The following is a 72,089-nucleotide window of genomic DNA, read 5'->3' as shown; positions in this document are numbered from 1 at the left end:
CACCGAATCTGTTGTTGAGAAGCATACGAACACTTCGACTGAAATGTGCAGGAGCTCCATCATGCATGAACCACATGTTGTGTCGTGCTTGTAAAGGCACATGTTCTAGCAGCACAGGTAGAGTATCCCGTATGAAATCATGATAACGTGCTCCATTGAGCAAAGGTGGAAGAACATGGGGCCCAATCAAGACATCACCAACAATGCCTGCCCAAACGTTCACAGAAAATCTGTGTTGATGATGTGATTGCACAATTGCGTGCGGATTCTCGTCAGCCCACACATGTTGATTGTGGAAGTTTACAATTTGATCACGTTGGAATGAAGCCTCATCCGTAAAGAGAACATTTGCACTGAAATGAGGATTGACACATTCTTGGATGAACCATTTGCAGAAGTGTACCCGTGGAGGCCAATCACCTGCTGATAGTGCCTGCACACACTGTACATGGTACGGAAACAACAGGTTCTCCCGTAGCACTCTCCATACAGTGACATGATCAACGTTACCTTGTCAGCAGCAACTTCTCTGACGCTGACATTAGGGTTATCGTCAACTGCACGAAGAATTGCCTCATACATTGCAGGTGTCCTTGTTGTTCTAGGTCTTCCTCAGTCGAGAGTCATAGGCTGGAATGTTCCGTGCTCCCTAAGATGCTGATCAATTGCTTCGAACGTCTTCCTGTCGGGACACCTTCGTTCTGGAAATCTGTCTCGATACAAACGTACCGTGCCACGGCTATTGCCCCGTGCTAATCCATACATCAAATGGGCATCTGCCAACTCTGCATTTGTAAACATTGCACTGACTGCAAAACCACGTTCGTGATGAACACTAACCTGTTGATGCTACGTACTGATGTGCTTGATGCTAGTACTGTAGAGCAATGAGTTGCATGTCAACACAAGCACCAAAGTCAACATTACCTTCCTTCAACTGGGCCAACTGGCGGTGAATCGAGGAAGTACAGTACATACTGACGAAACTAAAATGAGCTCTAACATGGAAATTACGCGTTTCCAGACACATGTCCGCATAACATCTTTTCTTTATTTGTGTGTGAGGAATGTTTCCTGAAAGTTTGGCCATACCTTTTTGTAACACCCTGTATATTTATAACTAGTGTCATAGTTTTATATGTAAAAAAATTTATTATGTGAATTTTTGAATGAAATTGTATAGACTTACGTAAATTTCTTATTTTGTAAGCAAAGACAAACATTTGAAAAGAAGGAAGTGTAAAAACACAGCTTCACGCGAAGTGAAATGCAAACTGGAGCAGTGTATGACCCAGCTGTGGGCGCTCAACAATGCATGATTACGTCAGTACTAGGGAAGAGACGTTGACCTTGTGCAAGCGCAACAGGCTAACTCGCAGTGTAACCAAATAGAAATGCGAAGCTGCACAAGTATCAAACTCAATTTCAAAATAAGTAATAACATGTAACAACTTTATTTAGTATCAGGGAACGAAAGAATATAACATTGTATCAGCATGCAAAGTTGCATCAATACTTGGATATATACATTGTAACTAGAATTATAAGAAATCATTACAACGAAACATACAGTAAGTGTTAGCTAACAAAAGATAAGATACCGTAGGAGATGTCAAAGTAACTTTCTTTGCAGGGTAAATGAATAAAAAGAATAAAAATGCAAGTGAATAAATATATAAACAAATAAGAATGAAATATGAAAAAGTCTGCGAACGAATGTGATGACCGAGTATATGAGTGGCCTATGAGCTATGAAGCATAATTAGTTTTTAAGTCAGCAATAAACTTTTCTTTTATATATTGCAACGACCAGTGCACTGACATGGTGCAGAAGAAGAGATTTACGACGGGTGTTACAGGTACCAAACGAAAAAACGGGCCACACCTCAAAGAAATGATTTAGTTATTAGTATGTCTACGTGTATATCTTGGTCATCAAGTACAGGAAGGATAAGAATATAAATCTTCGCAGTGTGACTACAAAACATTTACCAGTAGCTACTGACTACGAAGCGAACATAAACATGGAGGCATGTGACCTCAAATAAAACTAATCAATTCATATTGTGTTTATATTCACGACGATGGTATTTCCATGTAATTGTAAAGAGGTAAGCATGACGTAATGCAAAAACTTCTGCGTTATGAACACAAAGCTACACATAAATAAATATAAGCAACATCATGGTATATAGTACATGAGTAAATGATTAATATGTTTCATTTCCATGAAAAATGAGTTTCCTGATAAGTGATTGAAGAAGAACACCATTTCCTCAGTAATACATAAACCAGTAGAATAGTAATTCCTTATTCCCTCCCCAATGCAGGGGTGGCGCCAAAGCGTAGTTAAGCCAGCAACGCGTAATGTAGAATCCTGATGTAAATGTTTTTCTCTATTTCTCCCTAGGAAAATATTAAACTCTCATGACTGGAAAATAAGATGTGGATGCATTAAATGCATATATAGTAACACAATGTATTGAAATTTAAATAAGTTATTTGTATTTATGTACAAAGGATTTTTTTTGAGTTAACAAACTATACTAACCAGTAACTGTAATTGAAGAAGGAATTTTGTAATGTTTTAGTATTTAAGAATTCTCTACGTTTGATACAAATAATGGGTGGAATGTCAGCCTTAGATGTAAGCCATTGTAATATGCACTGTTATGTCAAAATGTTTATGTGACTTTTAAGTGTATATTGAGCCATGTGTAAAAGATGAACTTGAAGAAAAACTAACAAAAAAGGAAAAAAGAAAATAACCCTCAAAGACTAAAATGATTCTCACGACAAAGTGTATGACAAAATATATAGTGGTATCCAAATATGTGTGCAATAGTGCTACGAATCAATTTTGGTAATGTTATGCTACGCAACATCTGATATATTAATCAGCAAACTACAGTTGTGCAAGTATCACTTACCTTGACGTCGGGTGTTGATGTGCAGTATTCACCCCACTGAAAATGTGGATACAACAGAAAAGATTTCTTCCTGGGCCATATTAAAGGTGAATTATCTGCCACAGCATCGGTTCTTGAAGAGTAAACGCACATGCACTGCACTCACCATGGGTAACCATGCCACAGCAAATTATTCGACGGATAGTACGGCACTCGGTGTGAAAATGACACTAAAAGTGCGAGTGGAAGCGCGAACGACCGTATACAGTAATACATGGAGCATTAATGGCTGTTGCACAGCCAACAAATATATTTTGTGCGCATGCCCACAGAGACTGACAATGTTGCCAAAAGGACAAGTAGCCGCTCTCGCAGCGCTCTCATGTAAATACTTACTGAATTATCATTCCTCATGTAAATTATGTATTTCCTGTAAGATAATGTGTAAGCAAGACAAGCTGACATCTTCAACTCAATATAAAAAGAAAAATATGCCAACAAATAAAGGTCATTGTACCCCTTTCGGCAAAATTTAAATTTAAGCTGTACGAGTGTACATAAAACACTGTGGGTCTCCATTGCCACACAGTGTGGGGGCAATTGTATAGGTACATAGGGAAAAGCCCTGACGCACGCTATGATAAAAGTTATTACCAATGACAATAAACACTAGCGCGGCCATAGTAAGCATCAGAAAAGATGTATTATGCTATGCCGGAAGGCGAATGACAAATGATGGAAACTCCATTCAATTTTTTGTCAATTTATTAGTAGGCTCTGTCTTTAGTTCTTATGGGGAGAATATGTATTCTTGTGAGAAGTGAATAATGTACATTGTGTTGTCTGAATAATAATTCTTACGGAAGTATGAAGTGTGAGAGTTCCTTTTTAGTGCAAAACCACGAAAGTTTTCTCTTCTTCTGCGCATTATGCTAATTTCATGCCACTATAGCTGCCTGCATCTGAAGAGGAAGTCCAATTAAAATCAGTATTGTACTCACAATCTTTAATGAGAACTAATTATGGCAGAAGAAGAAGCATATAACCAAACTGCATAAATCTCAACAGCATAGAGAATACAGGAATCGATGTAAGTTAAAAGTGAAAGACAATTCATTCGCTGCAAAATTCATAAAAATCAAATGTGTCGATAGTATAATTAATTTGTTTAATTACCATTGACACAGCGTCACCACTGAATTCCCAGCCACGCAGCTGGACCAAACGCTGGGGCTACCCCTCACGCTCAGCTAACGTTCGGCACCACGTGGTTGCTGCTGGGCCACGGCCCACCGAGAGGCCCCCACGTGGCCACGCCTGCTCCAAACTTAGAATATTTCCAGGGCGCCACAACTCGCCTATTACCTCACAACCAAGCTGCTTTCTAAAATCTGGATGAGTTCCTGTAGACTACCCCAGTCAGTAACATGATCAGTGTTAGTGTATGTCATATAAGTTGTAAATATTTTCTAATCTTTAAATTTATGTCATCTGTACAAATGCAAACACTGTAAACTGTAGTCATGAAGATGGCACAAAATGTGTAATTATTATTCTGCTTTTTTAAAATTAATAAGAGTAATTGTTGTTAATTCCTAAGAAAAGTGTCATGATTTAATGTAAATTTGTTAAAAAAAAAGGGTAAGCTATGATCAACACAATGATGTAGCAATCCTCTTGCTTTTTAACTAGAAAACTGATGTAAGTTCTTGAGAAGAGCATGAAGACAGTAATCTGTACATACACATATTTCTTACAGTTTTATGTTTGTAAACTTATTTATATTGTAGCAGATATACAATTCATAATCATCACATAAATTCATGTTGTCTCAACATCTCACAAAAATGATGAAATGGACCAATAAAACAAACAATCAATTAATCATGTGACAAGTCTTGGTGTTACCATTCAGTCTTTCCACAAAACAACAAAGAGCTGAAATTCATATTAAGGTTCAATGTTTTCATGATGTAACCGTCACTTAAGTCAATGTATCAACAAAAATAAATTTTTGAAAATAAACAGAGGGTTCGAGTCCCACTCCGGCACAAATTTTCATTGTCGTCATTCCATTCTACAGCTGATGGTTGTCGTTATTCGCAAGAGCGAATACATTTAATGTATTATAATTAAAGTTACAGTTTCAGAATGGTGTAGAAAGAGAACCACTGTTCAGAATGATGCTAAGTTAGAACAGCATATTATTGACACATGGGGAAACATCATGGAGAGAGAAGAAAAAAAAAAAAAAAAAAAAAAAAAAAAAAAAAAAAAAAAAAAAAAAAAACTGAAAATTTCACCATTAGAACACGACTGTTTCTACGAAGGATCGTATGCTGCTGGTAAAGCTCTTTTCAAGACAGGTGTGTGTGCCAGTAGCCCCGCATAAGTGCCAGACACTCTAGGGTTTGTGTCCGATGTCTGCTAAGGATGTGGACAAAATGATTACAAAATTCACAAAAACAAGTTCTTTTGAAGTGCAATGCGGAACAGGGAGGAAAGCAGTTGATCCGATATCTGTTGAAAGTGTGGCCACAGCACTGCAGAAAGGGTCGAGCCATGCAGTGCACAGAGAATTGCCTGAATGTTAGGCATACGTGTGAGCACACTGCATAAAATCCTATGAAACATCCTGAATTGTTATCCTACATCATCATCCATGTTCCGGAGTTGCTTCCTGCTGACCTGCCAGCAAGACAAACATTTGTTCTGGAATTTATTTCTTGCATGGAAGTGGACAATGAGTGACCGTGGAAGTAGGATTGTTCCCTCCAGAAAGTTAAACTGAATATTCACGTGTTTGGGATCTTACTCATGCACTCCATCAAGTAATTATGACTGTTTTATATGCATTTTGACACTATATTTTCTCTTTTATAAGCAACTCTTCACAATGTACGTAAATGATCTGAAATCTTGAGAGGACCAACATGAATTCTACCTATTTTCAATACTGCCATACTCCCTCCCAACACACACTTGAGAAGCATTGTGTGGAGGAATGGAATGTCCTACCACAAGAACTAATTACAAACCTTGTGATCAGCATGTGAGAATGTTGCAGATCATGCACTGCCCCCTGTGTTGATCACAGCCCATATTAAAAAACATGTCTCACCTTTGTAAACTCCAGGGAACCATCACGAATTGCATTAAATGTATTCACAATTGCGAATAATGACAACCATCAGCTGTAGAATGAACTGACAACAATGAAAATTTGTGCTGGACCAGGACTCGAACCCAGATTTCCCGCTTATCATCAGTGGGGGAAATCCGGGTACGACTTCCAGTCCAGCACAAACTTTCATTGTTGCCATGCCATTCTACAGCTGATGGTTCTCATTATTCGCAATTGCGAATGCATTTAATGTATTCGATAACAGCTGTAGTCGCTACAGTGCCTGTTCCTTTGGACATGCATGCATGTCCAACAGAACTTTGCTTGTAATCAGAATAACACAGGCACTGCAATATCGTATCACAAATTGTGGTGACAACAGTGTAATTATTGCCTTTGAATAAAAGTGTCATTTCTGTTTGTCTCATTGCGTATTTCTTTCATTTACCTTCTGTACTTCACTCCAACAGTTCTTTCTATGCATGGTCCAAGTTTCATCGAGTTATATTACTTGGCGAAAGTTACTTTTGTCCTTAAGTTTTGCATGCCACTATACATTGGTTCTGACCAATTATTGACTGCTGGCCATTAAAGCTGTAAACTATGAAGGCAATATGCAACAAACCTGGCAATAGCGAGAAATGCCGTACTGGCTTGGATATGCAAATGATTAGCATTTTAGCACGGCTAGACAAAGTGAGGAGAAGTAACACAATCTACATGCTACACGTAAGGAAAAATTACACAGTGAGTTTCTCATTCATAAGTCACATCTGAGTTATTTATTTGTGAGAGGGTCATGTTATTCCTCAAGTAAGAAGGAAAAAAGGCTATCAGTACATGTCTGAAATTTTTGTTTGTTTCCTTTTATTTGGCTTCCAGAATATGTACTCTGTTTCTCTATATGTGTCAGAATTTGACAGCGGGAGGATTGTGGACTACTGAGACTGTGATTATTGTACCACAATGTTGCACGCTCAAGTTGCTTGGGAGCCCTTGCTCGGCATCCCACAACTGTCACACAAATATGGAATTGATTGTGTCAGGAGGGCCATACACAATCCCCTGCAGGATCTGAATGGTCCCACGTGTGCCGCTCCTTAGAGGAGAGACATACTGTTCACTTGCCTGTGTAGGATCGTACAACGTATCTCGAGTTAGGAAATGGATTTGTATGCAGATAGATGGACTGTCGGTACAGTGACCACAGTTGTGACTTCTCTTGATGCAGCAGTAGAACAGACATGCCGACAATGGATTTCCCAGTGATGACACTGGACACAGGAGTGGTATCACACTGACTTGCCAGGTGAGCCCCCATTCTGCATACAGTTTTGCATTGGAAGTCCCAATGTGTGGCGCATTCAGGGAGAAAGAATGTCACCAGATTGGATTCGGTCATATGGCCCCAACACCTGGTGTGCCATCAAATACAAAACACAATCCCCTGATTCATACAGCTATTAATTTGAACAGCAGGCATTGCATTTCTGCGAGTTCTCCACGACATTATCTTTCGAGAAGATAAAACAAGACTGCGTGTCGCCTGGGCTGTCCTGAATTTGACTTGTCCTGGAAAGCACATTCTCCAAATCTCTCACCTTATGAAAACCTCCACAAATTTAATCAAGTATTCTTCCGTACTTTCCCTGCGCACTGAGGACCCTGCCAAGGTGGGGTGGATTGCGTGCCCCAGTGATACAGATAGCTGTACCATAGATGCAACCACACTGGAGAGGTAAATGTGGATAGGCCAGAAAACCATGTGTTTCCTGAAGAGGGGCAACAGCCCTTCCAGTAGTTGCAGGAGCAACAGTCTAGATGATCGAATGGTCTGGCGCTGTAACATGGTCATGCTGTGCTGGTACTGCAAATGGCTGAAAGCAAGGGGAAATTACTGCTGTTACTTTGGGGGGTATGCAGCTCTACCGCACGGTTAACACTTTCGCTGTGGCATCGGTGCAGACGCGCAACTCTCCAGTGCGGCCCGGCAACGTGCAAGTGCGGCACTGCAGGCCGGTAATACTCAGAAATGGCAGGTACAGCTCGGAGCTGACGCTCTGAAGCACACCTGAGCTACAGACTGATGTCAACACCTTGTAAGATCTGTAGGATCATGTTCTATACTGACTTAATGATGACATCTTAAGATGCATTACTTCAAATAAGCTTCGACTGTATTGTGGTCATGTTTTAAAGTCTGTTTGCTGTCTGATACCTGTAGGGGTTACAGGCGTCATTCAAACATTTGTGATTTGTTGATAATGTAACAAAAAATACAATTCAAACAAGCAACAAATCCACTGCATTCAGGAAAAATTTTGATTCCACGTATATCTTAATGCCATATTTATTGCGTTTGCTTTTTATGTATTGTCTAAATGGCAATCTTCCCCTCCAAAGAATCATTGATTCATCTATTGATAAATCTCTTCCCGGGTAATACACTTAAGACATTCTCGTGTTAAAATAATGCAATATAGGTCGTATCTTATATAAACGATCGTCTGGTTACGGGTTTCCTGGAAGTGGATTTTTTGCAAAACACAGACAGCGTAATATGATCAAATACTGGCCTCTGCTTATACTCATAGCTATTCCTCTATTCTCAGACAGCGGTTCTTTCTTCCAGTAGTCTTGTAATCGCGGATATTTAACATTACCCATAAGTAACGAAACACCCAGGAAAACTAATAATTCACTTATACTTAGAGGTTTCCATTTACAGTTCCTAGATACCTCTTTTGTATTTTAGCTCAGCAATATGTTGACTGCGTTATCATTTGTTTCGTCAACTACAAGTTGCAACACTTCATCTGTTACCAATAATCTTAAGAAATCCATAGGAGAATTACCAGCAGGATGAATTTTTAAAACTTCTTCCTTCGTAAATGGGTAATACTGCATATTATGTGGTTCTTTATGCCAGGACTCACCTGGATTATCTGCATGAGACAGGTTGGGCTCTGTTTCGTCGTCGATTTCCACACAATCGTCGTGATCCGTATCGCCAGATTCGAAAGGTGTGCTTCCACGCTATCATCACTTCGCAATTCTTCAGCAGCCTCTAAATCACAATCTCCATGGTATGCCTCGTCCTCACTAAACAGAAAATCACTGTCGTTCTAGTTCACTAAGTAACTGTTCCTCTGTCAGTTTAACACTTTTCCTGCTCCTTTGCACATTGGAAGGTCCAGGTGTCGATTCACTAGCCGCCATTACGGACAATATACGTTTGATAACTGACCACACAAAACAAAAGTTTACATGCTTTGATGCTTGCTTAGACACTGCAACTAGACTGAGTAATCCGATAGTGAGCGCGGACGCTTATAAGCGTCAGCCGGAGCAAAAGTATGACGGTATATCCTCGGGTAAAATAATATGGAGGTTTAGATCTCTGAACAGTGACTCTCAGGAGGATGCATAGAAATCAGAAAAGCAAGACTGGCTTTCTACAGGTCAGAGCATGGAATGTTAGATCCCTTAATTGGCCTGGTAGATTAGAGAGTTTAAAAAGGGAAATGGATAGCTCAAAGTTTAGATATGGTGGGAATAGTGAAGTTCAATGACTGGGTGAATGGGACTTGTGGGTTGGTGAGTACAGGATTATAAATGCAAAATCAAATAGGAGTACTGCAGAAGCAGGTCTCATAATGAATAACAAAATAAGAATGGCATTCTGAACACATTCTCAGAGCTAAGAAAGATACCAGCTAACACACACCATAGTACAAGTTTACATGCCTACTGGCTCCGCAGATGATGAACAGACTGAAAGAATGTATGATGCAGTACAAGAAATTATTATGATAATTAATGGAGATAAACATAGGAAAAATAATAGGAGAATATGAACTGGGGAAAAGGAATGAAAGAGGAAGTCGCTTGGTAGAATTTTGCATTGCTGACACTTTGTTTAATAACCGTGAAAGAAGTTTATATATATGAAAGAGACCTGGAGACACTGGGTTTCAGATTGATTACATAATGGCAATCCAGAGATTTCAGAACCAGATTCTAAACTGTAAGGCATTTCAAGGGGCAGATGTGGGTACTGTCTGAAATGAGAAAGCAATACAGTAGAATATGAAAGAGTAGCTTTGAGAGATGAAATAGGAAGACCACAGATGATCAAACAGGTAAAGAGAGAAGGCCTAGAAGAACTCCTTGGATACCACAGGAGACACTGAATTTAATTGAAGAAAAGAAAGCTTATAAAATGCAGGAAATGAAGTAGGCAAAAGGGATCAGACATCTAGAAAATGAGACTTGACAGAATGCGCAGAAAGGCTAGAGGACAAACCCAAGTGTATAGAAGCACGTATCAGTAGGGGAAAGATGGATACCACCTATAGGAAAATTAAGCTTCTCATGCACAGTGTCCACTTCAGTGGATAGCAACTTTTCTGTTTTGTACACCCCTGCTGTTCCTCCCTCTAAGAGCTCTGTTGCATACAGTCCCTGGGTGCAGACATTAGCTACTCAGTGGTGCTGCCTTGTGGGCAGTGATATTTTTACTTGGGCTGTTGTTGACCTAGGAACTGGTATGTGTTGGCAAGGTGGCCTGCATAGAAAGGTCTTGAACCTATAGCCACAGTTGAAACAAATTCATTTTACGGAAGACATTTAAAACTGGTAGGAAAAGTATACTGGTATTTACAATATAACTGCCTAATAACAATCTGATTTGCATACTTTGCATCATTGTGGAGAATGAATTTTAAATGTGTGTCCATGAAAGTTCATGTGTGTTGTGATTGCAGTAACTTGTGAAAAATCACAAGTTGACATTTACCTCTACTACAGGACATACTGGAATGTCTACCACAGGACTCTTGACTATTTTATGGCTGATGATAGTAATGCAGATGAGGTCTGGGACATCTGCCATAACAGGCAAACAAACTGTTCCAGAAACTTGTTCTAGCTCAGACGAACCTGAAGCAGTGGCTGAATTTCCTGCTGTTCTTACACATTTTGTGACCACTACCCCAGCCCAAAGAAGAAACGGGAAAGTGAATAGAACATAGAGTGTGGCAGAAAGTGGTTTTTACATATCTGTTTCTCCACGTTTAGGGGAGCACAAAATAAAAACAGATCAGAAGGCAACTGTTGATGTTTTCAATTCTCTGTTTTCTTTTGCTTTGATGAAAACCATTGTTTGCCAAATTAATCTGTATGCAACATAAAATCTGAAGGCAAAACTGTCTGTCTGTGCCACAGTTGCAGAAGTTCTTGGGTATAGATTTAATTGTGTTGTAAGCTCTCACCTTGCAGTTTTAAGTGATCTGCCTGTGATCCTAATGGTTCGCTATCAGAGTAAAGGGTGAGAGATTTACATCAGCTATAAGAGAAAAAAACTAAACTGTAGCCTAACTGTACTTTGTATAATGGTAATTATTTACTACGAAATTAGCCGCCACAAGGGCTGGTCAGGTTCCTCTTAAATAAAAAATGACGCCCTTTAGATTGATTTATTCACCTACAGACAATGTAAAACATGCCTAATTATTTCAAACTCATTGCTTTGAGGATTCTGACAAATTCTGCTCTCCATGCCCTTCAAATAACTTACAGACAATTTAACATTCCTATTCCAACAAATTATGTCTCTCAAATGCATTACTGAACACTTCACAATTCAACTTCACGTATTTCCAGCTCACAACTTGTGATAAAGCAGGTGGTTTCTTTCCATCTGTTATGTTTTCTGCTCTGAAAAATAACCAAAATCTTTTTACCAATTTTTGTCTTGTTTTCAATACATTTTATTGGGTGACCTGTATAACTTACTTAAAAATTTAAAGTTCTTGTTTACACAAAATTTAACTATAATGTGTTATTTAGGTTCTTATTTCCAGTGTTCCAATTCCATTTGTGTAACTAATTTTCATTAATTTTTCTGTGCCATATGACATAGAGCTCTGATTAATTAACTTACTAATTAATAATTTCATGAAATTCAGTTTGATTTGCAGTATTGCACTTATTCATGTAAACGATATGAATCACGATGTAGAAGAAAAATAGTGTTTACATATTTTTATAAACTGGTGGCCAGCAACGTTTTCCTTAATCTAAAATTCTATTAATTTTTGTAGTCCATCAAAAATATTAAATTACAACCAGGCTATATTTCAAAGCACAATATATGAGCTGCATCTAGAGATGGCATGAGTAGTCAGATAGGAATGCGGATGCGCAGGTGTAGAAAGAAGGTATGTGGGGAAAATGTAGTGTAGTTTCAGTCTTGTGACTGCACTGGTTACCACACAGTGCTATGATAAAATGGCTGCTCTGAGACTGTCTCCCATCAACTGCGAGGTTCACACGCAGCTATCAGATTTTTGCATGCTCAGAAGCAATTTCCAGCAGAGGTCCATCACCAGTTGTGCCATGTGTATGGACACGACATTACAAGAGTATGGTCAGACAATGGTGCAGGCAATCCACTGAGGGACGAACCAATATTCATGACAAAGACTTTAGTGGCTGACCATCTCTGGTGACACCAGAACTGGTGCAAATTTTGCGCAGCTAGCACTTGACAATTTCAGAGCCCCCCCCCCCCCCCCCCCCCCCGGTTTCTTTCTTTCTTTCTCTCTCTCTCTCTCTCTTTGTGGCACAGAAGTGTCTCCTGGTGGCTTAGTGTTCGTAAAGTGTGTGCAAGATGGGTCCAAGGCAACTGACAGATGATCACAGAGTCAAAGTCTGGCCGCAGATTTGACGTTCCTACAGCAGTACGCAGAGAAAGGGGACTAGTTTCTCCACCATGTTGTCACTGGGCTGAAACATGGGTGTTGCATGCCACACCAGAAACAAAACAACAATCCATGCATTAGCCGTATAGCGGTTCACCTGAGGAGACCAGATTCAAGCTGACAGTCTGTGTGAAAAAAATTATGCACACTGTTCTCTAGGATAGATGTGGCGTTCCCCCGTGCAAGTTATTACTGGGAGGGGAGACCGAAAATACTGATCAGTATTGTCAGACATTGGAAAATCTGAACAGAGCAATCCAGAACAATTAGACTTATGATACTGACAAGAGGCATTACGCTTGTGCATGACAATGCAAGACCTCATACAGCGAATGCCACTCGAAATGTGTTGAATCGGTTTGGATGGGAGATCTTCAACCATCCACCCTACAGCCCCGACTGCACCCCAAGTGACTTTCATTTCATCCACCTCATGAAGCGTCTTCTGGCAGGAGCACGTTGCCACAACAATGCTGAGGTGCAGACTCAAGTGACTTCATGGCCTCGGACATTGGCGACAGACGCCTATGACATGGGCATACAATTGATGGTGCACTGTTACGATAAATACCTTGACAATGATGGTGACTATGATGAGAAGTAGCGATGAATCTATTGTCATCCAAACTTACTTTCTGAATTCAAATCAGTTTGTTCTTATGTTTCTCTATAAGAAATTGGACATCACACAAATATTCATTCTACAGTTTGGGAGCCAGTAAAACACCATTCTGGATATGCACTTGTTATTTGTCTCAGATTTATATTATGCACATACCGCATGCAAGAATACACGTCCTGGAAACTCACTAACTGTTAAGTTTAATTGTGAATTCAGTATGTACAATCAACACTATTCTTCTCAACTGTGTTGGTATTGTGAAAAGTATATAATGTTATTGTCATCAAAACTAGCTATTGTTGGACTCTTGTGATGATGTGATGGACTCATTTAAATAAAGCACTGAATTGTACCCCTCGTTAACAAATTGCTAAAGGTTTGTTCATTCTCATTATGTGCCCATAACACTGAGGCCTGCATTACTTTATGGCACTGGTAACAGGAACCGCAATAACAACTACTTTTCTATTCACCTCACTTCTAATTTTGTCCTTTTTAGTTGTTTGATTCATAGTTCTAATGAATCTCATTTCTGTTGCCTGAATTCTGCTGAGGTCTTTCTTTATTAGGGTACATGTTTCTAAACCATATGTAAGGACTGGTACGAAATAGGTGTGGTACATGGTTGCTTTCACATTTCGTGGCATTTTATGGTCCCAGAGAAGATTTCTGATTTGATTGTAGGAATTGGATGCTTTCTGTATCCTGCTGAGTACTTCCTGCCTAATGCTGTTGCCTTTCGAGATCATACTTCCTAGGTACTTGAAGTGGAAAACCGATTCTACTTTGACTCCTCCTAGAAATATATCTGAGGTAGTTTCTTGCCTGTTGGTCATTTCTATTGTCTTTGTTTTACTTATTTTTAGTCCAACATTTTTGGATGTGTTGTTCCAATCATTAAGTTTCTTTTGAGCTTCAGCTTCTTTCTCTGTAATTTCTAAATTTTCATCAGATGACTCCTTTACTCCAATCTTCTGGAATTTTGATTTCTTCCCAAATAACTTTTCTCTATATAGCCAATTTAAGCCTAATATTCCTACTGCCTTTATCATGTCTGAGCTGCGACCATCAAAGCATGTCGACTTTCCATTCCGCATGCTCTTTAATGCTGTTTCTAGCTCAACATTTTATTGGGTGTCTGTTGGTTTGGACTTCATTAATTACTCTACAGTCATTGATGGTTGTGTTGCCCTCATCTCCATTTAACAGCACCCTAATTGCTTCCTTTGCTCGTATTAAATTGTCATCTGTTTCCAGCACAACGATATTTACATATTCATTTTGTTTACTTTTTAGTACTTTGTATAATAATTTCCTACTTCACTGACAATCTTCCTCTATTCTTGTAGTGAATCCTCCAGCACTTTTCTTCCTTGGACAGTCTTTTTGCAGCTAGTTTCTTTTCCAGTATTCCTGTGCTAGATGTTGCACTGCTAATTCATTTCGTCTTATTATCTGCTTTCCATTTTTCATGGTCTAATTTTCTTTTCAGTGAATTCGTCACTTTCACTGCTGTCTTCACCTGATCATCCCACCAGGGTGCTTCCTTCTCTTTTGGTGTAGCACTTGTTTTACCACAGATACCTGTGGCTTCTTTAACAAGGGTTTCTTTGAATAAAGACCATTCTTCTTCTACTCCCCCTTCCTCAGTTTTCGGGCATTTGGCTGTTATTCATGCTTCATAGTTCCTTTTACTTTCTATGTCCATCAATAGTCAAGTCTTAATCTTTGGCATTCTCTTTTGTTTAAATTTTTGCACTTTAACATCTTTTAGGTCAGAAATTAATAGCCAGTGGTCACTATCTAGGCCCGCACTGGGTAAGACTAACATCTGTAACATTTTCTATCAGTGATGACAAAGTCTCTTGTAGTCTTAATCTCACCATTCCAGCTGTATCTCGTTATTTTATGACTTTCCCCTCTTCTGAGACAACGTGTTCTGTATGGTTGTTTCGCACGTGAAAATCAATTAGGTTCTCTCCTGGGTATCTGTTCCCATAACCATGAGGACCGATGATGTCTTCACATCCCAGTCTTCCTTTACCAACTTGAGCATTCAGATTGCCCATAATGATGGTGTTCCGTTATTTGTTCTTCAAGTTCATTAAGGAAATGCTCATTCTCCTCAGTGGTACATCCTGTCTGTGGTGCATATACCAGCAAAACAGTATGCTGTGTATAGCCAGCTCTTAGTCTCATCTGGATGATCTTGTCACTCACATATGCCTATATCTTTATGGAGGACAAGGCCAACTCCATTTTTGGATTCAATATTGTTACCACATATAGCACATATCCATTTCTCAGTGATTTCTTCCCATGGCTTTTCCACTTTGTCTCACCCAACCCCCAATACATTGAGCTTACACCTGTCCATAAGTTCTACTAGTTCTTCATATTTCTTTTTGAGAGGGGCTTGCGTCTTCCAGCATCTTTCATGAGCACCATCAGGCATTTGCTCATCATTATTTCGAGTGGTACTAGAAGAACTGCTATTTCTTATGTTTAATTCATTCTTACATCCGATGCTTGGTTTAGGTTTGAAAGCAGTATATACAGAAAGCAATTACGTGTCAAAATTGCAAAGCAATTGGTCAAGAACTTTCCGAGATACATGATTTTGAACAATCTAACGCTTACACATTTATTTACATAGATTAAGTGGGATGAAAGGTAAGTTCACAACCTGTAGGCCTAATTGCAAATACTTTATTATCACAAAACAGGTTACATAATTAACAAACACTGTACATGCACTACATTATAGTTCATCTGTCAACTGTTCACAAATTTACACACATTTAAGAATTTTTTTTTTGGGTATTACTAAAAACTACTAATTCAATTTAATATTAAGGTTTTTAAAAGACTTCACCACTCCAAGTCTGCCAAAGGGACATCATCAATGAGTGGCTCTGGGTAGCAAGGGTCATCCACTTCAAAAAGTTCATCTGCAAAATAAAATCTTACTTCAGAATTTTTTATTATCTCTTTGTATTGCTGCGCTTTTTTTCCATCTGCAAATGAGAAACAATCCCCCCACCCAATTTGAGAACATATTTCAATAAGATTGCTCTGGTAAGCATTTGAGCATATTTCAATGAGAAATTTAACATCAAAAAGAGATTTTTATCTGCAAAAAGTAATTTGTTGATAATCAGGATCAACAAGAAAAGTATGTTAAAATCTGAGGACTGACATTTCAAGAGTTAATAATAAGTGTAATTCTTGTGTATTTTGAATGACAGGCCATTCTCTGTTTTTTAAGATGGTTAAGGTTGAAGAGGGATGGGGATGCGTTTAATAGCTGGCACAACCATGCTGAGGGCTTTTTGCTATTTGTCTTCTCTTGTTCTTTCGCAATGATGTGTTACTGGAGCAATCTGTGCAGTTTTAGGCAACAATGACAATTTTTCAGTACAAGTCTTCCAACATTTAGCAAGTGACTGTTTTGATGCAGCAATGGGGACTTAGACTTACTTGAGGTCAGTGACACGAAGACCTTAAAATTAAGCATTTCCACGACCGACGACTGACTTGGGGGGATGCTTTTTGGACTTGTTTGCTGTTATTACGATGAATACAATTTAACACAAGTTGCAGGCCTCTGATCTTACCCATATTTACTATGAATATTTTTTAATTGTAAAGCCACCACCTGTCAATGTGGGAATGAACAGAATAGAATCTTTATTGTCACATGACATTTTATATACAACATTTTATATACAACATTTTATATACAATTATACGATTGAAACATTGGTGACCCGTCAATGGATAATTCTATGTCTACCTAAGTATACCTCAAAACAAGATACACTGAAAGGAAGCACATGAATGCTCCCGGACACACATTACAACATAAAACGATAATTATACGTTAGATTTCTTACTGTTTCTTAATATTTTCCTCAGCGGCTTAAAATCTTTCTTTTTGAGTATTTTTCATGTTTGTTTCTCAAATTTATTGACTATGGACATACTTAATAAGTGCACATACTTCCATGAAAGGAGTATACGTGTATACATCTAGATATAAATTAATAGAGGGAAACATTCCATGTGGGAAAAATATATCTAAAAACAAAGATGATGTGACTTACCAAACGAAAGCGCTGGCACGTCGATAGACACACAAACAAATACAAACATACACACAAAATTCAAGCTTTCGCAACAAACTGTTGCCTCATCAGGAAAGAGGGAAGGAGAGGGAAAGACGAAAGGATGTGGGTTTTAAGGGAGAGGGTAAGGAGTCATTCCAATCCCGGGAGCGGAAAGACTTACCTTAGGGGGAAAAAGGACGGGTATACACTCGCACACACACACATATCCATCCACACATATACAGACACAAGCTTGTGTCTGTATATGTGTGTGGATGGATATGTGTGTGTGTGCGCGAGTGTATACCCGTCCTTTTCCCCCCCTAAGGTAAGTCTTTCCGCTCCCGGGATTGGAATGACTCCTTACCATCTCACTTAAAACCCACATCCTTTCGTCTTTCCCTCTCCTTCCCTCTTTCCTGATGAGGCAACAGTTTGTTGCGAAAGCTTGAATTTTGTGTGTATGTTTGTATTTGTTTGTGTGTCTATCGACGTGCCAGCACTTTCGTTTGGTAAGTCACATCATCTTTGTTTTTAGATATATACATCTAGATATTTAGATACATAGTTTACACAATACAATGTAAGTATGGACACACATAAAAAGAACATATACCTCCATTAAAAGAGAACGTAAGCATACACATAGAACATAATGTAGGAAAACAAATCAAATGTTTTATCTCCTACTTGTCTTCCTCGTTTATAAAATCGTCCCCATTGGAGTAACATTCGCTTTTTAAACATTTTTCAATGTTTGCACGTTTCTAGCTTGCAGTCCTAGAATTTTGAACAAATTTTATTGCTAAGCTTCAAAGCCGTGTAATCTTGTTTGTGCCTTGTTTCATAAGCAGGTGTGAACTAATTTCCTCAAAATATGTGTGTGTGTTCTTTAGCTCAAGAGAAGTGTTTCAAATATAAACATAGATAGGATTATCAGTAAGTCAAGGCCTGCAAATAAAGGTTTGCATGATCGTCTACCACTTCCTTTTTCAACACCCCAAAAAATTATGCTTTATCTTACAACTGATATAAAATAGACATGATACACAATTTACACAAAAGCAAAGTCAGTTACTTTATTTAGAACCCTCATTGCATAAACAGAACTATTTAACTACTTCAGTAAGCAATCCACTTGATCAGTCCATAACAAGTTTTTTGTTTATGGTCACTAAGAAATTTAACAGAGTCTGCAGTTATCAGTTCTCTGCTTTCATAACTCAACTGTGTTAAGTCTGTTTGGTCCTGAAGTGACAGTTTGTGTCTTTGTTAGGTTTAGTTTCATAGCATTATTATTTATCCAATTTTCTAGTTCTTGAAGAGTTTATTTCATTTTCTGTGCTAATTCTTCAGCGTTTTTACAGCAGACTACTGCTGTTGAATCATCTGCATACAGAATTATATCTGAAGTTACCTTACCTGGTATGTCATTTATATAATGTAGAAATAGTAATGGGCCTAGTATGGACCCCTGGGGTACACCTGCTTGTATTTCCTTCCAACTAGAGCAAGATTTCTCACCCTTCTATTGAGTAACTACCCTCTGCTTCCTCTTTTTGAGATAAGATGTGAACCAACTTAAAAAAAAAATTCATGGAAGCCATAAGAAGCTAGTTGAGGAGCAGCTGCTTATGGTTTACCATAACAAATGCCTTACTGAGGTCACAGAAGATACTGGATACTCTCCTTGTTACTGAGGCATTTGCTTAATTTTAGTGATTAGTTCATTAGTAGCATACTCAGTGCTTCAGACCTTCCTAAATCCATACTGATTATTGAGAATAATGTTATATTTTTTGTTGTATTCTTCTAATTGGTTACACACTATTTGATCAAATATTTTAGAAAAAATTGGTAATAATGATACTGGGTGAATATCTCCTATCTCCCCTTGTCTGTTCTTTTTGTGGATAGGTCGAATTTCCGCATACTGCACCCTGTCCGGAATAGCAGCCCTCATCAGATGACTGATTTATTTTCTGACAGAGTTGGGGTGCAACATTATCACACCTTGCCTTTATTATTTTTGTCCGAATTTTCTCCCAGCCCACAGACTTGAGATTTTTTGGGATTTTTATAATGTTAGCCACTTTGTAATGGGAAGTAAATTTGAATTCTCCTAATCTGTGTCGCATTATATTGGGACTTATCTGTGGAGGAGGGAGATTATCAATTTTGTTAGAATTTATAAAATCCTATTGAATTCTTCACATGTATGTCTGGAATTTGTAAACATTTCCCCATCTGTTTAGTCTTGACAATCTGCCATACCATTTTTGCTTGACAATCTGCCATACCATTTTTGATTTATTTGTGGCATTTGATATGTGCTTACTGTTTGCCATTTGCCTTTGCCTGTTGAACTACTTTGTCAAATATTCTTTTGTATTTGCTTACATAGCTGACAAACTCTGCATCATGGTTGTTCTTTGCTTCCATGTGCAGTTTCCTCTTTCTAATACTAGAGATCCTGATGCCTTCAGTTATCCCGAGTTTTTTTACAGTTTTTGTCATGTGCTGTTATGAAGGGGAACATTCATCGAAAACACTCATGCATTCTGATACAAAAGCATAGTAGTTTGTGTCTACTGAGTACCGCTTGCTGAACGACTGGGAAGTTCCATTTAGTCTTGAGACAAATGTATCCACATTTTGTTGGCTGACATTTCTGACTCCATTTCACTGTTACAGTTTTATCTAAATTTGGCACTGACATAAAAAGGGCTGAATAGTCAGATATCTCTAATTCTAAGATGAACTTTTCTGTAGCACCATAGTTGATACTGCTCACTACATTATCTATACCTGTACTTGCTAAAGTTTAATGTTAAGCCATTTGTAAATAACACATCCTTCAGAGAAATGGCAAATCCATCATCAGCTCTTACACTTCTGTTGAAGTCAGCACATATTATGACCTTTTTTTACATAAATTTTCTACCTGCAACCTACACAGCAATGTTTCAAATTTGTCTCGAAATGCACATGTAGCTGAATAGATGACATATGCTAATAATTAAACAATACATTCCAAAAGTTCAATGCAGCAGCTTTCAAATAATAGTTCATTGCTCAAGCAATTAAAAGTCAGCCTGACTTAAAAGCTTGGTGATTCTTCTACTTGAATGCACGATCTTCCAAAAACCATTTTTCTACAAAAACTCACTGATAAATTGTAACCTGAAAGTGAGTTTATCAAATTTATATTTTCACTTTTAAGCCAGCGTTTAGTTAAGCATATAACTTTTACAGAACTTGGGTTCTCCAGAAATACTTCTAGTTCATACAATTTGTTGATATTCCTACTGACAGACCCCTTATATTAAAATGCATTATGGAGTTATTATGAACTAAATCCAACACAGAATCATTTAACTGATCATCTGCGTGGGTCTTTAATTCTAAATTGCATTCCGTTATTTTGTTTCTCGTGGACCAAATTCCATGGGAATTGGTCCACTCTGTTAGTTTCCCTGTGAAGGCACACCCAGCACAATAAATGACTTATTTCTACTTTTGTTGACCAGAGAGATATCTTCAAGAGCATCGCTTATGTTACAAGCTGGCCTTCTTTTACCATATTTGTTGAGATACATTCCATGGTTTGTGTGAAACAGTTTCTTTCATAGTTAATAATGTCTGTCACCTTAACATTCACCAACTTGGCACTGAAGCTTCTCAGCTTCATATTAGTAAGTCTAATTTCATTGTTAACACACGACCAGTCTGGTAAGTCATACCTTAGTAGCAATGTTGTTCCGATGACACTGGTGAAATGCAGGAACCGCAGCACTTTAAGCAGCTTCTTAATCAAGGCACTAGCTTTGTTCCTGTAGAAGTTATTAGCACCCCCTATGAGCACAGCACAATCAGTCTTTGAGAAATCAGAACATTCTTCGTTAACACTCACCATTATACTATTGAAATTGGCTCCAGGTTTTACACCGGCAGAAACTTTAACACTGTCTTCCACATTGTTTATCAATAATTCCTGCATGTTTCACTGCCAAAGAACCCACAAATTGTCCGACAACAATACAGTATTTCTGTTCAATAATAATGTTGGTATTCCACGCTGGGCTTCCACTGTATTTCAGTTAAATATGGAGGAGAAGTAGTAGTAGTAGTAGTAGTAGTAGTAGTTCAATGGTAATATAGTGATAATTATTTATCTTCAGTTTTTTTTGGTGTGTGTGTGTGTGTGTGTGTGTAGGGGGTGGTGGTGGTGGTGGTGGTGACAGAACACGCCCAATCCCTGAGTGTGTTGGGTATAGTGAGAAACTCTGTAATGCTGCTATGGTTTCCAGCAAGCAAACGACATTTGTCAACAAGACATTCCTGTCTGTGAAGTAAACATGTTAATTACTTTCACTGGTTGTTGGGGGGGGGGGGGGGGGGGGGAGAAACTGAAGCTCATAACTACATCAGTACAAGTTTATGTTAAATGGGTGTTGCATTGAATAATGTTGTGGAGACTGCACAATATTTCAATGAGACAGCTACTTCTCAGTTTCAGGTGCTTACTGACGCGCTACTGCAGTGGCTTGGCAGTATACACATTGGCTCACTAGAGAAGCACAGGCGCCAACGGGTGAGGCTATAGCATCATTGTGGACGAATCAGAGCAGGGCATGGTCTTTGTGTGTGTGATGTGGGGAAAAATGTGGCAACACAGAGAGACTGCTCAAGAAATAAGATGAGAGACCTGCAGGCCCATAACCAGGATGCCTGCGCCCAAGCAGAACAACACTGAAGAAAGGAAAGCACTCCATTTTTTAAAAGAAGACACAGAAATAGTAATTTTACCTGCTGACAAGGGAAACACTACTGTTCTTGGGCCTGCAACATCTTACTTAACATGATGATGGATTTACTGCAGGACTCAGCAGGTACAAGCTCCAGTTCCAAAATGACTTTATGGGCTGCTTAAGATCCATACGGATGGGGGTTCCATTTTGGCCCACTTTGTGTAGTACCGGAGCCCCAACATATTACCTAGCAAAATATCTGTCTTCTCTTCTGAGTCCATGCATGCATGTCTGAAGGAACATGCACTGGGGTGATTACAGCCATTGTGAAATAAATGAAATGTATTTGCAGGTGCGAATACGTACTACTATCAGCTATATAATTGAATGACGACAATGAAAATTTGTAATACCTTTGTTTGCGTGGCCATCTTCTGCAGCAGCTGTTAACACTGTTACTATAGGTTATCCGTCTTGAGCTGACTGCAATCTAATTAATAAGAATTATACCAGACGCATTTCGCTTTTATTTACGAAGGGTCTTCCGTAGGTTATTCTATAAATTGGATACATATGTTTGTACATTTTTTTTGATTGTTTTAGGTTAGAAAGAGCATTTTATTTATAACGTTGATCTGCAAGCTACTTATGGTGTTTCTTTACATAATCTGCTCCTTCCCTTCTTGCTAGCAGGTGTTGGTGTCTACAGGCAGGGTGTCTACGTGGACAAGGAAAAAAAATTCCCGGATTTCCCGGTTAAAAATACTTTCCCCCAGGCGAAAATACACTCTTCCCGTGTTAAGTGACCGTATACTATTCCTTGGCACTGTAAAACTCATTAATCCTTTGAATGTGTATGGTTTTATATACCGATGTAGAATTTCCCACCACTTTAGAAAACGAAACTCAAGGGGGAAAAAAACATGTTTCGAAAAAGCTTTGATGTGCAGCAATATTGTACACTACATATTTTCGTATTACGAAGGTATAAATTCGAACTCCACCAAATACCGCATTTTACTTACCGAAGCATTGAAATCGAGATTGCGACGCGCTTTTGTAAGCCACTTAAAACTCATGTCACGTGATCTCGCCAGCTGATGACAGCATAGGACACGTGATGTAGTCAGCCAATAGCAAGATCACTCTTAAGTAGCGCGAAAACACAAATAAGAAAAATTAATGGTTTAAATTAATATACATAGCATTAACATATAATATTGATCTTGAAGATTAATAAGCTGGAAGAAAAGTGTAGCTTCCACATATAATGTTGATCTTTTCTACGCATGATACACTTTAAGATACATCACACAAATGTGCCAGTAAAATTTTTAATAACAACGTAAATGTCTGATCTTATGGGCTCAAAATTCTTCTAAATGGCCGTCCTCAAAGAGTTGATTTTTAAATGAGAGTCAGACGCTTTGTTGTTTAAGAAATTCATCGTACATTCTCGCACATAGTTCATCTTGCGTAAAAGGAAATTTGCTTTTAATGTAACGCTTTTCAAACCATCATTCGCAATATTTTCCTGCGACCTGTTAGAAATAGGTTCGTTTCAGCAGTTGCAAGAGAGCTCCAGATAACAGGTGTCACCGCGTGAAGACGCAGGAAGGCCATATGTTCGTACGTGTAAAACATTAAAAGATCTTACATTATGTCATAAAAGAAACAAGACATCAGAGGATACTTCAAGAGCATCGGAATTTCGTGAACCATACTAAAATGCATAATTCGGCTTAAAGTGCACATTCGTATGTCCAAATTCGGATGTAAATTTTCTTGGAGTACCAGTATTGTATTATCTCATGTTTGGTTCTTTATCATGCCATACGTACACTTGAAATCAGCGAACAGCCGAAACCAGCCTACAGTGCGAAATTAAACAGTTTGTTTCAAATAAACTGACTGCCTCAGCAGAAAAGATTAATAAAAGCCAAATCTCTTTAGCAAACCAGCAAAGATAACTTCATTGTTCTGCAAGGCGATTAATGCTTGACTGTCAGAAAGGTGGAAATAAAATCTGAAACTAATAACATATTTTAGCCTTCTGTAACTATGTGAATGTAATTTAATTAATTTGATATCTCCCGGTCACAAAAATCGGTTTTGTTATCATTCACCGTGAGAGCAATAAACGAAGATGAAACATCAAAATCACTGAACGTAAACACAGATCATATGGAGATGACCCACCTCCCCACCACAACTGCTCTGTGCATCAGCCCCGGATCTACGATATTTTCAAACCGGGGCAATATTGGGTAGTGGCGCCCAGCCACACTTCTGTGAACAGAAGCGGGAGAAGGTACTACTCATACGCGACTCAACTGCGCATGCACAAGAGCCCCCCCGCAACTGCTCAAAGGAATCTAAACAGTTGTCACGTTACGTTCATCGGAGGCAATTTGTTGTTATGAAGCATTGCATAGTCTTCCAAAAGCCTTTGACACACTTTGCTGTTTGCAGACACTTTTATGAGCACTGTGTTTTGTTGTTGTTATGGCGCATTTCCTTTGAAACTGAAGTTTTTTTACGTTTTTTGTTCTGTCCCTCTCGTTCATGTTTCGTTGTTGCAGTGTCATTCTGCGGTAGCGGAGTACAGTAACATCCTTTGTTACATTATTGGTTTTTACCACTCAAAATCACAAAAATTTAGCTGAAAACTAAAACAATGAAAAATTCCCGGAATTGTAAACAATTACCGGGTTTTTCCCAGTTTTCTCCCAGATGAAAAAATTCCCGGGTTTTCCCGGATCTCCTGGGTCGTATACACCCTGACAGGCTTCATTTCACATCTGCACTTGGGAGTTTTTGGCATCCTGCAGTATTTCCTGCGCTGCATTATTTACAACTGACTTTCTTAACTGTTTTTCATTCTACACTGCCACAGTGTTTACGCCTGTTTGTTTGGTTTCATTCACATAGTGAGTGTTGCCAACTTACTGTAAGATTGTGTGTGTGTGTGTGTGTGTGTGTGTGTGTGTGTGTGTGTGTGTGTGTGACAAACCCACTCCTCTCATGCCACTACCTTCAAGACTATTTCACTAACTCACTACAAGTATGCACCACGAAATGTACTGGAGAATGATGAATATAAATTATACTGGAACAGAACCATTATAACAGATAAAACAACCCCACGTAACAAACCTGACATACTCACCAATAAAAAGAAGAAATTAACACAACTAATTGAAATATCCATACCCAATACAACAAATATACAGAAGAAAACAGGAGAAAAAATTGAAAAATACATCCAACTGGCTGAGAAGTCAAGGACATGTGGCATCAGGATAAAGTTGACATTATACCAATTATACTATCAACTACAGGAGTCATACCACACAATATCCACCAGTACATCAGCGTAATATAGCTACATCCAAATGTATATATACAACTACAGAAATCTGTAATTATTGATACATGTCCAATTACCCGAAAGTTCCTAAATGCAATGTAACATATACAGTACAGTTAAAAGGAAGTCACGCTTGATCAAGGTCCGCGTCACTTTCCATTTTTAACCAGACATAACGTCTGAGAAAGGAAAGAAATAATAATAATAATAATAATTTCTTACATAACAACATAGTAATTCATAATTATATTAAGATTTATTTAAGATCCAGGCAATTTTGACGGGGAGGGCATTTTGATGTGCCGTGTTGAGTCTAGGCCTGTCTCAATGTACTGAGAGTAACATAAGGCTGAGGAATACTGTTGTAGTGTATCAGGCAGCGGGTAGGCAAAATGTCATTACTGAAATATACGAATCCAGAATTTATATTTACTTACTGATACACGTCACTAATAATTACATTTCATACGGTTTGAATGTTACTGAACCATTTCTTCTGAGGTCATAAACAGGAGATATTCATTCAATTAATCCCTGTGTTTTCTTTCACACATTCTGTTACATACACAATAGAAAACACACATATTTGCAAAATTATAAAGGTTTAAATAAAACTACTAAAAGTTCAATTTTGTAACCCAGTATGTAGTTAACTCTTTCTAATTCTTACTTTGTCATTAAAGTAATTGTGAACATTTTACGAAAGAAAATTAAAAACTGAATTGCACACAGAACATTACGTACCATTTCTGCATAAAAATATTATCTGGAGGAAGTCCAACACACCTTTTTTGAAAATTCTCATTATTTTCTTTTAAGCAAACATTTTGTCAGCAAATTTATTAGTTTAGACGTTATCAGTATTCACAAATTTTTAACTTTAAAATGTAATTACTTTGAAAATCCCTTAAGAGGGCTTGCTGAAAACTATTATCCGTATTTTTAAGTAAAACTCTAAGCTGCTTAAAACAAAGATTATTAACATTCTACATCTTAATTCTTCAAGTTTACATATATATTCCTGTACATACACACCCTGGCGATTAACACACTACTCCCAACAAGAGACCAGTTTGTTGATATCGCCACTGTGGACTGAACTATTGATGGAGCCACAACTTCACCTCTGCTTGCACTGCTTCATATATATCAAAAGTGAAGTCCTCGAAGGTGTTCTTCAAGTTTTGGAACAGATAAAAATTAGTTGTGACAAAGTCAAGATTGTACGGAGGACGATTAATGACAGTGAAAAGATGTCATCGGATTGTTGGAGACGTTGCACCACTTTTAAGTGTTCTGACATTGTCAGACTGAAGGAGAGGGTGTTCTATCTGTGGACGAATTCTTTGAATCTAAAACTCTATTACAGTAGACTGTTTCTCAGACACCAACACAGTTACATTACACACCACCCGTTGCATGCTACAATTCTCAGGCCTCTAGTGGCGGAGGTCTGCAAATATGTAGACATGAAGAATAAAGATATATAATGTTAATAAAATTTTTTGTAGAACATTAATAATGTTTGTTTTATTTTTATTTAAAAAGCTTTACGGGTTTTCAAACAACAAATTCAGAGACATTACTTTTCTGCAAGCCCTAGTACAATTTAATTTCTGTTCATTAAAATGTGCTTTTTGTTAAAATTCATGTTTTGATTATAAAGCTAAGGTTTTGTTTCCAGAACAATCACATGTTACAAAGGTAGGTTATAAACACAGGCAAGGTACGCCACTAGTGGATTTCAGTTTCAGTACCTCACTTGTTCTCATTATTAGTATTTTACCCACGAGTTCAACCTGGTCTGAAGCCATTTAAATTTCGTTATGTGGGAATGAATTTTTAAATTTTGTGAAGATTATAAGCAGAAAGATGGAAGAAAATAAATGGCAACACGAAATGCGCAAACAAATGTTTCATCTGTGAACATTACAGTCTGGAGCTATTTTGACGGCACCAGCAGGCAACTGTAGACTGCACAATAAGATTTGTACAATATTTTAAAATGTCCTTCCCTAATGAATTTATGAAGTAATTTTCTTACTGGAAGCACACTTTTATTGCCCGAGGTTAATGCAACTTCCGAAATAAACATTGCAAGTTACTGGACTTGTCTGAATCAGTAAAAACGTGTTTGCATGTTCAAGATGAAATGTATTGGTTATTAAGGCCACACAAATGTTCTGCGAACAGTACATTCCAACAAATTTCCACATTCCACTAGATCAATATCTTCATGGTAATGAATCCAATGTTAAGATGCAGTTCACACAGAGAAGACAACATGTTGCAATGAAGGCCACATGATGCTTCCTGGTGCGACACTTATGTTCCCACTGAGATGGCACTACATGTGATAAACATGACGAGCATCAAGAGAGCATAAATCCTGTTTCTGTCTCAGTTACTATCTTGAGCTGTTCTGTGAGGACACTGGAGTATCATTATTTATAGCCCAAAAAACTGGGCAAGAAAAGGAAGTATTGGGTGTAACTGTACAATGCTATACATATAAAAAATAGTTTGATTGTGGTTTCTTGTGAGGTCTCTCCAACACAAAAAATTCCTCCAATTCTACAGAATGACTTCAGACAGTTTCTACGTTTTGGAGCAAACAGGATCAGCTACTCTGACAAGGGAGGACACAAATTTTTGACTTGCTATTTCTCCTGCTGAGGAGCTTCTCGTTGCAATAAAGTAAGTTGGTGAAAAAGAGGGAATAATGTTAAAAATGCCACCACGAAAAGTTAATTTTTTGTAAGACCACCTAGTATGAGACTTCATTCAATTCAGTACGTATATAAATAATGGTCAAACATTAATACAGCTAGTATACTATTTCTACAACTATTCAATTTCGCAATGTATTGTACAATTCAGCTCGAGAAGTATTCATACGAATGTAGCCGAGTTTAAAGTGAGATTAGTCACCATCAACGGTAGAGCACTGGGTGGCAAATTCTGCATAGGGGTAGGCAATATGCCTGAAGAAGTGGGAGAAGCCCACGATGATAAAAATGCTGACATGCCGTCCTCAGCTTCACCCAGCTGCTCATTCAGAAGTAACTCAAATTAAGTTTCAGATCTCTTTTACAACTGTCACAAAGTTTTCTGAAATTAGGAACATAGACTGAAAGAAATTCCAGTCAGTATCGTCAGCTGATGATTCCTGGGATGTTTTACTTTCAATAAGTTTTTTCATTTTGGGCTTCGACTTGCATTGGAGGCTTACAAAAATGAGGATCATGAGGCAGCTCCGCACTTCGCATACTAGAAGGCAAGGAGCCTCGTGTGTGACGCATAACTTACAACCAAACGAAAACCAGTTCATTATTGAGCTGTGATCTTGAACTGTAAGAGGCACAATTTTTTTAATATTTTAAGAATAGTTTTCTCAAAACCAAACGAGAAAGACTTCATAGGGGAGAACATATGGTACCAACAAAACAATGGTTTTTAATTTTTACATGAAAAGTAAAAGTTTTACTGACAAAATTAACTACAGAAACAGATGTAACTTGGCTTCATATACATAAAACAGTTTTTATTCGAGCCACATAATATGACTTGAAATTTCCCCGTCTCCATGTATTGCACGACCCAAGTTGCTTGATGTGACCAGCACTTCGTACTGTGCTGGGTGACATGACAGGTACCGGTGTCGTATTTCTGTCATCAGACTATTTATCAGAGAAGTAGTTTCAACTGTTCCTATGGGCTCCACCATTGCTGGCTGCTTCTGCACAGTATCGCGAATCATGTCGCCTCAGAGTGGGAACTGTGCCTTACAGTTACCTGAATGTTGTTTACAAAAATTGATGTGATCGTCATTTGTATGGAAAATTTTGTTTATCAACTTTTATGTTTTACAAACCATGGGTAAACCGAACTTTATAATATCGCCTCTAGTAAGCTGGAAATTCTTGCTGGCTGAGCTTGATCTGCTGACATGTGGTGCAGACCTTGAGAATTTCATTATTGCGCCTTGTTTCATTTATGGGACTAAAAACACCCTAAGCAGCTATAGTTACTAACATATATGCTGCTGCAGTTACTGGAAGACATCACACTGAACTTAAAGAAATCCATGTGGTAGCAATGTTTGGTTTTGGTTTTGTTTTGCTTTAGTACACAAAAAACAACTGGGCCCAAGTGAAACCTATAGAATACGAAGAAAGAGAGGAGTTAAAAATTGACTGTAGGTCAGTCCCAACTGGCATAATGGAAGACAGCTAAAAACAGGTATGTAGAAATAGGGCTATAAAATACACCATACAAAAATGGAGGCCCAAAACTAAAAATTAAATGGCCTTCGCCATATTGCTTTGGTGGATAAAAAGTAAAACACAGTCGACAGTCCGCGCGTTATTTGCTAAAATGGCCAATAAATCAGACGGCAAACCCAAGCAGTAACATAAACAGTTACAAAATGGACATTCCACAGGAAGTGGCGGACAGTTAAAACTTAGGTGCAATGTGTAAAAGGTGGTGGGGTAGTGCCACTTAGCAAATGACAATGGCTAAAAAGGCAGTGCCCAATATGCAGCCTAGTTAAAATGACCTCCCCCGGCGGGAGGGCCAAGAGGAGGTTGTCCAGGCCGCTGGGAGAGGTTTAATAAACCGGTGTTTATTCCTGTGAAGGGAGGACCATTGGCAATGCCAAAGGGACACCACCTCCTGACAGACAGCAACACAAATCATCGGAGGGAATATTGATACTTGCAGGCTGTGTATGAGGACTTCTGCCTTGGCAGCAGTACAGTACCCTCGTCTCGTTTCCTCGCAGACCGACATGACCAGGAACCCATAGGAGCACCACAATGGCTCCACCGGGAGTGAGCAAGTGACAGTTTTCCTGGACCCGCTGCACTATGGAATGGGAGGTGTACAGCACACATACACTTTGTAGGGCACTAAGTGAGTCTGAGCAAAGGATACAATTGAAAAGGCTGTATCGCCAGATGTACTCTGTGGCCTGATACACGACAATGAGTTCGCCTGTAACTACTGAGCAATGTGCTGCAAGCGAAAGACACGGGTGCCAATGACGAAGGCACACCTGACCTCACGGTTGGTTGGTTTGTTTGTGGGGGCTGAAGGGACCAGACTACAAAAGCCATTGGTCCCTTTTTCCACGTCCATGAAAACCCACAAGGAATATAAACATCAATGGAGGTAACAAGGGACGACACAGAACAAGAAAGACCAGAAAACAAGGAATTAAAAGCACACAGAGTTTTACAGTGGTTGGTGGACCATGGAAACAAAAAAGGAAAAGCCAACCACCAAGACACACACTAAAAACCCCAATCTAAAACTGTAGGCCAAAGGCCAGATGCAGCACACAAAAGGGACAAACCCTCACATTGAGCGATAAAAGCCCCCTGCTCAAATAAAACTCAAAACTACGCTTGCCACTGCAGTGTCATCTGTTGAAAGTGCAGGGAGCGTATCAGGCAGTGCAAATGTCTGCCTGAGCACAGTTAAAAGTGGACAGGCCAAAAAAAAATGTGGACCACTGTCAACGCAGATCCACAGCGACATGGAGGTGCGTTCTTGCGGTGCAATAAATGACTATGCATCAGCCAGGTGTGGCCAATACTCAGCCGGCAGAGAACAACGGAGCCCTTGCAAGAGGCACGCAAGGAGGAGTGCCATACACCGCTAGTCTGCTTGATGACCCAAAGTTTGTTGTGGGGAAGGCAGGGTGCGCCATTCAGCACCCCAAGCACCAAGTACTTTTTGCCATAATACCAACTGGAGATCACATTCCAGAACGCCCATCTCCAGGACCGGAGCACTGAAAGCCTGTTTGGCCAGCGTGTCAACATGTTCATTACCCGGGATGCCGACATGACCCGGGATCCACACAAAAACCATAGAGCGGCCGCAATAGGCAAGAGTATGGATGGACTCCTGGATAGCCATCACCAGACGAGAGCGAAGAAAACACTGGTCGAGGGCTCGTAAACCGCTCAGGGAGTCACTACAGATACAAAGGTCTCACCTGAGCGGGAGCGGATGTACTTTAGGGCGCGAGAGATGGTGACAAGCTCTGCAGTGAAAACACCACAGCCATCCAGCAATGGGCGTTGTTAAGAATGATCCCCAAGAGTAATAGCATAACCAACTTGACCAGCAACCACCGAACCATCGGTATAGACCACATCAGAGCTGTGAAACACAGCAAGGATGGAAAGAAAGCGGCGGTGGAGGGTCTCAGGAGGGACAGAGTCCTTCAGGCCCTGTGCCAAATCCAGCTGAAGGCATGGGCAAGGCACACACCACGGGGGTATACGTATATGGGCCCGGAAAAGGGGTGGAAGAGGGAAAAACTCAAGCCCAGAGAGAAGAGCCTGGACGTGAACTGCGATTGTACACGCTGACTGGGGCCATCGTTCTGGAAGATGGACGACCGAGTTGTGGAACATGAGGCGGTAATTTGGATGCCCGCGCAAACTACAAACATGTGTAGCATAAACGGCCAGTAGGTGTTGGCGCCGGATTCGCAATGAAGGGACACCAGCCTCCACAAGTATGCTGTTTACAGGGCTTGTGCGGAAAGCTCCAGTTGCGCGCACTGAAGTATGGGGTCAAGCAACCACAACACAGAAGGCGATGTCAAACTGTAAGCCAGGCTCCCATAATCAAGACAGGGCGGAATCAACACCTGATACAGTCATAGAAGGGTAGACCAATCGGCACTCCAGCTGGTGTGACTCAAGCAACAAGGACTGTTAAGATGGTGCCAGCACATTTGTTTAAGCTGCTGAATATGAGGGAGCCAAGTCAACCAGGCATTATAAGCAATCCCAAAAACCGATGCATCACCACCACAGCAAGAGGTTCGCCATCAAGATAAAGTCGTGGCTCGGGGTGAACAGTGCGACGCTGGCAGAAATGCATGATGCAAGTCTTGGCGGCCAAAAACTGGAAGCCACGCTATATGGCCCAAGACCGCATCTTGTTGATAGCGCCCTGCAGATGCTATTTAGCAACCGCAATGCCAGTGGAGCTATAGTTCAGGCAAAAGTCATCAGCATACGAATAAGCCAATACAGACATTCCCACAGCTGTAGCAAGCCCATTGATAACAACTAAAAAGAGGCAGACACTCAAGACAGAGCCTTGTGGGACCCCATTCTCCTGGACTTGGGAGGAACTATGGGAGGGACCAACTTGCATGCGGAAGGAATGAAGGGACAGAAAATTCTGAAGAAAAATCGGGAGCGGGCCCCTATGACCCTACCCATGAAGCGTGGTGAGGATGTGATGTCACCATGTTATATCATACGCCTTCCACATGTCAATCAAGTCGGCAACCAGATGCTGTCGGCGAGCAAATGCCATATGGATGGCAGACTCCAGGCAGATCAGATTATCGGTGGCAGAGCGGCCCTTACGGAACCCACCATGGGACGGAGCCAGAAGGCCCCGAGACTCAAGGAGCCAGCTCACCATGCATTCAGAGCAACTTACATGGAATGTTGGTGAGGCTAATGGGACGGTAGTTGTCCACCTCCAATGGGTTCTTTCCAGGTTTCAACATGGGGATGACGATGCTTTCCTGCCACTGTGATGGGAACTCACCCTCAACCCAGATACAGTTGAAAAGGTCGAGGAAGCATTTCTGGCAGTTTACCGAGAGGTGTTTGAACATCTGATAGTGGATGCGATCTGGCCCGGGAGCCATATCAGAGCAAGCAACTAGGGCACTTTGGAATTCCCAATCACTGAACGGAGCATTGTATGATTGTGCATGGAATAAAAGGCTCCGACATTCCAACTGCTGTTTCAGGGAGTGGAAGGCCAGTGGGTAATTCGTAAAATCGGAACTCTGAGCATACTGCTCGGCTAAGAGTTCTGCAATCGTGTCAGAGTCAGTACAGACTGTTCCACCCAGGGAAAGACCAGGTACACTGATGGGAGTCCGATAGCCATAGAGCCGCCTATCTTTGCCCAAACCTGCGATGGAGAGGTATAGACGCCAATGGTGGTACCTTTCCCAGCACTCCTGCTTCTGTCGGCGAATAAGGTGCTGGGCTCGGGCACGGAGCCACTTAAAGGCAATGATGTGGTCCAGTGACTGGTGGAGGGCCCATCTGCGATCCCAAATCACCTCAGCAAGCTCTGGTGACCACCAAAGCACAGTCCTCAGCTGAGGGGACCCTTAAGAACAGGAAATTGCAGATTCCTCTGCAGAAACTATGCCGGTGGTGACCATGCGAACCACCACATCAATGGCATCATGAGAAAGAGGCTCAATAGTGGCAATGGAGGCGAACAAGTTCCAATCAGCCTCATTCAGAGCCCAGCTGGGGAGGTGCCTAGAAGAGTGACGTTGTGGCAGTGACAGAAAGATTGGAAAGTGGTCACTACCGCACGAGTTGTCATGCACACGCCAGTGGACAGATGGTAGAAGGCCAGGGCTGCAGACCGAAAGGCCAATGGCCTCACGGTCAGTCCGAGAACCATCAGCGTATATAAAGGTACTATCGCAAAGTTTCATGTGAAGGTCGTGAAACTGAAGGCGATAGACCGAGGCTGGAGTAGTGTCTTTAGGAAGCGAATGAAGGCAAAGGTTAACATGGGCCGTTTCATGAAGTCAAGGTGGTGAAGGGTTCACACCCACCGGAAAAGTTGCAGGTAGTGTGAAGTTAAGCCACCGTAGAAAGTGCCGAAAGCAGACTCCAAAAGGTAACAGAGAAGAGAGACGTGCCCCATACTGACGATCAAAGGAATCATCAACGAAGGAGGCATAGGCTGGATGTTCATGCATGGCACACAAACGGCATGCGTACCTACTGAGGAGAAAGTCACGACGGTAGGACAGTGGTAGTTCAGCAGCTTCAGCACACAGACTCTCAACCGGGCTAGTGTAAAAGGCGCCCGTGGCCAAAGAGATTCCGTGATGGTGGACAGTGTTGAGACGGCGCAAGAGGGATGCATAAATGAAGCACCCATAGTTGAGTTTTGAACGGACAAGGGACTGGTACAAACAGGAGGAGGTTGGTTTGATTGGCACCCCAGTAAGTACTATTGAGGACACGTAGAAGATTGAGGAACCACGTACAGCGGGCTGCCAAGTAAGACACATGGGAGGGCCAAGAGTGTCTCCTATCAAGCATGAGCCCCAGGAATTTTGTAGTTTCGATGAATGGAAGGGCAACAGGTCTAAGAAGAAAAGATGGTGGGAGAACCACTTGTGTTGCTAGGAATTCATACAGACAGTTTTGTCAGTGGAAAAGCAAAAGCCACTGTCCATGATCCAGGAGTAAAGACGATCAAGACATCGCTGAAGACGCGCTCAATGAGACAGGTCCGTAGAGAACTGCAACAGATGGCATAATCATCAACAAAAAGGGATCCGGACTCCAGGGAAGAGTAAAGCTGCCACTTGGGTGTACACGTGGATGGGGTAGGAGTCAGCAAATGGATAGCACACGGGAAATGGTCGCTCAAGTAAGTGTCAGAAAGAACAGACCACTCAAGATGAGGGGCAAGCAGGGCAGTAAAGAAGGATAGGTCCAAATTGGAATAGCAGTGCGAGGAGTCTGAAAGGAAAGTGGGAGCTCCAGTGTTAAGGCAGAAGAGGTTAAGTTGGTTAAGAAGGTCAGCCAAGAGGGCACCTCACTGACAGGTCCTAGGAGAAACCCAAAGAGGATGATACACATTAAAGTCACTGAGTAGCGAAGATGTGGGAGATAGCAGCCCAATAAGCTGAAGTAAGTCTGACTGGTGACATCGAATGATTGAGGGAGATAAATGGTACAGAGGGAAAAAGTCAGGTGGGGAAGGAGGAAAAGGCGAACAGCAACATCTTGAAGATGGGTAGTCAGGGAGATGGGTTGACTATGAATGTTGTCCCGTATGAGCAGCATGATGCCCCCACGAAATGGAATGCCGACCTCAGGGGGAAGTTCAAAACTGATCGGTAAGTAATGTGAAAACTCAAAGCGGTTGTGAGGGTGCACTTTCGTTTCCTGAAGGCAGAGTACAAGGGGATGCTGTGATGCTAAAAGCAGCCGTAAATCCTCATTGTGGGACCGAAGGCCGTTAACGTTCCATTAGAGGGGAGTCTGAGGATCATGCTCCATGGGGTCCACAGAAGCACTGGACTGCTTGTGCGGTCAGTCTGTGGAGTCCAATGCTGAAAAACAATTGGTGGTGTGTACCGGCAACATGGCAGCCGGGTGGGCTAAGGTACCACATGGCGGCACCATCAAAGAGGATCTTCGATTTGGTGAAAGAGAAGACCGTTTGCCTTTGTTGGACTTGGTTGAGCCTATCCGGGAGTACTCCTCCTGTCCTTTCTGGCCCACCGGTTGTGTAGCTGATGGCTTAGCCCCTTGAGGTGAGAGTTTGACATTTTGTTGCACAGCTGGATGAGGGGATGGCGAAGCTACCTTGACACTCGATTTCACAACCTCAGAGCTGAATTTGAGGTCGCATGTCTGTGTGTCCATGTCCTTCATGGAGCGAGGGGTAACAAGAACAGTACTACAGGTGCCGGATGGGAGAACACAGGGTTTGTGACTAGCCAGTAGCTTGCGAGCGACTGGGTATAGCACTTTTTCCGTTACCCGGATCTCTTTGACAGCCTACTCATCAAGATACACACGAAAATTCTGAGAGGAGGCGGCATGGCCGCCATTGCAGATGATACAGCGGGTAGGAGGAGGAGGCAGACAACTGCCTTCGAGTGCATTTCTACCACAGGTTACACATTTGGCTGGGTGTTGACAATACGTTCTAGAGTGGTTAAAATGATGACACTGGTAGCAGCACACTGGGTTCAGAATGTACGGCCGGAATGTGATAACTTCATAGCCTGCTTTGATCTTGGATGGCAGCACCTCTCTATCAAAGGTGAGGAAAAGAGTACGGGTGGGCAGTAAGGTGGAATCTACCTTTTTAATGGACATCAATGACACCCTGATCAGTGAGGTAAGATTGGATTTTGGCCTCGGTTAGATTGTCGGACAGCCTGCTGTAAATTACACTGCGGGAAGAATTCAAAGTTCTATGGGCCTCAACACGAACAGGGTACCCATGGAGAAGCGAGGCAGCTAGCAGTTGTTGTGCTCGAGGATCAGAAGTAATCTCCAAAAGCAAAGTGACATTCTGTAAATGAGATCAGGATTTCACAGGGCCAGCAATTGCATCAACACCTTTCTGAATAATAAACTGATTTACTGTAGTGAAGGACTGATTGTCTTCAGTACGTGAGACTACGAGGAACTGTGGTGCAGTGAGAAGGGTCTCTGAATCACTAGCCTCATTATGCTTACGTTTCGTAGACGTTGGTTGGGAAGATGATTGACTCAATGTGAGAAAATCCCCATGATTGCCAGCGCCTCCGATGGCATGCTAATTTGAACTGGGGGCTCCCTTCACAAGGGGGCGCACCTGCCTTATGTGACTGTTCACACCTCAGGTCACACCTCCCGAACACCTGACAGAGGGACCAATCAGCAATTTGGAAAGGTTGCAGCTCACGCAATCACCCCTCCCTTGGCCTGGCCTCTACCAGGGGGTACGTGCGAATCCTATCTGTCGACCCGGGGCTGGGAATTATGCATTACCCAGTGACCTGTTACGCGTCAGATGCATGGAATGGCCTTCAGGAGCACACAAGGAGGAAGAAGAAAAAGAGGAACCTCTAAAGGTGAAGTGGAGGAACGAGAGATTGGAAACAAAGAAAAGAAAAGTGAGCAAAAGCAAAGGCGAGACTGTTCTTACATCAGTGACAGACAATACAGAACATTCCCAATAACATCCCAGACATGTTCCCCAAGGGAGGGGAAAAAGAATAGCGAGAGGATAGACATGCAGCATGAAATAGGGAAAAATGCTTCAAAGGCTGGGGTCCCATGGTAGCTAAGCACGAACTTGTCCTGGGAGGAGGAGGAGGGGGTGGGGGTGTGCGAGCAATGTGCTTGGTATCACACCCATTCTGCACTATAATTACACAACTTGAAGAGGACATCTGATGAGTATTTACTAAAAACCAATGCAATGACCAGGCCTGATTGCACACCAGGCAAAAAAACATGACATGCCATATTCCACGGGTGCATTTTGCATTAAGCCCATATATCATTGAATTTTCTCTTTTGTCTGTTCTGAGTTGCTTCATAGCTGGTATCAAAGCTCAAGGTCAACATTTTGAAACTGGGTATGAGACTCAAAATAAGCCCACTGACCATATCCAAGTAAGTTGTTTGATGTTGAAATGCTGAACTTTGTGGGACTACTACTCTGATTTGCACGACAATGTTTTGCTGAAATGTTATCTTGGTACTATTTGATCAAATTCAATTTACCTCATGTTCTAAATGCATCAAAAAGGTATATGGTTCCATAAAAAATTATGTCAGTATCATAATTTAACAGCTATTAACTTTAAAAATTATTTATGGTCGTCAGAAACTTGGCTACACTGATCACTACAATTTTGTGCAAAACACATCTCAATAACTTATTTGTTGTGGATGTATTTTGGGTGGTCTGTATGAGCTGCCTACCTCTGTCTACAGGGCTTACTTCAAAGGCACCAGTCGCAAATCAGATCCTACAGTGGTCCAGTAGCTGTAATGGTGATGGAGCCACTGATCCGTAAGCCATATTCCTTTCGTTGAGTCTATACAGGATGAGGGCTTTGAGAAGGTCCAAGATGGTGGAGGGGCCTGCACCTTAGGAGGTGCAATTGTTGTAACTAGGGGGAGCAAGATGGTATCATAGTTCCTGATAATTAACAATGAGCAGAAAGGGGTGGACATCCCACAATAATAACTTTTCTTTCCTCTTGACTAAGGTAGTTTGACTGTAGTTTTAAATATTGATAATTTATGTGGAATAATATTCATGTAATTAACATACTTTGAAATATTAAGTATTTTAAAATTTGTGATTTGTAAAACTAAATAAAATGAAATTCTAATGCCAGGTTAAAAAACACAGAATTCCTTGACATGTTCCTGATTCTTCCATGTAAAATGTAATTCCCTGAGAATTCCAGGTTTTCTAGAAGAATAACCACCCTAGCAGTTCAATCTGATGTTAAAGTTCTGGGTGTGGATAAATAGTTTTACGTCAGCAGAATTGCATAATACATGTGGAAATTGAGAACGGCATAGGTGTGGGCCTAGGACTGTGCTTCCTTTATGACATCTTGAATGAGTGCAGAAACACAGATCAATGGATTAATATCTTCCATGTTGTTGATTTTAGTCTGAGACATTTCTCAATGCTAGTCAATCCAGTGCAAAACCTCTTCACCTCTAAATAGCTACTGCACACCAAATCCATTCGCACCTGATTATTGTATTCATGCATAGGTCTCCCTCTAGCATCTTAAACACTCCCCCAACCACCACAATCCCTCCATTACCAAACTGACTTATTCTTGAGGACTCCGTATGTGTCCCACTAATTGCCCTTTCTTTTTTCCTGGTAATTTGATTCAGTACCTCTTCATCAGTTGTTCGATACATCCTTCTAATCTTCATCATTCTTACACAGCACCACACTTCACACGGTCCTTTTCTCTTCTTACCTCAATTCTTTATTGTCCACATTTCAATTTTGTACAGAGCTATATTCAAGAAAATACGCCCTAACATCATCTTACAACCTCTTTTCAAGACATTATCCATTTCTTTCAACTGATCTTCCACGTCTTTTACTGTCTCTGACAGAATTACAATGTCATCAGAAAAGCTCAAAGTTTTTATTGTTTCCTCCTTGAGTTTTACTTCCCATACTAAATGCCTGCTTGTTTCTCTTAGGCATGGTTCACACTGAAATGATATGACATGTTTCAATAAGGGTCACTTATTGGTGTGACTCACCATATGACATGCAACAAGACAGCACAAATCACATTACAGTTTCAGTTGCATCGTGAGCTCTTCTGAAGAGGATGTTATTGTGGCTTGTTATTTAAAGTTCAAAAAATTGAGAATGAAAAGGAATTACTGGATGCACCTGTAAAACGCTATAAATATAAAACATAAGAGCTCTCCCAAAACAAAAACAAACTGCACAAATTCTAGAGAATGAGTGCAGTCAGTTTCCACTATCTGGAATAATTAGTATCAGCTAACTTGACAAAGCAGGAGACAAGTTTCTGATTTGCTACTTCTCCTGATAGACTACACATTGCAATAAAGTTAAGCTGGTGAAAGTGTTTTAATGACATTAAAAACTCTGCTACGAAAGGTTTATTTTTAGTACAACCACCTAGTATAGTACTTCATTAAATGTGGTACACAGATAAATAATGGTCACAAATTAATAAAGCCACGACAATGTTTCTACAATTGTTCAATTACCCTAAGTGCTGTACGATTTGGGTTGAGGAGTATTTAGAAGAAACAATTCTGGATCTGAAGAGAGATCAATCATCATCAATGATTTAGCAGTGGGTGGCAAATGTTGCATATCTGCAGAAACGGAAGAAGCCAATGATAAGGAAATTTCCGATGTATTCTCAGTTTGTCCAGCTACTCATTCAGAAGTAACAGGAATTTAGCTTTTAGACCTGTTTTACAGGACGCTGATGACCTCGATGTTGAGCGCCCATAAGCCCCAACACACACACACACACACACACACACACACACACACACACACACACACACACACACACACACACACACACAAACCTGTTTTACACCTATCACAAAGTTCCTGACACCAGTGAGCGCAGACTAGAAAGTATCCTGCCAGCATCATCAGGTGATAAGTGCCAGTGGATTTTCATTTCAGTAAGTATTTTCATTTCAAGCTTCACCTTCTATTGGCAGCATACAAAAAAGAGAAACACGAGACAGTTCCACACACTACATAGTAGGCAGCAACAGCCAGGCGTGTGGTGCCTAGCTGCCAACCTTGTACGAGACAATCTCCAATGTATCTCATGTACTAGGCACATCCAGAAGTGAGTTTCCCTATTTTTTTAAAACAAAGGCAACACAGTTACATGAAAAACTTTATTGGCAAGCAACATTTGAGCTACTTTTTGACACCGACACCAAAAGAACTGAGACACTTTTCATATTGTGGGATCAACATTTGTATTCCTGTGTCGTAGAAGTCTGCCGCCTATGAATGTGACCAGTGTGTCTGGAGACATGATGTATGCTGGATGATCAAACAGCTCTCAGCTGAACTTCTGTAAAACAGTGGCTGTGTGCTGAGTCGCATTGGAACGAGCATTGTCACTGAGCAGCACAACATCTGCAGTAAGTATTCCACACCTCTTGTTCTGAATGGCACATTGCAGTTTTCACATTGTTTCACAGAAACAGTCTGTGTTCACTGTTTCACCTCTGGACAGGAAGTCAACGAGCAGAATGCACTTCCTGTCTCACAATACCATGCACATTACTTTCTGCACGACATGGTCTGTTTAAATTTCGTCTAGACCGGAGATCCACTGTGACGCCAATGCATTGACTGCTGCTCTGTTTCCAGGGTCAAGTGAGAAAGCCACGTCTCACTGCCCGTGACGCTCCTGTTGAGGAACTCGTCACCATCATCATGATACCGCTGGAAAGATGCCAGACCTGTTCCATAGTGTTTTGCTTTGTGCTTGGGTGTCAGGTTTTTCAGAAACCACCTGGCACGCAATTTCTTGAACAGCATGTGCTTAGTGAATTTCATACACCAAAGATCATGATATCCATGGAAAGTGGCCGGCAGTGCCCATCAGCTTTGGTTACACTGAAGGTCATCAACAGAAGTAAGAGAAAAGATTTAGCAGCAGACACATCCAATTAAACTAAAATACTGCGACTGATATTTTCACCAAATGGAGTGGTAGGAGCCACTTGCCAGCCAATCGTAGTCCTTTCTCGAGTGCCACATGCTCACTGTCTAGCCCATTTTGTACATACATGCAGAGCCTTGCCTAACAGCTGTCACAAAGTTATTTCAATAGGAGTATTTAATGGTAGGGCAACCAACTCATTCTACAGGAAACTAGTGCTAAAATCGAGGCTGAGATACCACAGTGATGAACAGAATGCAGTCATATACGATGACCAAGAACCCTTTATGAGTTCCGTATCACTGCCAGGAAACATTGTTATTCTTTTCTGAAGCACATTCTGGATGAAATTTCAAAATACAGACACTATGTGAGCAATGATCTCTTGGATACATGTATTCTGAAGTATACCTCAGTATAATGAATGGCAAGAAATCAGCAGCAGAGTACTTGTAACACCACAGATGTGATATGGAGACCATTGAATGATGCAGTCATCTTCACCATAAACAACAGAATCCTCCAGCAGCACTGAATCCAAAGAGTGGCACATGCTGAATGAAAGAGTGATTGTATGTACTAGAGAAACAGATGCTTGGTTGAGGTTTCATATCTAAATAATCGTTATCAGATAACATTAAACAACTTTATCACAAAAAAACATCTCACCAAAACTAGGGTAAATTTAGGACATGCAGAAGAAATATATAGACAAATTATTAGCACTTCTCGAATAACTGAGAGATCCTTCAACAGTATCTACTGTCGCACACGAACCTGTATTATAAAATAATGGGGAGTCCGGGATGGACTAACAGCAATTGGCTGCTGCAGCCGGACTGAATTGTGACAGCATTTGATGGGAGCAGCAATCTGATGATGGGATACGGAGGAGGTATGGAGTGGGGAGGGGAAAGCGAAAATAACAGAGGGGGTGGGGGCAGGGGGCAGCGGTTTGAGGGAAGGTGTACTGCTACTTGTGAGAGTGTGCAGAAATGGTAGGAAGACAGCGTAGGGCTGTAATTGGGAGGTTTGTGGGATGGGGTATAAGGAAATGAGAGAAGTAAAGAAGGAGAAAAGGACTAGTGGGAGCATAGGTGAAATTGAAGGCTTTGTTGTACTGGAGTGGGAACAGGGAAGGTGATAGGTAAGCAAAGGACATGGACTACTAAAGATTGAGGCCATATGGGTTATGGGAACATACGATATAGAGCAATTCAGAAAAGCTGGTGGTGTTAGGAAAGATCCAGATGGTGCAGGTGTGATGCAGTTATTGAAGTGGGGCATATTGCGTTGGGCAGCATGTTCAGTAACTGGATGGTCCAGCTGTCTCTTGGGCACTCTGTCAGTGGCCGTTCACATGAACAAACAGCTTGCTGGCTATCTTGCCCACATACTGTATTTACTCAAATCTAAGCCGCACTTTTCTTCCGGTTTTTGTAATCCAAAAAACTGCCTGCGGCTTAGAATCGAGTGCAAAGTAAGCGGAAGTTCTGAAAAATGTTGGTAGGTGCTGCTACAACTAACTTCTGTCGTCGAATATATGTAGCTCTAAACAGGCATGCTTTGCAGGCACAAAGATAAATACTAGCGCCAAAACCACCGCGTCGATTAAAAAAAAAAAAAGAAAAGGTGGAAGACGAGCTTTTTTCTCCGCCCCGAGTTTCGACCACTGCATTTTCATACATTATCTAACGAAGTAAATACAAATTCCATATTGTTCACCTTCGAATGTAGCAGCATTTCAATGTACTACGAAAATCCGACTGGCGAGACTGTTTGGGATGTTTGTCAATATGGCCAACTCTATGTTCTGAATTTTTTCCTACCTGTGAGAAGAGATGGTTGCTAATAGGAACTTTGATGAATTGTGAATCACATGCAGTATTCTCTCCTCCATAAGAATAATACGAATATAAACATGTTGCCATGTATTGTTTCGTGTTTGCTGCTATTTCATTTAAATCCTGTCTGCCTAATAAACTACGAAACTAGAGTGAGACAACAGCAAATGCAGAAGAATATACATATCATGTCATGTTTATATTCGTATTATTCTTATGCCTAATAGTGATACAGTCAGAAATAAAGCATGGCAATTGAATAGATTTTTAAATCGAAGATGACTTGGTTCTTGTTGATCATTATCAAAGTAAGCAGCAGTGTAAGTAACAACAAATAGCAGTCTCTTGCCATTATTTCGCTAATGATACAATTCCTCTCTCTCTCTCTCTCTCTTTTTTTTTTAAAAAAACTGTAAGCGGCGGTAGCGTGCACAAAGGCAAGCCACGCCACGAGCGGCGACAAGCCGTAAACACTCATTATCAGAATGGTACAAACAATGCATGACACAGTACAGTAATGCATTTTAAGCTTAGAGTGACGTAAACGCCTATAACAAAGAGAACGGCACATATCAGATCAAAGAAAAATAAGCAATCAATTCAAACCAGACGAAGCACGTGAAAAAGGAAGGGTACCCTTATAAATACAGACGGAGCGCCTGACGCATAGCAATGGCTACCTGGTAAAGCTTAACTGCTAAGCTTACGACTCGAACCAAACTACTGTAGCTGTATCGTCATTCATTTGACCTAAATTGTGTCTCAAATTACAATGGACCAACTTTGTTTCGATTTGGAGGTGCTGCCTAAAACTTTTCTCCCCCCTTGAATTTTGAGTCTCAAATTTCAGGTGCGGCTTAGATCCGGGAAAATTCTTTTTCCTTGATTTCGAGTCTCATTTTTCAGGTGTGGCTTAGATTCGAGTAAATATGGTAGAACACAGAACAGTGATTGCAGCACAGTTTGTATATCACATGACTGCTTTCACAGATAGCCCTGCCTTTGATGGAATACGAGATGCCTGTAAAGGGACTGAAGTAGCACAAGCTCGAATTAGGGAAGGACAGGAAGGAAATCGGTTGAGCTGTTTCAAAGGAACCATCCCAGGTTTTGCCTGAAGTGATTTAGGGAAATCACGGAAAACCTAAATGAGGATGGCTGGATTCTCTGGCATCTAGGTCTATTGCAGGGATTTCCATGGGGCAAGGGGTTGGGGCAGGAGTGGAGGAGGGACAGACAAGGGTACTGAGTAGGTTTGGTGAGCAGCAGAATACTGCTTTGGAAGGGTGAAAAGGACAGTGTGTAGGATATTTCTCGTTTCCAGGCATGGCACGAGGTATTCGAAAAACTGTTGGAGAATGTGTTTCAGCTGCTCCAGTGCCGGGTGGAACTGAGTCACAAGAAGAGTACTCCTTTGTTGATGGAGGGTGGGTACATGAAAGGTGGTAGGCGACTAGAGAGGCTAAGAATGGCAGACATTTTTCTAAACACGGCTGGATGAGTAATTTTGGACTATGAAGGCCCCAGTGACACCCTGGGTGTATTTAGAGAGGGAGTAGGGTTTTGGAGCGTATACTGTATTCAAACATTATGAATCACATCGAAGGGAACGATCTATTGATACGTAATCAGCATGGTTTCAGAAAACATCGTTCTTGTGCAACGCAGCTAGCTCTTTATTCGCACGAAGTAACGGCCACTATCGACAGGGGATCTCAAGTTGATTCCGTATTTCTAGATTTCCGGAAAACTTTTGACACCATTCCTCACAAGCGACTTCTAATCAAGTTGCGGGCCTATGGGGTATCGTCTCAGTTGTGCGACTGGATTCGTGATTTCCTGTCAGGAAGGTCGCAGTTCATAGTAATAGACGGCAAATCATCGAGTAAAACTGAAGTGATATCAGGTGTTCCACAAGGAAGCGTCCAGGGACCTCTGCTGCTCCTGATCTATATAAATGACTTGGGTGACAATCTGAGCAGTTCTCTTAGGTTGTTCGCAGATGATGCTGTAATTTACCGTCTAGTAAGGTCATCCGAAGACCAGTATCAGTTGCAAAGCGATTTAGAAAAGATTGCTGTATGGTGTGGCAGGTGGCAGTTGACGCTAAATAACGAAAAGTGTGAGGTGATCCACATGAGTTCCAAAATCAATCCGTTGGAATTCAATTACTCGATAAATAGTACAATTCTCAAGGCTGTCAATTCAACTAAGTACCTGGGTGTTAAAATTACGAACAACTTCAGTTGGAAAGACCACATAGATAATATTGTGGGGAAGGCGAGCCAAAGGTTGCGTTTCATTGGCGGGACACTTAGAAGATGCAACAAGTCCACTAAAGAGACAGCTTACACTACACTCGTTCGTCCTCTGTTAGAATATTGCTGCACGGTGTGGGATCCTCACCAGGTGGGATTGATGGAGGACATCGAAAGGGTGCAAAAAAGAGCAGCTCGTTTTGTATTATCACGTAGTAGGGGAGAGAGTGTGGCAGATATGATACGCGAATTGGGATGGAAGTCATTACAGCAAACACGTTTTTCGTCGCGGCGAGATCTATTTACGAAATTTCAGTCACCAACTTTCTCTTCCGAATGCGAAAATATTTTGTTGAGCCCAACCTACATAGGTAGGAATGATCATCAAAATAAAATAAGAGAAATCAGAGTTCGAACAGAAAGGTTTAGGTGTTTGTTTTTCCCGCGCACTGTTCGGGAGTGGAATGGTAGAGAGATAGTATGATTGTGGTTCGACGAACCCTCTGCCAAGCACTTAAATGTGAATTGCAGAGTAGTCATGTAGATGTAGATGGACTGCTCATCACTGCAGATGCAACAGCCATGGGTGGCCAGGCTGTATGGAATAGGTGGCAACTGTCTACATGGAGTTATTGCTAGCACATGAATAGATTAGCATAAGATGGTGCCATGCTGGTGTCCATTCCTGTACCATGGAGTTGTTTGGAGGTGTTGCCTTCAAAGAAGAAGTAACTGTGGACAAGGATATAGTTGGTCATAGTGACCAGAAAAGGCAATGTAGGTTTGGAGCGTCGGGTGTTGGTGGAAGGTAGTGTTCAATAGAGACAAGGCCATGGGCATTATGGATGTTAGCATAGAGGGAATACACCTACTAGTTCTTGCCCCCCCTCCCTCCCCATACCCAAACCTCACCCGGAAACCCTACCCTGCCCCACCACGTCCCTACACGCTCCCACTAGCAGCATTACAACTCCCCCCCTCCTATTTCCCCCTCTCCCCACCCCATGCCGCCGCCTTATCTGACACTACTGGACTGCTGCTTCCATCAGGTGCAATTGCAAACTAAGTCTGGCTGCAGTGGAAATGGACAGCAGTTGTATGTGAGAGTTGAACTTGTATGAATATGTGTGCTTAAATTTTAGAAGAAGGCCTTTTGGTGAAAGGTAAAATTTATAGCAGTCTTTTGGTCATGCCTTTATGCAAATTAACATCCCCTTTGTATAGTGAGTAGCACTCTTATCTTTTTCATAATATTGTTGTGTAATAAAATAATTTTACATATGAATGTATAGCTTACCAAAATTATTTTCATCTGTTGGATTTTGTGCACTGAAATGTTCAACACCTGGAAAGTCTGGTTCTATCTCAGGGCTTGGTTCCAGATTAATTATCCTAGCAAGGTCGTCTTTATTATCCCACAAAGGTTCCAGCAACCAACCACCTACAAAATACATAAAAAGCATAATTACAGGAGCAAATAAAATAGCTGTGTTACCCTTTGGTAAATGAGCAATATTATTTTCTTACACATTTAAAACATTGCATGTGGTGGTTCACAGACAGCTTGCTGCAACAAGACCAGTCTAAGGTACTCTTGACTGACACTGACAGCTTTCATTTGCTGCCAACGTAGTCAAGAGTTTATTAGCAGGCAGCACTAATATTACAATGTTATCTACTTTTATACACGAAAGCAAATGTCAATCACAGAGTTAATGACGGACCAAATAAAACTTGGTTCAGTGAAGAAGACAACTGTGGTAAGAACAACAACAACAACAACAACATATACTGCTCTTGAGCAGTTTCTTTCTTACTCCTGAATTTTCACGTGTCTAAAATTCCTTAGTTTTCAAGTTGTTAATGGAAGTTTACACTCTTGCTGTTTGGAACTCATCAATACATAAACTCAAAAAGTAATCGACACGTCCTCCTCTTGCTTCTGAACACATGTGCACTCATCGAATTGTGGATTGTAATACCCTTTCCAATCCTCCCTGACAGTTTCGAACAGTTTCGCAGGCTTCAAGGACACGTCGACGAAGAGTTTCTGCATCCGGGTGGTCTGCTGCACAGACCAATTGTTTAAGGTGTTCCCAGAGATAATAATCCAAAGGACTGAGGTTGGACGGAACATGTAGGCCACAGAACTGGTCGTCCTCTACCTGTCCATCTATCATGGTAGACACCAGCCAGTGCATCCCGAACATTGGGGATGAAATGTGGTGGAGCTACAGCATGCGCAAACTGCATGTTTCTTCTTATTTGCAGAGGTTCGTCACCTAGCACGTCTTTGACGGTGTTATGAAGTCACCTACAATTCCAGCCTGCCCATTAAACTGGTGCAGATGTCTGATCTGTCTTGTAGCAAGAGGACTGTGATCGGCCTGTAAGTGTTGGCTCCATTCTGAACATGAAGATGTATTACATACCAGGGCACTTGTATCGCACCGATATGGGACTCTTCTTTGAAGCCTGTAGAACATGCTCTTCCTCGTCAGGCATATGAGTAACATGTGGTCTTCCTCCATAAATGGTCAGTGCTGTAATGAACCTTTATCTCAGCAACTTGACTATACGTACCACCAAAGATCGGATGACACTGTTGCCTTCAGTTTGGAAATGCTGTCTAATATAGCTGCACTTTCAGTTAACGCACTACCTTCAGTACACGCAACAATGGAAATGTTGATGACAGATGTACGTAAACAAGTTTCCCCAGAAATACACCACCATCTAGGTTACAATGAGTCAAAATGGTGCAATGATAAATGAAGTTTTTTGGTTGTAACTGGAAGGCCGTTTGAGGTAAACTTTCATTAATAATTCAAAACTGAAGATTTTCGAACATATGTTTATATGTACTTCTTCCCCTTGTTTTGGTGTAAGGAACCCGCCCCTAAAGTTTGTGATTTTTTTTTTTAACCCTGCACCCAAATTCCAGGGAGATGCAAGTGTCCCCTTTTGCAGATGCCTATGAAAGGCTACAACGTTTATGTACATAATTCCAAACTAAAGGTGTTGGTAATTTCCAAGAATGTTTGCCTATCGAAGCAGCAAGCTTAAAACAATGGATACCGAATGTGTGATTCTAAATCGATCATGCGACTGTGGTTGCAGGAGTCATGAGCGTGTTTATAGTGGTCACTACAGCAACGACAAAAGAGCGTTGCAATTACAAAGGAAACGGCTTACCTTACTTGTTGCCAACATTGTCTTTATGAGAAAGTCCATTTGATGTGTATGCTATGGGAAGCATTCCCTTTTTGTCATAACCTGCATAAACTCTGGCAATGTCACGCAAAAATATGGGTAGAGTGTCACTTTTCCAACAAAAATTCAAACAATTTTCTACATTGCATAAGCATGCAATTAGATTCCTCCACTTGAGGCAATCGGCCAAAGAAACATCTACAATACCAGGCATCCCATTCACTACCGTCATAAATCATTTGGGTTCTGTTAGCATCTCACAAATAATTTATCACAACGCCAGCCACCACAGTCATGTGATCAATTTAGAATTGCATGTTAAATATATATCGTTTACACCCTGCGGCTTCGATAGGCAAACATTCTTGGAATTTACCTAGCTGTTTCTGGACAGAATTATTGTGGCATATTATCTGAACATTATTTGCACACTGGCAAATAGGCATTAATTGCAAAACATTTGCAATCCATCCTTACTGTATACAAAAATCTCTGATATGGTATGAGGTGCACTGCTCTGCAGCATAAGCTTTTACAAAGCTGCAGCCAATGTGTATTTGCTCACCTCAGTTAGTTGCTACACAACATTCAATGTCACGACAACTCTTGCTTTGAGACCCTGTAATCATTGGGAGGGGAATGGCATGACAAAACTTCTCATAAGGAAAATTGTCTGAAAAAAATATAAGGTTTACAATTGTCATTGGTGTGGTCTTCAGTCATAAGGCTGGTTTGATGCAGCTCTCCAACCTACTCTATCCTCGGCAAGTGCGGTATGTGGAACTATACCCTTTTGAACCCACTCACTATATTTATTTCTGTGTCTCTCTTTACAAATTCTATGCTTTACACCAGGGCTGGCCAAATGCTGCACAGTGTGCAGAAGTGCTGCACATGTGCGACAGCGACATCTGTTATTAGATATGTGTCCTAAATGAACGGCGGCGGCTCCACTTCCCTGTTTATGTGGTACAAGCAAGAGCGCAACATACCCAGTCTCGTTTACACCTGGTAACCATAACCTTAACAGAGAAGTACTGAGAAATGGCAGGTACTGTGAAAAAGCAAAGGACGGGAGATCTATGTTCTCAGTCGTTTAAAAATGACTGGGAAGTGCAATTCTTTTTTGTAGCCGTTGGTGAAAACTCACAATGTTTGCTGCGCCGCCGAATAATAGGCGGCCAGCGTAAGTTTTCAATTGAAAGACACTACAGTACATGTCACAAAGAAGAGTGTAGTGTAGTCAACAGTGAAGAATGTCAAGCAAAGTTAAATGTCCTTAAGAAAATGGAGGAGACACATCAACTCAATTATCATTTCTCATGACCAGTGATAAACGTGTTTGGATTTATTCCTTTCATAATTAAAAATTATTGTTTACTAACTGTGCATTATTGCCTCATTCTGCTCCATGTTACATTACTATCAGGAAAGTTGGTCATTAAACCGATTGTTCCAATGTATACTTACATTTAGGGATTTTTTTTAATGTGTGACGGGCTACGCTCAGCTGAAGTCGATAAAACATAACATTCATCGTCGGTTATTATGCAGATTTCATACGTAACTGATGAAAGATATAGCAATAATGGTATTGAAATAACAGGTTATCATCGAGAGGTCTGCGGTTATCATTCTGTTCAGAGGTCAGTGAGAGAGAAATTATGTGGGTGTAACTGAGGGCACCGAGAATTAGTTATAGGAGACCTTGCATTAGTTTAATGTTATTTGAAATCATAAATCAGGTTCGTTGGAAGACGCTAAGTGCTCTCTCTCTTAAATACTAGATCAAAAATATTACGCGTATTTACATGCCATCAGTCAAGCTGCCTTAATAAAAATCCACGGTTGCTAACTGTATTAAATGTCTTACTGGGCTAAACTGTTAACATAAAAGTAGATGTCTCAATGAGTAGCCTGTGACAGTATTTTAAATGACAAACTGCCTATTGACTTGTGTCTCGGGTTCTTCGGCTGACGTTCATCTAATGATTTCTCTAGCATTTCGCCAGCACGAGTGGCTGGCATTGTCAAAGCTTCACCCTCCATTGCCGGTGGTGAACTGGAGGCAAGCTCGCGGGCGCAGACTATATGTACCTGGCGCGCCAACGTCCGAGAGCTTCTCCGCGGTCATTTCCGGTGCAGTTCTCCTCTTGCTACCTGCGACGGTCGTTCGCTGCAGTACGAGAAGCCAGGATCCGTTTACCTTACGGCTTTCCTCTTTCTTGTTCAAACTGTTCACGTGTTTTTGTATTTCTACAGCTTCTCTGAACAAGCGCGTGTGATAGTGCTTCTCTACAGCCAGAACTTCCGTGTCGGCGAATTTTATTACGTGGTCGGTCTCGTTCCTCCCTCGGACGTTGGCGCGCCAGGTACATATAGTCTGCGCCCGCGAGCTCGCCTCCAGTTCACCACCGGCAATGGAGGGTGAAGCTTTGACAATGCCAGCCACTGGTGCTGGCGAAACGTCAGAAAAATCATTAGATGAACGTCGGCTGAAGAACCTGAGACAGAAGCCAATAGGCAGTTTGTCAACAAGTGGCCACGAAAGCCTCAACAATTTTGTAGTATTTTAAATGTTTAAAACGTGAAATACCTTCCCACGGTTGGTTGGCAAGCTCTGGAAAGAGCACTAGAATGCGCCGGTACAGAATATCCCAGCAAGTGGACAAAGCGACATCTGTGCGTAGAAACATGGACTACATGAACGCTGACGGCTGCGGCGTGCACGCTGTGACCCGGAAGTTGCACATGTGCAGGAGCACCGCACGCGCGCAGAATTTCTGGCCGGCCCTGCTTTACACGTTTCCCCAGAAGTAAATTAGTGATCCCTTGATGTCTCAGTATTTGTCTCTATTAATACATCCATTCTTTTAGTCAACTTTTCCCACAAATTTCTTGCTCCCAGTTCTATTCAGTACCTCCTCACTTGTTACATGATCTGCCTACCTCATCTTCAGCATTCTTCTGTAGCATCACATTTCCCCAACTTTTATTCTTTTCTTGCCTGAACTGTTTATCGTCAATGTTTCACTTCCATATGACAATACATTCCAGACAAATACCTTCACAACAGGCTACCTAACACTTAAATCTACGTAATATGTTAACAAATTTCTCTTCTTAAGAAAAGACAGCTTTCTTTCCACTAACAGTTTACATTTTATACCCTCTCTACTTTGGCTATCATTAGTTACTTTACTATCCAAATAGTGAAATTCATCTACTACTTATAGTGTTTCATTTCCTAATTAATTCCCTCGGCATCACTTGATTTATAATTTGACTACATGTAATTAACCTTGTGTTGCTTTTGTCGGTGTTCAGCTTATAACCTCTTTACAAGGCAGTGTACATTCTGTACATCTGCTCTTCCAAGCCCTTTACTGTCTCTGGCAATTACAATGTAATCGACTAACCTCCAAGTTTTTATTTCTTTGCCCTGAACATTAATTCCTTCAGCAAATTTTTCTTTGGCTTCCTTTACTGCTTGCTCAGTGTACAAATTGAATAACACAGGGGATCAGCTACAACCCTGTCTCATTCGCTTTCCAACCACTGCTTTCCTTTCATGCCCCTTGAAATATGTACCTGCCATCTGTTGTCTGTACAAATTGTAAATAGACTCTTGCTCCCTGTATTTTACCTACCCCTGCCACCTTCCGAATTTCAAAGAGTGTTTTCCAGTCAACTCTGTCAAAAGCTTTGTCCAAGTCTACAAATTCTATAACAGTAGTAGAATTGCCTTTCCTTAACCTATCATTAGAACAGAAGTTCTAGAGTTAGGAATGGCTCATGTGTCCCTACATTTCTCTGGAAACCATACAAATCTTCCCTGTATTCAGCTTCTACCAATTTTTCCATTCTTCTGTAAAGAATGTGTGTTAGTATTTTGCAACCATGACTTATTAAACAGATAGTTCGGCAATATTCACACCTGTCAGCACCTGCTTTCCTTGGAACTGGGAGTATTACATTATTCTTGAAGTCTGGGGTATTTCACCTGTCTCCTACATTTGTACACCAGATGGAATACACTAAATTCTCGCTAATCTGGCCCTTAGTAGTCCAGCCCCTAGTCCGTCAAGCGGAAATGATGCGTACAACAATGTAATTAATTAATTATAATGTTACACATCCCACGAGGAGGAGACATTAATGAATAATATGTTGCTAAGTGGTTGAATGGGGTAAACTGTCAGATGGACCAAATTTTAACAGATGAAGAAATAATAACCGAAAGTGTGTAGAAAATTAATGATAAAAATGGAGAGATGAAAACAGGAGGAAATAGCATGAAAACGTCACACACCGCTGATGCTGAAGCTGTGGACGATTTCCTGGAGTACACTACGCAACTAACACACATGCATTACTGATGTGATGTAATGCTTGTAAAGCAGTTGCATGCAAGCATCACATGTCATTGATGCGACAACTAAAAGATTTTGGGCAAGTTTAATGGTGAGTGATACTATTGTATACATGCACACTCAAGAACTAAGTTTTCTATGAAAATGACTGTATCTTTGGATTTAATGAAGTGTAGTCCCTATGCAATTAAATTTTAGACACACTTAATAATTCAGCACCCATATTTGAATGGAATGGACAGTTTAGCGTAGTTTTGTCATGGTTGGCTTTCTCCACGCTATCAGTAGTTCCGATGGAATGCAGTCTACTCCAGGGGCCTTGTTTTGCCTTAGGTCTTTCAGTGCTCTGTCCAACTCTTCTCATACCTGAATGAAATTTTCACTCTGCAGCGGAGTGTGCGCCGATATGAAACTTCCTGGCAGATTAAAACTGTGTGCCCGACCGAGACTCGAACTCGGGACCTTTGCCTTTCGCGGGCAAGTGCTCTACCATCTGAGCTACCGAAGCACGACTCACACCTGGTACTCACAGCTTTACTTCTGTCAGTATCTCGTCTCCTACCTTCCAAACTTGCCCGCGAAAGACAAAGGTCCCGAGTTCGAGTCTTGGTGGGGCACACAGTTTTAATCTGCCAGGAAGTTTCATATCAGCGCACACTCCGCTGCAGAGTGAAAATTTCATTCTGGAAACATCCCCCAGGCTGTGGCTAAGCCATGTCTCTGCAGTATCCTTTCTTTCAGGAGTGCTAGTTCTGCAAGGTTCGCAGGAGAGCTTCTGTAAAGTTTGGAAGGTAGGAGACGAGATACTGGCAGAAGTAAAGCTGTAAGTACCGGGCGTGAGTCGTGCTTTGGTAGCTCAGATGGTAGAGCACTTGCCCGCGAAAGGCAAAGGTCCCGAGTTCAGGTCTCGGTCGGGCACACAGTTTTAATCTACCAGGAAGTTTCTTCTCATACCTATTTCATATTCATCTATGTCCCTTTCCCTTCCTATAATACTGCCTGCAAGTTCGTCTCCCTTGTATAGGAGCTGTACATATTCCTCCACCTTTACCTTCTTTGGTTGGTACTAATTTTCCATCTAAGCCCTTGATACTCATGAAACTGCTTCTCTTTTCTCCAAAGCCCTCGTTTAAGTTTCCTATAGGAGTTACCTATTTTGCTTCTAATTCCTTACATCTGTCCTCTAACCATTCCTGCTTAGCCATTCTGAATTTCCTCTCAATCTCATTTTTAAACATTTGTATTCTCTTTCGCCTGCTGTATCAGCTGCATTTTTATATTTTCTTCTTTCATTGGTTACGTTCATTATCTTGTGTGATAACCATGGATGTTTTTCTCGTTATTTCACCTAGGTGACCCCCTGCTGCCATCACAATTTTGTCTCTCAAAAATGCCCATTAGTTTTCTATTGTATCTATTTAACATGTTCTAGTCAATCTTTGGCTAATGCTCCCTCTGAAACACTCACCCTCTGGTTCTTTCAAGCTATCCAGGTCCATTTATTTAGTTTTAATCTACAGTTTATTACCAATAAATTGAGGTGAGAGTCAACATTTGATTCAGGCAATATCTTCAGACTCAGACTTACCATTATATAATTAATCCGAAACTTTCTGGTGTCTCCAAGTACACAACCTCCTTTCATGGTTCTTAAACCAAGCATTAGCAATGATTGAATTATGTTCTGTGGAAAATTCTACCACGTGGCTTCTTCTTTTATTCCTTTCCCTGGGCCATATTCAGTTGCTATTTTTCTCTCTCTTCTTTTTTTCTTCTACTGAACGGGACGCCCCCCCCCCCCCACAAATAAATTTTTGTCTCCGTCAACTATATGAAGTATTTCATTTATCTCACCATTTTTTCAATCTCTTCACAACACACATTTTTAGTTGACAATCTTGTACTATTGCGGTGGGTGTTAGCTTCACGTCTATGTGGCTATGACAATGTGTTTGCTATGCTGTTCATAGTAGCTTACCTTTATTCCTATTTTCTTAATCATCAGTAGACCTACACCTGCATTACCCCAATTGGATTTTGTATTTGTAACCCTGCACTCACCTGATCGGAAGTCGTGTTCCTCCTGCAACCGAACTTCACTAATTCCCACTATATCTAATCTCCACTTATCCACATCCCTTAATAAATTTTCTAGCCTTGCTGGTTGATTAAGGGATTAATATTCCATGCTCCAATCCATAAAGTGCCAGATTAGTTTTTATGATGACATTTGAGAGAATAGTGCCCACCTGGAGATCTGACTGGGGAACTTTTTTCCTCAAAAATATTTTACTCAAGAGAATGACATAGTCATTTAACCATACAGTAGAGCTGCATGCCCTTAGGAAAAATAGCCACTGTAGCTTTCCCTTGGTTTCAACCGCTGGCTGTGCCAGCTCAGTAAGGCCATGTTGTTGGGAATTACAAGACCAGGACAATCAGTCAACCAGACTGTTACCCCTGCAACACTGAAAAGAGTGCCCCTCTCCAGGAACCATATGTTTGCTGGCCTCTCAACAGATACCTATGGTTACTAAGAATCTAAAAAAAAAAAATTACTGACAAGTAAGGAAGGGTCTGGCATGTGGGTCACCGATTTTGATTAAGTTTTACAAGGACATTCTGTATTGAAAATAAGGAGACAAGTGTTTTGCCACAAACTCACCAGCTTTTTTTTTTTTGGGGGGGGGGGGGGGGGGGGGGAACAACAACAAAAACACCTGGTCAAAGTTGAGGTGAAAAACAATATTTCCAATCCTGTACCTCAAAAGATCATCTAAATACAATCTTTTTATTAATATAACAAGGGGTCTGACGTTAATAATGCTTGATGTTTCCATGCTGCAGCCTGTGTACTCGTCATGAAATGCAAGGTTGGCAGTCGAGCAGTGTAGGCATTAGGTTATCAAACTGCTGCTCCGTGTTTGATTCTTGGTTGTGGTGTTTCTCTACATCTGATCCCCCCCCTTCCCAAACGTGTTTGATAATATTCTGATAATGGGAACACCGTTCTTACCTCTGGAAGTAAAACATATCAGGAGGTGTGATTATAGTGATACCACTGAAATGTACCTCCCTTTGTCAACCTGAGACCTCTACTTTCTCCGAGAGGTAAAAAATTTCATCGTATGACTTGAAAATCATGAGAAATCACAGCGGAGCACAGAATTATGAGACAGGGCTATCGAAATGCACACATTGACCCACAAACAGTTTGACACCTGTCTTTCATCATATGGTTTTATAAAAAAGGCAAAGAAAAGTATTCAGATTATCAGAATACCATCAGACAATGTCATGACTAAGAATCAAGCACTTTGGTTGTCTAATGCTTTGAGTGCTCGGATCACCAACCTGCTTCTGCTAAACACGATGTTTTAAGGCTATCCAAGCTACACACAAAAATATTAATAACTCCAACATTATTAAGTTTGGACCCACTATTATATTAATGAAAATGTTTAAAATGATCTTTCACTGTATAGTGGAGAAAATATGATTTTCTGTCGTCAACTTTGACCTTAATCTTTCCCAAAAACTAGGGAGTGTCTAGCAAAAAGCCGAAATGTTTTGTCTTTATTTTCAATATAGAGCAGCCTTGCAAAACTTGATCAATCTGTGACCCACACGTCTGAAACTCTCCATGTAAGGTTAGCAACAAAACGAACACATAATTGCCGATTTTTATTCACTGCACCTAAGAGTAAACAGCATAATTAGAAAACAGCAATTTCTCTCCAGGGCCAATGACTCACTGTAATTAATGTTCACATAAAAGAACCACAGGATACACACAAACTGATTGACTATTATTTGTACCACTTGTGGTACCCTTAGGTGCAGTGAATCAAATTATGGGCAACGTGTGACTGTTTTATCTAAATACTTCACGTATTTTTATTTAATCTGATCAGCTTAGGGCCTTTATGCCCTTTTTTTACACTGAACCAGGTTTTCACACAGTAGTTTTTACACCATTATTACCTGAGAAATAACAATAATTTTAATATGATAAATATATTAATAGAATTAAAAATGATATGAGTACCAACAGTGTTAGTATTACTGCTATCGATGCTGCCGCCGCCACCACCACCACCACCATTGATTTGTGGCAACTTTAGCTCATTCATTTTTCCATTTATACAATAAAATGTGAATTGAAGTGTCTTAGCACTCAAGTGATTTCTGCATGGGGCATTTCTTACCAATGATTCATAACAGATGTTACACATATACCACATAGGAAAGAATATCTGTAGTTTTATTAAAATGTATGCTGTATCAGTAAAACACAAACAAGCAACAATTTATCTGTAATTAACATGCATAAAACATATTGCAGGTAATATCTCTAAGGGGAATGTGAGGCTAAATTACATGAACAACTGATTACAGTGTCTTGCTAATGCCAAAAGGAGCAACAGGTTCAATGAAGTAGGCCTACCCCGACTTCAATTGTACTACTGCTTGAATAAAAGGTATACCAAGGGCATCAGTAGCTCTTAAAATGAGTCACAGATTTGAATTATACATATTTCAGCCCAAGTGAAAGGGTGCAAACAGGCAACAGGCTGCAAAGAATCATTCAGCAATCTTTTTGAAAACGTTGCCTTCCAAATGTCACAAGGTCGAAGATACGCTATGGTCATGTAACAAATTTGGCTATGACAATTCCAAATGCATAATACCAGCATCAATCTTAAGAGATTTAGGGGATAGTCAATGGCTGATTCCAGCCCTACTCCACCCAAATTGCACTTTCATGTCTTAACAATTGCACTGCCTTGCACCATCTGGTTTAAGATTTTTCCATCAACATTGGCACTTTTGGTATAGGCCTAATAGTTACAATAACTGAATGTTTGACGATGAAATCTAATATTTAGCCTGCATGGACATGAATTACTTATGAACCTAAGTACAGGCAATGGAAAAGTAGAAAACTTGATGATGAATTTCAAGGGCCACACAGCAAAAATTCATTGACATGTCCATAATTTTAGGCAACCTGTCAGTGTTACAGTGTACATCGCAAAAGTGACAGTATGCACAAGAAACCCAGTTTTATATCGCTCCACGTGGCCACACAAACCATTATTTCAAAAGGTACCAAGTATACTCGCTAAAAATGAGCTGCTCAATCCGAGCAGTTCCTGTGTTGTATGGGATGTGGTTTTTGGGAAAATGGGAGGGACAGAACTATCCTAACCTCCTCACCAATGATCACATAATAATCATAATGTGTGTGCCACAAATAAATTCAACACACTAAACAGATAGCATAACATTCTGAATACAGAAGAAGGAAAAAAAAAATTCTGAGTAATTAGCAAGCTTTTAAATATTTAAGACATTATTTTCGGTGTAGGCTATAATAAGTTTTATATTGTTTCCAGCAGAGTGTACACTAGTGAGTCCAGTAGCATATTTCAGTTACTTCCTGTTCCTTGCATTTTTACTTTCAATTTCTTCTCATTTATTGACTTATTATGCACTCCAATCACAATGTGGACAATATATATTGGTATTCTCCTTCTAATCATGCACCATGCAAAGAGGCTACTCCAGTCTTAAATGTTCTGGACTCGCATTTGGGAGGACTGGGGTTTGGTTCCCATCTAACTACTCTGACTTGGGTTTTCCACAGTTTCCCCTTGTCAGAAAGGTGTGTTTTACTGATGCAGCATACATTTTGACAAAACTACAGACATTCCTTGCTGTGTGGTATACGTGTAACTTCCGTTATGAAGTGTTGATAAGAAATGCCCCATGTAGACATCACACGATTATTTTGAAAATTACGCTTAAATTAAAATTAAAGGGTAGTATAGTTACATAGCAATGTGACAATCAACAAAGAAACATTTTTATCAGAAGAAATATTACTAAGAAGCCGGCACATACCAGCACTATCATCTGGTGTCTCACATCCTTCACAGTACCCATAGATCTTCTGGGGCGATACTTCCAGGTCACAAGTATCCAATTCATTGTGATTGGGAAGAAATACTTCATCTAATTCGGGATCTGATGGTTCCTGACAACCATCATTCCAAGTATCTACAAATATTGAAACTTTTGTTGCCCCAAGAGTTGAACTCTTGGCTGTTGGCTTTGGTGAGAACTGGGTCTTTACTTTCTTAGGAGACTTGTCCCTTTTACTGATTTGAATACCAGATGCCTTCGCTGAATGGTCACCATGGACATGATCTTCAGAAAACAAAGTTTTCTTTATTGGTTTGTTAGGTGACAGGGAACGCAGATGGGACTGAGTATCTGCTGTAAGCGTATTTTTCACTTTGTTGCTGACATCGCCAAGAACTATTTTGCTGCTTCCTAAACTCAGAGGTCTCAATTTCTGATTTAGCTCACCTGAAAATACGTAAAAACCATGACTGAAAAAAATGATAGGGGTCAAGTAGCTGCTATTAAGATATAACCTAACAAGTAATTTCCACAAACAGCAGCGTGAATAAATTAGCATTATGAATAATACAATACCATACTTCACAGAAGTACGTTTGTAGGGGACCCTTGACTCTTTTATCACAGTGGAATTTATGTAACGGGATGTACAAATGAACAATAAAAATTTATCATTTGAAACGAACAACAGTACACGAACAGCAATTATTAGTTAAATCGTATTACGGCTTACATTTGATAGGTATAGAACTGCTAAGATGCGGCTTCGGAATACTATTATTCTTACGAACAGTTACTACTTCCCCGTTTCCAAAGATCTCGTACATATTTTACGTTTGCGGATAAACAGTAAATAACGACCAACCAAGATGCAAAAGATCTGATCAATAATAACAATCAACTCATCAACACAAAACTGCATACATAGAGCAAACACACATCAGTTAAAATTCGTAATTCCGCTTGATCTATGGGCTGCCAACATGACAAAACAAAGATCGTTGGAGATATAAAATATCGATTCTCTGTATCTCGTGCTATGTACTACATGAAATTATACGTTAATAATAATAATAATAATAATACAGGATCAAACAATAAACACCAGGTATTACAGCAAGCATATTATTAAAGATCCCAATACCACAACAGATAAATGCAGACTTTGTAAACAACAAATAGAAACAGTAGATCATATCACAAGCGGATGTACAATACTAGCAAATACAGAATACCCCAGAAGACATGACAATGTCGCAAAAATAATACATCAACAGCTTTCCTTACAACATAAACTTTTAAAACAACAAGTTCCTACATACAAGTATGCACCACAAAATGTACTGGAGAATGATGAATACAAATTATACTGGAACAGAACCATTATAACAGATAAAACAACGCCACATAACAAACCTGACATCATACTCACCAATAAAAGGAAGAAATTAACACAACTAATCGAAATATCCATACCCAATACAACAAATATACAAAAGAAAACAGGAGAAAAAATTGAAAACTACATCCAACTGGCTGAGGAAGTCAAAGACATGTGGCATCAGGATAAAGTTGACATCATACCAATTATAGTATCAACTACAGGAGTCATACCACACAATATCCACCAGTACATCAATGCAATACAGCTACATCCAAACATATATATACAACAACAGAAATCCGTAATTATTGATACATGTTCAATTACCCGAAAGTTCCTAAATGCAATATAACACATACCGTACAGTTAATAGGAAGTGACGCTTGATCAAGGTCCGCGTCACTTTCCATTCTTAACCAGACTTAACGTCTGAGAAAGTAAAGAAATAATAATAATAATTTTACTGTCATTAACCATTACGGCAATGGATAACGTCAAACAAACAGTTGATAATTTAAAATAAAAAAGAGGCTAGTTACAGTTACATGCTACAGTTGATTAATTTCGTTACATTGTAAAATGAGTTTGCTACAAATCAGTCAGGCAGTGTTTGTTTGAGGGCTGCTTGTACAATCACAAGCTAAATACGGGGATAGCTAACCGAGAAAATTCCCCAGGTAGTTATACAAAGAATAGTGAAAATGTCCAATTAAGTTGGCAGCAACTGAAGAGCACTCTTGGTATTTTGGCGTACGTCATTTTATATTTACATATTCGTCGTCTGCAGAAATAACGTGTTAAGCACATGTTAAGTGTTCCCCGTCGCAAAACAATTCACTTGCAGATACTTCGAGGCTGGTAGATACTGTAATTACATGTGGGGGTCCTACAAGGTTCCATTTTAGGGCCCTTACTTTTTCTTGTGTATATCAATGACCTTTCATCAGTAACATTACCAGGCGCCAATTTCGTTTTTCTTCCCGATGATACAAACATTGCAATAAATAGCAAATCAAGTGTAGTCTTAGAAAGATCGGCTAATAAAATATTTGTGGACATTAATCACCGGTTCCTAGCCAATTCTTTGTCACTAAACTTTGAAAAAAAAAAAACATTACATGCAGTTCAGAACTTGTAAGGGGTGTCCCACGAGTATATGCCTAACATACGATGACAAGAAGATAGTAGAAGTGGACAGTGTTACATTCTTGGGATTACAGTTTGATGATAAATTCAACTGGGAGAGCACACCACAGAACTGCTAAAGCATCTTAACAGATCTCTTATTTTCATTCCATAATGTCATATGGGATTATTTTTTGGGGTAATTCATCAAGCCAAGCTAAAGTTTTCAGGGCACAAAAACGTGCAGTAAGAGTTACACGTGGTGTGAACTCAAGAACATCCTGCAGAAGTTTGTTTAGGGAACTAAGAATTCTAAGTACTGCTTCCCAATATATTTATTCCTTAATGAAATTTGTCATTAAAAATGTTTCACTTTTTGAAACCAATAGCTCAATTCATGGAATCAGTACCAGAAATAAGAATAATCTTCACAAAGATTTAAAGTCACTTACTCTTGTACAAAAAGGTGTGTATTATTCAGGAACAAACATTTTCAATAACTTGCCAGCAGCCATAAAAAGCTTAACAACCAATGAAATTCAGTTTAAGAGAAGCCTAAAGGATTTATTGGTGGCCAACTCCTTCTACTCCATTGATGAATGCTCAGTAGAACCAACAGGGTGGTCCATTGATAGTGACCGGGCCAAATATCTCACGAAATAAGCGCCAAACGAAAAAACTACAAACAACGAAACTTGTCCAGCTCGAAGGGGGAAACCAGATGACACTATGGTTGGCCCGCTACATGGCGCTGCCATAGGTCAAACGTATATTAACTGCGTTTTTTAAAATAGGAACCCCCATTTTTTATTACATAATAGTGTAGTACGTAAAGAAATGTGAATGTTTTAGTTGACCACTTTTTTCGCTTTGTGATAGATGGCGCTGTAATAGTCACAAATACGTGTAACGACATTCCTCTCAACAGTGAGTAGTTCGCCTACCATAATGTTCACACGTGCATTGACAATGCGCTGATGCATGTTTCAGGTGTAGTCGGTGAATCACGATAACAAATATCCTCCAAATTTCCCTACAGAAACAAATCCGGGGATGTCAGATCCGGTGAAAGTGCGGGGCATGGTATGGTGCTTCGACGACCAATCCAACTGTCATGAAATATGCTATTCAATACCGCTTCAACCACACGTGAGCTATGTGCCGGACATCCATCATGTTGGAAGTACAGTCATGCTCAAAAGTATCCGAACGACATGAATTGCATTTCGCCTGATTCGCATGCAACGCACATAATGCAGCTGTCTATCAGGTCCTCTAATCGCTCCTTGGTACAGTCGTTTAACTACTGAAAATGGTTCCAACAAGTCACCACTAGAAAACAATGCCCTGTATCGCAATAACTCAAGATGTAAAGTAATACCACGATACTGGAAATATCGAGGAACACCGTATCACAGATAAGACTGTCCTTAAGGCTTGTAAGCTCACATTTATTGCAATAAAAGACATACCTGAAATGTTACCACTCTCATTATTATGTCAGATAGGTAATGCACGTAGTAAGTTCGTCGTATTCATGATTTCCTCTTCAAAGTAACATACCGTACTTGTCATTTAACACAAAATGACATTAAAAATTTAAGTTATTCACGAGCAACTAATTGAGAATATGTATGACCTTCAAATGACACGACGAACCGTCTTGTTCTGCATATGGATTCAAACCCAGGTCATGCAGACTAAGATTTCGTGACTGACGGAAACTAACAGTCATTTCTGACTAGGCATACAGAAAGTGATATATCTCGATTTTAGACAGGATAAGTTAGCAAATATCAACTTTAAATTACATAACGTAAACATTTTTAACGGACACGAATTCCTACCCAGCATCTATTGTCCCTGTTAACGAACTACGAGAGATGTTAAATATTGCTTCTTCACAAGTAACTTACTTGAAATGCCATGAGGTAAGGCTTTGTGTTGGACAGGGATTCGAACGAAGAACCTAATCGGATTGTTATCAAAGCACAATCAACTGTGACATATCGGATTTTCTCGGCAGTAGCTAGATGTTTTAACTGAAATGACAAGATGAAACGTTAATTTTTTCCTTCCCGGGACTCCAACCCAGCACCTATCGCGTTCATATTCTAAAGAAAACGATCGTTAAATATGGGGTTGTTACACCAGCAGCGACATGTGAGCATGTTTGAACTAGAAATAATATGACGAAGAGTTCAGTGCTGACTGGGAATCGAACCCAAACACATATCGTTGTTGACTACACACCAACAGACGTCAGCTAACGAATTTTTCTCCACCAGCAGCTCGGAATAACATCCTTGAACTTACAGTGATCTCGCCAATAGTTATATGTCTCACTGGGAATAAAAAACGTCACATATCGTTAGTGTTGACAATGAATGAAAATGCATTAAAAATCAAAATTATTATCCACCAGCAGATAGGTGTTCTCATGCTAGAGCTTGATAATTCATAACGAAAACCTTAGTGCCAGGCCAGGATTCGAACCCATCCACGCGCAATATGTGGAGATGTTGAGGAATCTGCAGTTTTGAACAAACAACAAATTGTAGTTGAGCTGCATTGTCACGAAGGGATCAAATTCCGTGTTAAGGGTGGTCTGAGTTGCGTTTCCTGTTCAGAACCAATTTTATCGCCATACAGAAGCTCTAATAAAAGATGAAATAAGAGTTCTGTGACCCTACATAGCGTTTGTTTCGTTACTAGAAATAAATAACTAATATTAGAAAGGAGTTGCTACATGTCGCCACTCCTGACTTTATTGTGTTTCAACCAAACGTCTACTCGGTAGAGAAGGAATATCATGTTTAATGTGAATTTCAAACCACAATGCCATTAACCCTTCTTCACTTGGCGTAACCAGAAGCGTATAGAATCTGTCTCTCCCTATCAAAAGGCATTGGCAGAAGTTGGAATCGAGCCTAGACCGTCATTTTACGAACCTATCATCAACCCAACAGACCACCAAATCCTCTTCTCTGTGACTCATTTTTCTATCATAACACCGTTGCAGCCCACCTGATGAGAATTCTGACACTCAGGCTACCTGTAGTGGCTTGCAGCATGTTCAGTACATTCATTTACTTGGTTGACCGAATCGCCATGAACTAGCTGCCTCGGCTATCCAGTGTATACATTCGACTCTATTTTGTAATCACCGAAATAAAATAAAGCAACTGCCACCTACACAGAACTGCCAACAGAGTAGGATGCTGAAATGTAAATACGAAGTGTTCCTTTCCATTTGAGCTACTCTATTGCGCTCTCTGTTTGTTGAAACTGTCGTGCTGTGCAAAAGAAAAGCTGTAACTGTCTGTCTCTCAGAAGTCTACATCCGGCCATATGCATTGTCTCACAGCACTGTGGAATGCGGAAGTTCTGGAGGAATTGTTGTTGACTTCTGGAGCTGCTAGCTAGTAGCATAACGGTAAGCACCGCGAGTTCTATTACATTCACTGCTACATTTTTTAAAACGCAATTCTGCAGTCTGCTGAAGTTATCAGTTTCATGGTACTTGGAACATAATTCCCTTCTGAACCCAAAATAGTCGCATGTGGAAAGAAGACTAACTTCTGTGACATTTTGTTCTTTTCAGGTTTTATAGACAGACAGGCAGCAGATGCATCTCGAAGCTTTTGTATTATGTATGGGGAGAGTGCATTGTGCCAGAATGGTCAGAAAAGTATTTTCTACATTAGCTGTCGTCTAGTAGTGGCATTTTATTCTTCTTCAAACCTTGTTTGACAGCTTTAACTCAGAACAAGTTTTCTACATGCATGTAATCAATAAACTGCACGTGCATTGTCAGACTGTTATAGATAACATCAGAGAATTCGCATATATCGTTGATGATTAATTTCTCTCTCATGTTTAGTATTGTTTTAACAACACTAAAAGAAACCTTACGAAAATATTGCACTGTATTATAAGAAATGAAATAAAACTACCCACGATAACCTTATGACGAAAGTCTGTTTTAATAAAACTGAGTATCTGTACACAAGCGTGCCTCTTTCGGCACGAATTTGTAAAATACTACTCACTTAGATTTCGATTGGGTCTGTGTTTAATTGGTATGCCGTGTCATACTCAACAGGTATGCAAATGTGCCATTTCATAAATAAAGTTATGTATTCTTAGAAACCCAAAATTTGCTTGTCAGCAGCGGAAAGAGGCGTTATCTGTTGTGCAGCACTGTAAGGTTTTCACCATTGCACTATGAGCTGAAAGTATTTTCTTGCGATTTGCTTATCAATTCATTTCTTTCATACTTATCACCTTGGCATGTGAGTCTTAAGTGAAGAACAATATTGAACGTCGTATCGTTGATGGTCACTTCGAATTTCTTCAGAGATGCTTGTATTGTGAAGCAGCTTGGAAGTCCGAAAGGCAAGATCTATGTCCATTAACACTACTTACTGAGTCGAGCTGCCAAGAGGATTTGATGTGTGAAGGTTTTCTTCTGATTTCGTAACAGAATTTTTTGTGGAAATTCGCAGCTCCATAAAATAAACCACATAAATAAGCTGGCACACGCTGGCCCCCAACCCAGTTAGAACTGACCACTGCTTGAACCGTTGCAACTCGAGACACGGGCGGTACCGCGGGGCTACGGACACACTGCTGCTGGCATGCCACTCTCATCGTAGTATTCGTGGCTCAGCCTTATAACGCATCGTGAAAGATAATAAAAGTTGTCACTTATGTGAAGAATAGCATTTCTTTAGCCAAGAAATTGAATTTTCTGTCTCATTGTCTTAGTTTACATGAGGATTATATAGCATGAATCATTCAAATGGAAAGGGAATTTAGCGAGTTAGTTCAGTACCATACGCGGAAGTGATTGCACTGTCACAGTGTTGCCAAATGTTTGTGACGATGTTGTCAATTCTCAGCTGTTCTAGGAACAGCTCCGTAGCGTTATGGTGCGAGAATCCCATGGTCGTGTCATAGGATGCGGAGAGGAGGTGCGGGGTTTGGTTAATGTGCAGTGTTTTCTCCTACCAGTTGTGTCAAACATTCAGGTGTATAATCTTCCATCACGGTTACAGTTTCCCACAAAATATATACGAATAAAACACTTACCTTGTTACTTTGTGACAAAAGTTTATTTCAGTACAATAGAAAGTCTTTGGAAATCAACTTCGCCCACCTGTCACGAAAAGTAAGATAACAAACACTTTGCACCTCGAAATCGATTGCATCTATGTGCAGTCTTGTGATCATACAAGTAGAATTTCATGAGTTGCACGAGAATGTAGACAAACGTTGGTGCGAATGGAAGCTGTAAGAAAAACAGTTAACTAATTATTCAGTACCACGTAATAATCAATTCATTTGAAAATTCAGAAGAGAAGAAACTAAAAATTATGTCCAGAAACTGAATTGCAGATGCGGGCACTGTGCAGGTCTGCGCTTTTTCATCTTCAGATCTATACAAATAATGTATACTAACCAGCGTATTCATTGCTGTCGTAATGTTTCCCTCTTGTTTAGTCTTCTAATGATGAACTGGATCCACACCCATGAGTCTGATTGTTTCTTTGTATCCTTCCATCTACCATCTTTATGTGTTATTGTTCGGTGTTCAAAAGCAAAATGTTATGCCTGCTCCCATGAGGTATTAAAACGAGTTCGCAAGAAGGCTAATGAATTATAATCAAAATACAGTGAGACGCCAATTTGTCTGTCGTTATGGTGTTAAGTCGACAGAAATAGTTGGGTGTTACTGCCTGCATCACCGACATCCCGTTGTCGTCGTCTCTTATTGAGATTTTAATATTAACCTGAACACAAGACGCCGAGATAAATGTGTATATTCTCCGCGACGAAACATCCCACATTCCATTCATCCTGATCCATTCGTTATGTGCATCGGCGGCAATGAGTGATAGGAAAGCTGTTGTGAGGTGACGAATAACAATAACAATGGAAGTAATAACAAATCAATAATCAAGGATGTTTACTACATTACAGACATTGACAAAATAACCAAGAAAGGCTGAGTGTTTAATTGGCTCACTGCGTAGGTGTTCTTACCACTTTGTTACTGAATTTTGTTCTGGTTGTTTGCAGAGAGAAAAGAAAGAACCCTGTAGCCATACATATCGCTAGTACAACGAGATGTTACCTATCAACTATCCTTGCTTTACATCATGAGACGAACATGGCGTCACTGAGCTGATATTTGAAATACATTTCTGTTTTCTCTCTCTGTCTCTCCCTCTCTTTTTATTTTTCTTTTATTTTTCAAGGAAAGCATCGAGAAGAGCGAATAATAAGCAAGTAGGCACATAACCTGGTTACAATTATTTTCATCGGGATACATAATGCAAAAACACAACTTTTAAGTGTATTATTGCGTAATTCCAGTTGTTGACAGTCTATTCGTGAGCTTGCTCGCATTCAGTGGGGTGAAACCTATCACAGAAGCAAGCAAAACACAAATTGCACTATGCACAACACACACAAACTAAATCTCGCTGCACTGACGTATTGTCGCCGTCCAGTGTGGCCGAGCCGTTCTAGGCGCTTCAGTCTGGAAACGCGCGACCGCTTCGGTCGCAGGTTCGAATCCTGCCTCGGGCATGGATGTGTGTGCCACCCTTAGATTTAGTTAGGTTTAAGTAGTTCTAAGTTCTAGGGGACTGACGACCTCAGATGTTAAGTCCCATAGCGCTCAGAGCCATTTGAACCATTAAATGCTCAGAGCCATTTTTTGACGTATTGTCTGATATATTGCACGGAAAACATATCTGATTCATGCTGCTAAATACAGCTCTATCAGACATCAATTTGGATGCGTTCCAAGTGTATAAAAGTATATCTTGAAATACGCGGAAAGGCACATCGAGGTATTCGACTGAAACATAGCCATGGCCAAGATTGTAACTGGGGTCGACAGCATCGTCGTCTACCACCTTGACAACTCGAACGGTGACAGTGCTCGGCTGGTTACTTACGTTTACTGGTATCAAAGCTACAGCATGAAAACACAAAAATGTTAATAACCCGAAGAACATTAATTTTGGAACCCACAGAAAGTAAAGCAGTCATCAGTTGGAAGAGTGGTTTTAACACCACAGTGCCTTAATAGGCACGGTCTTGTTGGAGGTGGTATGCCGTTGCTTTCCTCCGACCTTTGACTTACCTAGCCAGTTAATAGGGTAGCCTACAGTTTAATGTGCCTTTCGGACCACAGTGCAACTCGGCATTTTTCACATCAACAAACACTGCCCGAGGGGAAATAAGTGTAAAATGGCACATAAAAATCGTGGGTCTGACGAGGGCTCGAACTTGGGACCTTCAAATTCGGAGTCGTGCTCTTTATCAACTTGCCACCATGCAGCCAACTCTGTGCTTTTTGCTTGGAATTAAAATTAGGATCTCTCGTTTGTGCCTGCGTCGGCACTTGCGTGTCCCTTAGGAGACCTTATCTTTGGTATTACCCTCGTTACGTGTGTGTAAACGCCTTCCAATGCCCACTCAAGGAAGACAAGGATACACAGTCTAGCTTCAATATTACAAATACGCCTCAATTTGTGAATGAACGCAGACATAGGTTGGTAATAATTTTTAATATTTAGCAGTACTGTACCCATTGGTGTTAAACTCGTTTTCAACGAGTGATTCCCACAGATACAGGAACACTACTTGTGATACCTCTTAGACAAAATACTTACGCAGTACTATCAGACGAAAAGATCAACCTCACACAAACTGCGGGAAGTTTGTTTTACAACCTTCGTACCTGGATAGAGAGCTTTTCCTATTTGAGATCTCTGTGAACGTTGCTGCATGAGAGGATTTAAGAAGAAACTAAATTCCTTCAGCTACTCAGTGTTTAAAGAAATCGTCTTAATGGCACTAAATCGTGGTTTGTGAATCGTTTACCGGCCGTACTCTGCCGCATTTCGCTGGTTGGAAGGCAAAAAGCTTACTGACAAATTTCACAGAAGGAAAAGGGGGGACGTAATGTCTCCCACTGGGAGGCCATGTTGTTTTATTTAAATGATTGCAAAATCAGGTAAAACGAACAGTGAGGTAGTCAGTATAAGCACATTACTGTTGTCAATATGATGTTGCACCGCCCAGGGCCTGTAATGATAAAGGGCCCGTTTAGGTCAGGCATATTGTATATCGTTTACCGGCCGTACTCTGCCGCATTTCGCTGGTTGGAAGGCAAAAAGCTTACTGACAAATTTCACAGAAGGAAAAGGGGGGACGTAATGTCTCCCACTGGGAGGCCATGTTGTTTTATTTAAATGATTACAAAATCAGGTAAAACGAACAGTGAGGTTGTCAGTATAAGCACATTACTGTTGTCAATATGATGTTGCACCGCCCAGGGCCTGTAATGATAAAGGGCCCGTTTAGGTCAGGCGTATTGTATACAGAAGTGGAAGAGAAAGCACCACTAAATTCTACAATCCATATGCATTGCATACACACAGAAATTACTGTTACAGCGTACTTACGGAGCCGAATGAGTGAATTGCATATTTTCCGGTGAGAAAGAGTACTGGCAATCAGTCTTCACTACATTAGGTTACTTAAACTGGTGTCACTCTGAGCTAGAATTTATGGTCAGCGACTAAGTGTAAGGACAATGAGTCGGATGCGGGTTTTGCAACTGTGAAATACTTTCCTACATTATAGAAGCAAATATTAAATTTGAACTAATATTGCGAAAATATTGGACTTGGATAGCTTAGAATGAAAATCCTTCTTTTTATAGCAAAGGAAACAATTGACTTTCTAAAACATTCTCTGTCATACACAACTTGACACAGGTCACGTCGACCAAATCATACGGAAGAACTGACAGCGTCGCATATCGGAAGGCAGTACAATCCCTTGGCTATTGGTTTGGCAGTATTCGACAGCCATTTCTAGGCGCAAGTAAATGAAAGGCAGCGCGCTTTTGTTATCAAGTAACGTCTTCATCAATTACTTTAGTTTTAATGTGATCTACGAGTAATTGTTGATGTTTGATATTATCATGAAAAGGATTCTGTAGACAGGGAAAGAACCTGTTCTAGGGCAACTAGCCGGCCGCGGTGGTCTCGCGGTTCTAGGCGCGTAGTCCGGAACCGTGCGACTGCTACGGTCGCAGGTTCGAATCCTGCCTCGGGCATGGATGTGTGTGATGTCCTTAGGTTAGTTAGGTTTAAGTAGTTCTAAGTTCTAGGGGACTGATGACCACAGCAGTTGAGTCCCATAGTGCTCAGAGCCATTTGAACCATTTAGGGCAACTACTTTTATAATGACCAATAGGCCTTAAAAGATCTTCAAGCACATGTGTTCCAGCAGTGGTATGAAGAAAATGATAGTAATAATGACGGTAACAATCGAATTATGAAGTAACTTCACACTTCACAGTGGATTTTCTCTAACTAAGAAATTTGCTGAATTAGTGAAAATTTGCTGAATTAGTGAAAATTTCAAAATGGCTTCACATCGAGACTATGATGCCTATAAGAGTCTTTACATCCTGCTGACATGAGAATAGCACAATCTCCACCTCAGAAGCTTGCTTCTACTTACCCATTTAATACTCTCGCATTTTTTCCAACGTGACTAATTTTGTAAGCTTAGCACATCATCCGTTACAGAACACTCCTGGGGCTGGGAATGTGGCCACAATGGTCTGGTGGAACGAACTATCACAAGTGCAATGCGTGGGTTCAGGCATTTACTTTTAAGAGGCACAAACAGATTTACTTTACCTCTGGTAACCTCAAGAGAAAGATGTTATAATCCAGAATCCGCATTAAACATCACGTTCCTTCATTCCCAACTGGGCAGAGCCGGTTTACGTTGGGAAATGACATAGGTGGAGGTCATGGTAAACAGAAATACTGTCGCCAGTAAACTTACTTACATTAGAAAATTTTATTTTAAATTGATTTAAAGGAACAGGGCTCTTATTTTACTTGTACTTGATTGAACTAGAGGCGTTGAAAAATTTGGTGCTGGACTGTGATTCGAATTCGTATCTCTTTCGAGGATCTGAATCTCTCGGAACAGTATAGTTCAATCATTTCGCTCCTTTCCCCAAGACTGCAATCTTCTCTAGGTCTTCTCCAAAGGTAAGTATGTGGGTCCGAATCCTGATCCAGTACAAAAATATTCATAATTTCATTTCAAGCCCTGTCACGTGCACACCGGCCTGCTAGTGAAAATTAACGTGCATTTTTCATGTCTGTTCATGTGTTGCCAATAATTTCTGGTCAAACACGCACACATCTTACTGTTGGTGCGTAAGCAATTGATACTTAAGCTATATTCGTGGATGATAAAGAAGAACGATAGGAGTGCGGTTCTATTGTCGCTCAGGCACCAAAATTTGTACCCTTATTTTAGATTCAAACACCTAGCAGCTGGTAATAAAAACCGATACGTAATTTGATTTTACTTAGTTAACAATCCGATTACGTGCTGGGTTCGTATCTCCGTCACAGAACTTCACATCAAGTGCTTCATCTTTAAATGCATACACACTTTGTTACTTCTGAATTGAGGTATATCA

General features: G+C 40.4%; 1 protein-coding gene across 1 annotated transcript; it reads right to left on the bottom strand.

Moving 5' to 3' along the window:
• Nucleotides 1-16,114: 16,114 nt before the first annotated feature.
• On the bottom strand, nt 16,115-60,007 carry LOC126234373 (uncharacterized). The gene is made up of 4 exons (XM_049943061.1): nt 59,774-60,007; nt 59,020-59,487; nt 46,824-46,967; nt 16,115-16,370 (listed from the first exon to the last, which is right to left on the bottom strand). The coding sequence occupies exons 1-4, from the start codon at nt 59,865-59,867 to the stop codon at nt 16,291-16,293; spliced, it is 786 nt and encodes a 261-aa protein (XP_049799018.1). The 5' UTR covers nt 59,868-60,007; the 3' UTR covers nt 16,115-16,290.
• Nucleotides 60,008-72,089: the final 12,082 nt, after the last annotated feature.

Source organism: Schistocerca nitens, chromosome 2, assembly GCF_023898315.1.
Source record: "Schistocerca nitens isolate TAMUIC-IGC-003100 chromosome 2, iqSchNite1.1, whole genome shotgun sequence".
NCBI classification, from domain to species: domain Eukaryota; kingdom Metazoa; phylum Arthropoda; class Insecta; order Orthoptera; family Acrididae; genus Schistocerca; species Schistocerca nitens.
Note: the sequence above shows the minus strand (reverse complement) of the source record. Positions and strands in the feature narration are given on the sequence as shown.

Bases quoted from the DNA above. Each gene is read 5' to 3' on its own strand.
- LOC126234373 (XM_049943061.1), bottom strand. From the start codon at position 59,867: ATGTACGAGATCTTTGGAAACGGGGAAGTAGTAACTGTTCGTAAGAAT. The intron at 46,968-59,019 runs GTATGTGCCGGC...TGTATTTTGTAG, and splicing joins GACACCAGATGATAGTGCTG to GTGGTTGGTTGCTGGAACCT. The intron at 16,371-46,823 runs GTAAGCTATACA...TTTATTTTGCAG, and splicing joins AACAGATGAAAATAATTTTG to ATGAACTTTTTGAAGTGGAT.